Source organism: Amblyomma mixtum, chromosome 3 (assembly GCF_055824585.1).
Source record: "Amblyomma mixtum isolate Tamu chromosome 3, ASM5582458v1, whole genome shotgun sequence".
Lineage (NCBI taxonomy): Eukaryota > Metazoa > Arthropoda > Arachnida > Ixodida > Ixodidae > Amblyomma > Amblyomma mixtum.
The window spans coordinates 269,034,509-269,106,597 of NC_143014.1; the positions used below are offsets into that span (position 1 = coordinate 269,034,509).

The following is a 72,089-nucleotide window of genomic DNA, read 5'->3' on the forward strand; positions in this document are numbered from 1 at the left end:
CTGTGTTAACAGTTGCTTCATTCTATTGGGCAAGCACATATCAACGCATGAAAACGTTTACAAACGAGTTCCTTGTGTACGTTGTTACGTTGGTTTAAGTTGCCCTAAAAAAGTGTAAATATTGAGCTCAGCATCCCGCGTAAAAGCTTGCATGAAGCTTGTATCCGCAAAATGTTTCATCGGCTTCTTTATAGCGGCAAAGACGATTAGATTACATGTATCATTGCAACGGACTAATTATTGCAGTACCTCGGAAGTATGTGCTTGGCTCTAGGTGCACGTGGGACTTCGGAGATGTACTTGTACATTGATCGTTGGTTTATGAGGTTTAACGTCCCAAAGCGACTAAGGCTATGAGAGACGCGTACTTGTACATTGAAATACTCGAGCGTTCATTGTGGGCATAATGGGTCGGAGCGACGTCCCCAGGTCTATCGTAAGCCGCCAGGTGCATCGCTTCTCCACGAAGCAGGAACAGGCTAAAAATGACTGTTTTAAGTGAAACAAAGACTTATAGACGCAACTACATACTTGTTTTATAGGTTAAAAAAATCCATCAAGGAGGGGAATTCGAACCAGCAATGAATCACGATTTGTGGCCCCCAAGGTAGAGCCACAAGGCTAGAAATGAAGGCTATGAACCGTTCTGAAATCATGACTGTTGAAAGAGAATTGCGCTTTCTGCGGACAAAAGTAATGCCACAAAGGCATCAGCTGCGCACTACCACAGCTGGCTTGCACGCTGATGCGGGCGCAGCCTGGCGCTCGCCTGACCCACGGTATAGAGAAAGACGCTTCGTTATATCCTTTGTGCTCACTCGAAGATATTAATCGTAATTGTACCTGACAGAATTCCTCTCCAACGCGGAGAATGCTCCCAAATCAAAGGACTGACATTGTTCCCTGTAAAACCAGCAATCTTAGCTGTATACCTATTGTACATACTGCGCTGAGGCGAGCGTTATTCGTAGCTTTTCGTCCCTAAAGACACACCGAGTAAATAATGGGCATCATTTTACTATACTGCGCCGAGTACCGAACGGATTGAAGAGAATTTCTCGCGCACGAATTAAGCACAACAGCAAGACGGCCTACAGGAATGCGGTGGGGTACTGGTAACCACGCAGAACAACACGCTTCAGCGCCAAGCAAACCCTGTTTCCGCGCTGTCGACCACTGCTACAGAAATGTGCGGTCTAGCCGGTAAGCTCTTGCTAATTGAAGTGCAAGCAAACGCGGTATGAGGAAAAATTATTAGAGGAGCAAAAGTAGCCTTTGCAATCAAGTGTAGGCAAGAAAGGACAAGAAAGGGCGACACTAACCAAAATTGCCGCCGTTGTCTTCGTCAGGGTCCCGGATGCCTCTATTTCGCAAGAAAATGCGTTGGCGAAAAATTCGCCACAGAAACTCCTGCAAGCGATTGCGCTTCGCCATCGTTTGCTTCTGAGAACGAAGGCTCGCGCAAGCGTCGGCGCACGCGGCACGGTCAGAAAACAGCTCTGCCTTCAGAACCTCGCGCCGCTGGAGCGCTTCTGATGATGAGGATGGCGACCAGAGCTGCTTCTTTCTTTTCACGAAAAGCGGCGTGCTATAGCACTTTAGACAGACACAAGTGTGCATGTCTCTGTGCCATTTCGAACCAGTTCGACATGTGGAGTCTGTAGCGTACCTGGTTGTCACACACGACCCCAGCATAATGTTTCGGTCGTACACTAGGAACGCGGTCGTAAAAACGGATCGTGCTCCGGGCCTGCCGACACGATTAGGAAATCAAAATACTGGTATATGACGAGACACCCCATTCTTTCAATTTAAAACCTATGTGAAGATCGCACTTGAAATCGGTTGTGCCGTATTGACTCGGTGCCCATTTCATAAGTTTCCACCTTTGCAATCGAAAGACGCGCCCTGCATCTTTCCGATTAGAAAGGTGCTTCCGATTTAACACTGCCATTTGCCTGTAAGCCGATATTCCCGATTTAAACGACCGTTTCTAACTGCTGAGGGCGGTAACCTTGGCACGATTTTTTTAAGCCTGCCCAACGTGCAGCTACCACTACGCTTGCTTCACACCCTGCTATGTTTTTTACCTATCATTGGCCGAGGTTTCGGCTTCCTCAGGTTATGTTTACAGAGATGTTCTTATCAAAGCTTAATTTCAACTTCAGAAGTTTTCGACGGGTTGTCTACGCTAATTCTGGCGTGTGTGTTTTTTTCGACTTATGTATCCATCCAAATCGGGGAACCTGCCTGCTGATGTGCTGAACAGTCGACTTGTGCAACACTTAGCGAAATTCCATCACGCAGTCGTTTCTCCACAAGCGTCTGGGAGCAGCGAGGAAGTAGCGATCGTGATTAACGCGTGAAAGAGACCTCCAGCCTGCGCGAGCGCCAGTCTTTGCTACTCCAAGGGTGCAGAAGGTGCTGATATTCTGGAGATGAAGAAAGCGCCAAAACTGAAACTTGCTGAAATGTTGTTGTTGTGGTTGTTGTAGCCTTTGACAGAATGGCACATACCCACACTGGGGGATCGGCCAAGAATCGGGAGGTAAAGGTTGGTATTCACCTGTACATAGTAAAGGCAAAAGAAAACACCACGGGAGAGGAACACTGGGGGAGTCTACCACAAAAATGGCAGGGAGAGGAAAAAAATAATAATAGTTCCGGTTTTCTATTAGTTCTTCGTCTTCTTCTTTCGGTTCTCGCGCTGCGCCTCTTCGGAGCGTTGGTTGGTTGGTTGGCCGCAAGTAGAATGGCACATACCCACTGCGGGGGAGTGGCCAAGACACAGGCGGTAAACTGTTGGAATTATTAGCAGTTTTAGAGGAAAAGAAGTATTTATCCCGCGATTGTTTCTTCTTCTTCGTGTCTTTCTTCTTGGTTTGCAGTTTTCAAATCTGCCGCCATTTTTCTTAGTTTTTTTCGCCCGCGGTTCCCCCGCCCGCTCGTCTCGTTTGACTGGAAGGTTTTAAGATCTGTTTTTAGTCATTGCGCTAACACCGGACACTTTGCTGGTCTTCGTCTCTGGTCCGCGCTCGGTTCTGTCTGGTTCCCGTGCGTTTTGGTCCGAATATGCACCCAGGTTTGCGCTGGAAAACGGTTTAAAGTGACAACCCTTGTGCGTGGCTTCGGTGTACCTGCATTGCGCCATACATCGCGTTATGAATCACTGCAGGGAAAGAGGGCAGGGGTTCTTTTAATTTTATTATAGTTTTCATTTTTAGCCCTCTATTGGTTATTTAGGAAAAATTTTGTCTATAGCAACTCTATTTGTTTACCTTTTTTTCTGTTTCTTTTTTGTCGCATGCTTGTAATTTTTGTCTTCTTTCTTAATTCTCGTTGAATTTTGTTCTAATTCGTTTCAATGATTCTTCTGGCCTCTCTTCTCTGCAGTTCGCAGACACCGCCGTCAATTCGTTTGTAATGACCGGTTTTCAGCGTCTTAGTTTTGCGACTTGGTATTTATTTACCACAACACTAGGTGTTTGGTGCGCAGAGTGCGGTGCCGACTTTCGCGACAGGTCGCGGTCTCCATTCGGTCATTTTTTCGTGCCCTTGGCACATATGCTCCACGATGTGCCAGCGCTCCGGTGTCTGGCACAACACTCATTCGCGTTCAAAGGGGTATACACTCTCATCGACCACGCTTACACAAATACAGGCACACCTTCCTTCATTTCTTCATTTTTTATGCATTGTTCTTTGCAATGGAGTCACAAAGATTCGTACTTGTATTTTGGGCCATGCACTTGTTTTTTCATTTCTTTATTCTATTTTTCATTGCTGCATGTTATGTTATTTTTCTTTTATATAGGCATAATGCCTGTTTTTGTTTGCCTCAAAATTTGTTTTTTTTTTCTATTTTTATTTTAATGTCGTTTGTGGTTTGTTGGTGTCGCTCTACTTTCCTGCATCGCGCACCGCAGTTAATTTTTCGGAATTGTTTGTTCTTCTTTCCTTCTCATGCAACTATTCTTCTCTCAGTGGCGTCTGCCTGCTACCTCTTTTTATTCTTTTTATTGTCTAATCCTTTTTTACAATTTTTTCCGGGTTTCTTTTCCAGTCGCGGGCGCAGGTGTGTGCGGCTGCGTGTGTTGGGTGCTTGCGCGGCACGCGTTTTTGTTCTTCTCTATTATATCATGGCGGGTTTTTGGCCATTTACAAGCCCGATCGCGTGCAGAAAACTTGTACTCACGGAACCGTGTCGCCCGCATCTCTGGTGGACTGATTTATGGCTCTGACATTGCATCACTTTTATTGTTTTGTCGGTATTCACGAAGTTTCTCCTTTCATTTATGGCGAACATTCATGGTTAATTTTCAGGTCACTTTCACAAACATTCATTGTACTCCTGTTCTATTATTGCCACAGCCTCCGTTACACATTTGGCACAGCGCAGTTGGCCGCGGTCGCGCTTTGCTGTGTCACATTATACACTCCAAATTAACGCTTTGGCAAACACTATATCGGTAAATTTCATTCAGGCCAACTTAGAGTACTATCGCAGAGCAACCGGAGTGCTGGTAGCAGAAGCCTGCACAGGAATTTTTGATTTTGCGTTGTTATCGGACCCTTACATGCGAGCGGGTAAGATTCCAGAGCTTCCACAGAATTGACCTCGTTTTGTGGATGACTGCAGTCCAAGGACCGCGACGGTTGCATGTCGGCCGGGGGCTGATTGTTTTCCAATCCTGATCACTCAGTGTGTGGTGGCCATAAAGTGCACCACGTCGGCTCACTCCTTTATTATCGCGTAAGCAATATTACGACAAGTTTCAGCCCGTCGCGTCGGGGCGGCCGCGAGGCACGTTTGACCTTGAAGGGCGGCGCGGGGCGCGGCGCATTAGAGCTGTTGCCGCGCCGCTGCGCATCGCAGCGCTCTCGCCAGCTGTGGAGTGTGGAGAGGACGCTGGAGAAGGAGGGTGGGGGGGGGGGGGTATAAAATGCGTTCGCTCGCTTGCCGGCTCCGTCGTATATGTACTTTGGATTGCTGCCACGCGCGTCTTTTCTTTTGTTTCGCTCTTTCCTCTTATCTTTTAACTCTCCTCTATCTGCACGTGGCAGAGCTGGTGGCTGGGCTGGAGCCAGTTGGCAGGCCCGTGCAATTTCCTTTTCAATCTTCTCTCAGTCGCAACAACAACAACAGTAGGATCCGTCATTATGCCGCCTGATAAACAGAAAGGGGGGTACACCGGCTTGACGAAGCCAGGAAACGACAAGGGGCTTCGGAGAAAGATGAAGAACGCGAACAGCGCCTTGCTAAGCGGCGCGCTCAAGACACTGCTAGACAGGCGCACCGCGCCTCTATCGAAACCGAATCGTCTACAACTGGTGATGATCCCGAATGGAACGCTATGGATGCTTACGCAACCTACCAGGTTTAACGAAAGCTAATCCCCAGCAAATTTTTTTTCGTGGCTGCTTATGCGCCTCCTCACTCACCCATGTAGCCTGTTTTGGGAGAGATTGGGCACGCCCTGGTGCTAGCGCCCGGACTGCCCGCGGTGGTAGCCGGGGACTTCAATGCGATACACGAAGTTTGGGGTCCGGGTGTTTGCGATACGCGAGGGGGGGAACTCCATGGGTTCGCGATGGGCTCGGGACTCGTGATCCTCAATGACCCTGTGTCCCCCCCAACATACACAAAAAAGTATACAGACAGTTGGATCGACGTCACTCTCGCCACGCAGAGTTTGGTGCTGGCTCAAGTGCGTTGGTCCGTTTCAGACATAGAGACACTTTCAGAACACAAAAACATGCATATACACATTGGTGTGGGCAGGGGAGCCGGGGAGCACAGACTTACACATCTTGGTACAACGCGACTTCTTAGGAACCTTGCAAACAGTGACTTTTTCAGGGTGGTCCAGGGTGCGCGCCTCGTTCCGGGCGCGGCGCTCGAGTATGTCATGGAAAAGTTTTACTCTATTTTCGAACGGGAGCGCCGCAAGCAGTCCTCTGTGCGCCGTGCTGGTTCGGGTGGGGCGGTGGTCAGGCGGGCGGAGTGGTGGACCTCGTAGCTTCAGGTCGAGCGCCAGCGCGTTCGTGCGCTTAGGCGCTGATACGAGCGCTGTAGGAGTCGCTCCGTCCGTTTTACCGGGCCACCTTCAACAAGGCATTGGCAGTTTTTAGAAACTGGGTTGCCGCTGCACGCGAGTTGGCGCGATAGGCGGCGTTGGAAAACTTGTATGGTCGTCCTTTTAAACACGCGTTTGGCCGGGTGAGGAGACCGGCGATTTTGCCTCCTCTCACGCGGCCGGACAGCACGCGCACTACGTCTTTGCTAGAGACGGCGGAGCTCCTTCTGAGGGCCCAGGTCCCCTCTGACGACGTTGCTCGGGATACTCCCGAGCATGCGGCGATGCGCGAGGTGGTTTTGAGTTCCGCATTGGGGGGTCCCGACGACGTGCCCTTCACGTATGGAGAGACGGTACTGGCTGTGGCGCGTGTGAAGATTGGTACGGCGTCGGGACTGGACGGGATCACGCCGCGCATGTAACGCGAGTTTTGGTCGAGCCATTCAAATTTCTTTCTATTTATCTTTAATTCGGCCCTCAAATTAGGACATTTTCCCATTTCTTGGCGCCGCGGGCGCGTAGTTTTTCTGCCCAAGCCGGGTCGGCCGCCTGATCCCACGTAATCTTATCGCCCGGTCGTGATGAATTCGACGCTCGGTAAGGTGTTGGAGCGTCTGCTGTACGGGCGGTTATATCATTTTCTAGCTAGTCGTGGACTGCACCACGAGGCGCAATTCGGTTTCACCAGTGGTCGTGGAGCGGTTCACGCGCTCCACGCCCTTGTTTCAAAATTGCGTTAGTTGAGGAACGCCGGCCTGCACGTGCTGCCTGTCGCCATAGATTTCAAAGGGGCATTTGATAGCGTGTGGCATCCTCTGGTACTGAGCTCGCTCAGCGAATGGGGGTGTCCGCGGAATCTCTGCGCACTGCTCCGGTCGTTTCTATCTGACCGAGAGGCGGTGTACCGCTCCTGTTCGGGCGACGCGGTCGCGCGTCCCACCTTAGGCAGCCCGCAGGGTTCCCCGCTGTCGCCTCTTCTGTGGAACGTGGTGGTGCGTGGCCTTCTTTCAGTGGAGATGCCACAGGGCGTGTCCGTCCTGGCTTATGCGAACGGCCTTCTCGTCCTTGTGCCTGGTCCCAGCAGAAAGGAGCTTGAGGTTTTTGTGGAGGATGCGCTCGGACGGGTCGCCTCGTGGGCGAAGGAGGCGAGGATTACCATCACACGGGAGAAGACGGTGTGTGTTCTCATTTCTCCTCCCCGCAGGGGCATGGGGCGCACAATGCCCGCAGGTCGCCTTAACGGTGTACGTTTGCCTTTTAGACCTGATGTCAGGGTACTGGGCGCCGTCTTCGACCGCACTCTCTCCTTGATTCCCCTATAGGAAGTCTTTTTTTTTTACCGTGGGACGTAAGACCTGAACATACGGGCCTCTCCGCTGTACAGCCATAGATCAAGAAGCTGTACCTCCAGTGGCATTTCTTTGATCAGCTCAAATTCGGCAAGGACTTCGGAGAAGGTCTTAAATATGTCAACAATGCCTTTGTGTTGTCGTTGGCTATGAAGCTTGTGGATTACTATTCGGAAAGTCGTTATCAAATTCGGCCATGCAAAGCTTCTGTTACTTGGCTATCTTGGGAGGCTAGCAGAAGGTCAATGAGAATTGGCGCAATGCAGGAACTGATGCATACTGCTTTCCACTGTATCTACAAATCATTAAACATTACATAGGTAGAACGGAAATAGATGGTTAGCAACTTGAGTAATCTATGCGCATTAATTCTGCATTGGTTTTGCACCCATTAAATCAATGCCTTCCCTTACCGTCTCAACAAAAGGCGGTATGTAGCAGCGTGTAATGCAAGTCCTTGACAATGAGAAGACACTCCTTCTGGACAGCTGTTCGAGAGGAATGCAGACACTTCTGGCTTCCTTACCAGGAAAAGGTCTTCCACGGTGAGCACGGAGAGCAATTCTTGCCAATACGGCCCTCAGGGTTTCTGCCGCGATTCTTGTTAAGAGACAATTGCTCGGAAAGGCCAGTTATCGTTGCGTGTTTTCGCCGTAAAGAAGGCATAGGCCCTCACTCTTCTTCACAGCCATCGCCAGTTTGGTCAAGTTTTTGGCTTCACACAAGTTTATAGGTTTCGTCCTTCACAGTTTGGCGCTTGACCTTCTTTTGTAGCTTGTGGAAGTTCTTTGTGATGGGTTAATTTGCTTCTTCGCAGAAAGTAGCTGAACGTGGTATGAAACGCGCCCATCAAAGGTGTTTGAAAAACAGTCCAGCATAGGACGAAGCACCAAGACAGATTCACGGCATTCGACAGTGGCCTAGTTTCACGCGGCAGCAGTGGACGGCAGCGAAGACAGGTCGTAACGATTTCCACACTTGTTCGCAGAAAACCGCTGAGACCCCGCAGGAGCCGAAGGGTCATCATCTATGCAGAACGCCGCTGACAATAGAAGCAGCACGAGATCATCGTAGCCGATCGCCGCCTACCGATCTTCCCATCGATACCAGTAGACATACCACGTGAGAGCAAGTTGGCTACAAAAGGACGTACGCTAGGGATGTGCCAACATTCACGCGGGAGCAGTGGACGGCAGCGAAGACACGTCGTAACGATTTCCACATTTGTTCGCAGGTTGGTGACACCTTTTTAACCTTTTTCTCTTAGAACCAAGAACTTATTTTGTACACTGCTGCCACCGTGAAATGTTTGTTAGATCTTTCGTTGCGATGCCGAATGAAAATGAAAAGGAGCGTTTGACATGTCATGGTTCGTTGCCTGATGATGGAATGTACATAACATACACTACTTGCGACTACTCGTATCATGTAGGCAAATGCTCTAAGGTAAAGGTAACCACCTTCCGTACTAAGAGTGACTCAATGAAGTCTAATTGGAGCTGTCCAACATGTGAACTTGTGGGGTCTAGTTGCACCCTCACAACATTGGAAGACTCAAACATTCAGAAGCAATTGAAGAAGCTACATGAAAAAGTTACCCTTATTCTGCCCCTCACGGCCAAAGTTCACAATTTGGCGCCGATACTGAAAGCAGTCAACGACATATAAGCCTCGATACAGCTGCTTTCTGACAAATATGATACAATTTTGAATAAGTTAGACAAGCAAGACACTCACATTGCAGCGTTAGAAAGTAGGGTCGATGATATTGAATCAGGGGCATCACCGACCACGAACGAAGTCAAGCAGCAGGTAAATGCACTAGAGCAATATAACCTCAGACAAAACATGGAAGTTCACGGACTCGCAGAAGAGGAACACGAGTACCTCCTAAAAAAATGAATGACCTGGCCTGCAAACTTGAACTACCACAGCTCGAAAACCGTAGCCTTGAAGCTCTTCATAGGCTACCAGCACGAAAGGGAAAGAAATCTATCGTTCTTGCTCGGTTTGCATCCCTTCGATTTAATGAAGAGTGGATGCGGAAGCGCTCGTCCCTTGAAGATGAAGCAACAGACGTAAAATTCATGGACCTGACCCCTTTCAATAAGCGTCTTCTTTGGCTAGCAAACGAAAAAGGCAAAGAATGAAACTATCGGTATGTCTGGCAAAAAAATTGATCACATATTTGCTCGAAAAATCGAGGGCGCGAGCGCGATCCGCATCCGCAATGAAAGTGACCTTGATCTGATGACGTGACGTGTTGTTGCGGTTGTGAAATCCCACTGCAAATGACAGTTACGATGGATAACAGTCTTTATCATGATGCCAACTCTCTGAGATGTATCAAGCTTGCAAAATCAAAACCTGGATGTTTTTCCTTTTATCATTTGAATGTACGTAGCTTAAGAAGCAAAGAAGAAGTAGTGGATACTTTTTTGTCGTCACTAGAGCATGAATTTGATGTACTGGCATTCACTGAAACGTGGTATACTGATTTGAGCGATGTTGTCCGCTTTCCTGGTTATAGGTGTGAAGCGCTGTTTAGAAAGACTAAAAAGGGAGCTTGTGTAGCTTTTTATATAAAAAGCAGCATTCCTTATGAGCTACTCCCGCAGTGCACAAGGTTAAACTCTTCCTATGAATCACTTTTCATTGAGACGAATGCACCTATTTTTGGCGTAATTTATCGGCCGCCTTCTGCACCTCTTCAAGAGTTTTTTTTTAATTTTATCGATCCTGTGTTAGAGGGCTTTTCGTTTCAAGGTAAACCTGTGGTAGTAATGGGTGATTTAAATATTAACCTACTTGAACAGTCACATTCTGTCAATGAATTTGTTAACACGATATCTGCCAATGGTTTCTCTAACATAATTACAGTAACCACTCGCATCACAGGATCCAGCGAAACACTTATTGATCTTTGCCTAACAAATAGCGATATTCCCAGTACAAATGCAGGTGTACTTTTGAGCGACATTAGTGATCACCTGTCAACTTTCTGCTTTATGGAAAGGTCAAGTAAGCAGAACATCGAAAAACTATCGCGGCAAAGAATTTCCGCGTTATAAGCCAAACAAAAATTGAACATTTTCGCCGGCTCGTTTCTTCAGTCGACTGGAGTAGACTCCTATGCGAGGAAGACCTTAATATTTTGTACAACGCATTCTTAGACAAAATAATAGAGTTGTATGAATTTGCTTTCCCATTTTTTACAATGGCAAAATCCAGAAGAAGGAAGCCTTGGATCACACGAGATCTGCTTAGACGAATCGAGGCACGAAATAGACTCTTCAACCAGTTTGTAAAGTTCAAACATTTGACAGTTTTGAAAGAGTGCAAAAAAATTAGAAATAAATTAGGTGTAGACATCAAAAAATATAGAATTCACTACTACGCTAGAAAATGTTCGGATATTCACTTTGATCCTTAGAGAACCTGGCTTACTGTAAAAGATCTACGGAAATGCGGAAAAGAAAATATACCAATTCAAATAACGATTGAAGGAACCATTCTTAATCGTAAAGCGCTTGCAAATGAGTTCAACACACATTTTTTTGGAATTTGGAGCTTTTTCTGCTGAAACGCCCAGAAATTTTGAAGAATACCTGGAATCTAATTTGCAGCACAGCCTGTTCTAATATCCTACTACTCATGCAGAGATTAGTGATATAATATTAAGCCTAATAAATAATTGTTCGTATGGTTTTGTTGGCATTAAGGTAGCACCAATTAAAGCAATTGCTGACCTTATTGTTGACCTCCTTTGTCATTTAACAAATCAAATCTTGACAACAGGCATTTTCCCCGAAAAAATTAAGGTGGCACGTGTGGCGGTATTGTTTAAAGGCGGTGCTGCAAATTTAATTAGTAACTATAGACCTATATCAGATGTTCCTTTTTTTCCAAAAATTGTAGAGAAAGCAATTAATAATAGGATAAATGGTTATCTTAATAAACATCACTTCATTTTCCCTGCCAGTACGGATTTCAAAAGATGAAATGAACTGAATCTGCCTTTGCTTAGTATTAAAAATGAACTCATTGATAACATTGAAAACCATTTGTACACATTAGGTGTCTTTCTAGACTTCAGCAAAGCGTTCGATTCAAATAAGCATAATGTACTTCTGAGCAAGTTGCCGTATTATGGAATACGAGGAATCTCACTCAAATTATTAGAAAACTACCTGTCAGGTCGTTCTCAGTATGTTTCAGTTAATAATGCCTCGTCCGATCCGGAGTTTATCAAATTTGGTGTCCCTCAGGCCTGAATCCTTGGACCTACCCTGTTTCTCCTGTATATCAACGACATTGTATCCATCCCACAAACTCCTTCTGTTATCCTTTATGCTGACGATACTAGTGTATTTTTTTCTGTAGAAAATTGAGGTTCTTTAATTCCTCGTGTAAATTTATGGCTTAGAAATCTATCTGACTGGCTTGCTGCAAAATGAACTTGCGTTAAATGTTGGCAAAACAAAGTACATTGTTTTTAGTTCTGTTAACAGACCAGTTTATATTAGTAATGAAGTGAAATTTGAATCGCGACCACTAGAACGAGTTTGAGATATCAAATTTTTAGGCGTTCAGTTTCACGAAAACCTTCGCTGGACCTCTCATGTTCAATTTATTAAACACAATATTGCGCAATGCATTGGTGTGCTTAACAGGTTCCGTCTACTGTTACCTAGTTATTTACGACGTGAGCTGTACTTCATTACCGTTCACTCGCGGCTTCATTACTGTGTGCTTGTATGGGGCACTACTGGTAGGTCAAACATGGAAAGCCTATATTTATTACAGAAGAAAGGTGTCCCCTTCATTGAAAACTTGCCGGCACCTGACTCAACATCGTTATATTTTATGCAAACTAGAATCTTGGACATAGAATCCTTGTGTAAGTTGCGTTTGTCAGAGACTGCCTTTTTAGATTTTAAAAGCGATCCACAACTATTCATATTGAAGCATAGGAAGCATGAGCCGCATTACGAATTTCGGAAAACTGCTTTTATAAAATCTAAATGTAGGACTAATTATGGAAAGCAATTATCCAGTTGGCTTATGCCGAACCTTCTGAATCTTCATCCTGATTTGTTGGGCCTCATGGAAAACTTTTCTTCTCTGTATGCTTTCCGAAAGCAGACAAATAATTTTTTCTTGGCTTGCCTATAAACCCGAATATGTTTGTAGAAACTGCGGTGCCAGTATATTTACTGTTATGTTCCAGGTGATCCCCTTCATTCCGGTTATTTTTGTTTGTTTTGTCAAAGGAACAAATTGGTGATTATTCTCATTACTCAATTACGTTGACTTGTAGCAAGGGCGTGCTTTTCAAGTCTAGTTGTATGTGGAATCACACGGTATTCCTGTAGAATTTTGTTGTAATGTTTTTTTAGGGTGTGTTTCTTTGCTGTCTTACGACATTTTAGCAGAATTTTGCTGAACTGCCTTTCATGTCCACACAGAGCTGTATGAATGCAGGGTGCTTAGGGCCCAGTCAGATGACCTCATGTGTCACCTTTAGCCCTCTTGACCTAGACAATTGTAATTTGTCTGAATTTCAATAAATTTCAAATTTACAATGTCCCTCTGCCATGCGGAGTGTCATGTATTGGGAAATAAGGTCAGTGTGTCAACATTTGTCTAATGAATCATGTCGGCAGTTCTGAGAGAGGATATGGTGGCAAACGAGAAAGACGCGTGTCGGGCTTTGAGTGCATCTCAACCTTTTGGCGATGTGAGATTCCGAGGAAATATAATTGACAGCATATGCTCGAAATATATGAGACGCGCATGATTCATAAAAATTGTTCAGCCTGCGTAAGCACATCATCACCAACGCTAACAAAAAAAAGAAATTGACTATGTGGATCAATAATCACGACAGATGTAAGAAAATGACAATTCCATGACATTCCTTTTCCGTATTTTGTATGATGCTTCCTGTATTCATTGCGAGCTAAGCAATAAATTCCTCTTTTAGCGCTGCACCTGTCGCCTTGCCTTTGTCCTGTTACCCTGCGTGGTTTTGCCAAGAATCATGCACCAACTGGCCTGGCTGCTTTCCTTGAAGTATTTCAGTGACCTCGTGGAAATTTTATTGGTTGATTTTTTAGTTTACCGGCTGCAGACATGGGAGATATGTTACCTTAGCACTGTTTCCTGCTTTTCAAGATGTTACATGCATGGTATAATAGTGAATACATGCTTGGTGTTACATTGCAGCCAACCACTCTCATGGAAGGGTCTGTGTCACTGACTTTGAACAGATACTGTGTTTTCTGCTGTCACAGTGAATGTTACACACGACTTGTGTGTAACACGTGTGTAGCTCCTCTAAAGCTGTTTCATTTTTTACAGTGCATCGATACCACCCTGCTTTGACCCATATAATAAGGCAGCAAACTACTCATTTGAATCCAAGCGCAGCCAATCGGCTACAAACAAACCCTATACAGCTTCCAAAAAAACTTCGTGGTTAAAGAAAAATTCCTCCTGATCCCGGGTTTAAACCGGGGCTGCCGCTTTACCAGGGAAGTCGCTCTACCAACTGAGCTAACCGGGACGGAAAGCTTATGGTAGGGCGAGAACAAATCGATCAGTAAATCGAAGTGGAAACAGAGTCGTTCAAATGTTTAGAGCAATTTCGTTCTCGCCCTACCATAAGCTTTCCCGGTTAGCTCAATTCGGAGAGTGACTGCTCCGGTGAAGCGGTTGGCCCGGGTCCCAACTCCCGGCTAGGAAGAATTTTTCATTGGCGACAAAGTTTCTGTGGAAGCTGTAGCTTTCCTTCGTAGCCATATGACTGCGCTTGGATGGATGCCAATTAGTAATTTGCTCCCATAGTACATATTTTCTCCACCTTCGGTGATTCCCCTAAACACTTACCTACTTTGACCCTCCCACTTTGATAAACGGGTGAGGCGGCCAAGGACACCCTCATAATCTACCTGTGGGAATTGCCCCAACCCATCCCTATCCTCAAGGGAGGCCGTTCTGCAAGTTGCTCAACCAGCTGGCCAAACATCGCTAGTCAACAGAGCTGTCCCTGAGGCCCAGGCCCGTAGACGTTTGAACAGGTAGGAGCCCACCCTTGAGGGCCTTTCGTTTTTCTCCTAAAAATGTTGTTCTTCATCCTACTGCCCACTGGGGTTTCTGCCTTTGGACACTTTTTGCTCTTTGTTTTGCAACTCATGCCTCTGATTCGTTCCTTTTAAAACCATTCATTTTTTCCGCCACACAAGGCGCTCCTTTCCTCATCAATCTGCTCATCTATTGCACACAGACCCAACAGCTGCTCAGTCTTCCGCTTTCAGTTTTATTAATGAAAAATACCTTTGAGCAATAGGAAGTAGCCACATGAGTCCTGGCCAACCCACGAAGAGGTTGTCCATCTGTCCAGTGAACGAACATGGGAAGGAGAAACTAAACAGTGACAGAAGGGGTGCAAAAGAAATGCAAGGAGGTTAATCAGGCAAAGCCGGGTTGGCTACCCTGCACGTAGGCAGTGGAACATGGAGAGCCGGAGATAAAGTAAAGGCTTGGTTTATTGGGGTTTAACATCCCAAAGTGACCCATACTATGAGGGATGCCGTGGGGAACGACCCCGGCAATATCAACCACCTGGTTTTTTTTTTAACCTGCACTGATATCGCACAGTACACTGGCCTTTAGCATTTCGCCTTCACCAAAATTCGACTCTGCGGCCGGGATCAAACCCACGTCTTTAGGTTCAGCAACTGAGCGCCATAGCCACTGAGCCACCACGGCGGAGGAGAGAAAGAAATTAAAAATGATTGGAGACCGCAGCGGGATGCGCGCTGCAGGTCTACAGACGGATTCTGCAGCAATTGTGAGAAACGCCTTGACGGCTTTCCTGCCGAAGGTGGTTGGGGCGAAGGTCTCAGAGCATTGGCCTCTTTAACCGGATACGAGTGCACACGGTGGAGAATTCCCTCTAGCTGCACTGCTAGCACCGAATGGAAGATTCTTTCCCCTGGCATTACCGTAGAAATTTCCCTCTCTATGTAATTAGAGGGGAGTTCGCCGCTGATAATCCCGGCAGAAGGGATTGTCTCAACGATGGCCCTTAGCTTCGCTCATTCAGACTTAGTAAGGTTTGTGCAAGGTTGACAAGCTGGCACACCGTGTTCTTAGCCAGCGTTTCAAAGCTCTCCCTCGAGCATGTCCAGGATCGGAAGTATGCGCCGAAGAGTTGAAGTGTACATTGTCTGTACCACTGTGTGAATGAAATCACCATCCCCTTCAGCATCATGACGGCTAGACAGTATTGAACTTGGAGCCTCTCCGCAGCACAGCTTGAACTCGATTATGCGAGTTACTGTGTGGTTCCTCAGCAGTTGGTATTGTTAACACTGGTTGGCAGCCCAACTAATGTAAGCAGACGGGCCCAGCGCGTGCCATCGAGCTGCCTTGACCAAAGACGCAGCTGTACGAAGAGGATGCAAGAAGCGCTGGCGTCGGGGTACACAAAGTCATCTAATTCCCTTCGCCGAAGGTGCTGCATGGGGCGCTTCTCACGCACTATACTCTCCCATGGACCGGCGGATAAAGCCGCTGCCCGGCGGCGACGCGGTAACACCACCCGATTGGCCTCGAGCGGCTCGACAAAATGTGGGTGGGCACGGCTAGCTCTTCCTTCTTTCCTGAAAGTTCACAGGTACCAGTGGTCAGATCTCGTGTCTTCTACCGTCAGGATCGCCGCATATAAGCCAACGACCCTTTGGGCCTGGTCGGCTCACGGGAAACAAAAGCAGTTCACGACTGCAAGGCGCCAAGGTTCCACCTTGCCAGTGTGCGTTCATGTGGATGTGCGCTGTCACGTGGTGAGGGTGAAGCCTATGAAGAGGCTAGGGGCCCATTGGACGCTCGACAAGCTATGGGTTTCCTCATCTAGGTGCCTGGGGACGATCGACAGTATTTAAGCCGCAATCTGGCGTGTTTCAGGGCGCTTCATTTGTGACTTTTGGTCCCGTTGTTCTCTCACGCGCTTGCAGTGCTCTTGTTACATTTATAAACATGCAGAATAAGCGTTAAGTTCGCTATTTCTCCAGAATGTTTCCTCCCGTCGTCTGCCTAAAATCAACGCCCAGCCACGTGGCCCATATTCATTGCATTTGTGGCATTTAGTGGCTGCGTTATAAGTATGCTTCCAGCAGGCCGCAATTAGCCCACTTTAAAAAGTGAGGGGAGACAGTCGCTATTGGATACAATTTTCGCGCAACGTGAACGCCGAGACGGGAAACTCGCTGAAAGCAGATACCTTTCTTTGCCGACTTCACCAATGTGTGGAAGTTTTCATTCTTGATAGCCACATCGACTTCTCTGGGGAATCCGACTGCAGCTTCCACGCAGAGGGGTCGCAATGTGCCGAATTAGGTGCCTGCAAGCTCAGTGGCGCTCTTAGCTGATTCTAGCGCGGAAACGCGGTAGACGTCTATTGTGACAACGCTTTTGCGGGCATTCACGCTGGAGTACGTCTGGGTTCATTGGATACAAGAGGCTCTGGGATGGAGGGGCGGGGGGTGATAGAGCCGGCTTGCTTCTTAAGTCACCTCATGTTTTCGGTTCGACGCACAGGCACGACGAGAATTCCGGTCCTCGGTGGTCGGCGCCCTGTCTTCACCATTCACGCATATGACGACAGGCCAGATCTCATCCTTCGGCCAAGGACAGTCTCAAAGTTGACGTCACTGCTGGCCTCGGTGGAAATTAGCGCATTGGATCATCGCTGCCAGGGTCACTCAGTAGGCTGTTCCACTTTTTCGAGGTGCCCGTTGCCAACAAATTCATGAGCAGGAGTATCATGGAGACTAGCAAATAAGGTGGGTGGAAGAAATATTTTCAAGGTTTATGCGTACTGGCGATTCAAAATGGAGCGTAATTTCTTATACTGCCTTCTGGGTGCAAGAAATTTAATACTGTCACAGAAAAAAAACTATTCAGTGAAATGTTAACGGGGGAGATGGCGGGAAAAAGGGGTGGATATCACCACTTAAGTGGCACGCTGCACAACGAATTGCAGAGCCTGCAGCTGGGCGACCCATAAGTTAAAACTTCTGGCAAATGGCACACTGCAGGATCTCCAGGGAGCAGTGCCCAGCTCCTAAATTTGTAAGTTGTGGAGTTGAGGCGACTGCGCGAGGTTTATCGGAAAAGCAACACTTTTATGTTGCTTTCTGCATGCTTATATCTGACCATGGAGGTATTTGTGCTCATGTGCGCCTGGTAATTGGACCATAAAGTGAGGACGCTCTAATCATTTCCATAACAGAAGTTTCTCGTTCATAGAGATTCAACAGGCAAGCGGTAGGTCGACCTCCAACAGCGGGAAAATCCCGGAATAAGCGAATTCCAGAGTTTGTGAGCAAGGGTTCCAGATGTTGAATGCGTAATTACATACCTTCCAGACATTTCCGCTCAAAATGCCAGTCGTCGTAACACTTGTGTCCTTAGATTGTCTCTGGGAAGGTAGGAAATGAGGTGAATACTAATTCCCACCATTTAGCGGTCGCATGAAATGAAACGAAGACCCAGACAGGTAGCCTAAATTTTCGCTAAGATTGTTAGTATTTGACGAATAAAAAAAATGGATGTCTGGTCCGGGCAATGAAGACATGAGTAATAAAGTCAGCTCGATTGAGGCACTAACTTGCAGTTTGTCGTTGAATGACTTCACAGAACATCATCTGTGTGAGTTGGGATCCTGTCCTAGTGATTTTTTTGGATGTCGCTCTTATGACTAGACAAGGAAGAAGGAAAGCAACGGGAGAAAATAGCCAGCAGATCCACATGGCAACATGCACGGAAATAGTTAATTTAGCCTGTTGTCAGTGCAAGTGCACCCGATCCACCTGGTGGCAAATCCGTGCGAACTTTCTGAACAGACACTCTTGCTCGTATACGACTGCAGCCGATGAGAGCGACTACGCACATGGTAATATTTTGTATCAAATTACAAGCCGCCTCTATGATGACAATACAGTCAAGGTTTCAGCCTTGAGTGGGTAACGGAAGAGAAAGGGAGAGTTCCCCATGTCAGCAATGAGAAGAAAACTGGATTACAAGATATGCGCAAAAGTTCCATGTCTTGGTAAAATGGCAGAGGGGATATTATTTATATTATTTGTTTCAGATACATCATTCGCCGGTTTCAGTGCACAGATTATATTATGGTGGAGCTGGAAGCCGATTATGTGCTTGTCGCCGAAGCCCACACATTTGCTGGTCGAGAAGACTGGCAGCGAGGCCGACTACTCCGCTTTCTCTGTGCGGTCGATGCGATGCGCGAGTGACCGCACGCTGCATAGGTGGCGCTAAAATATTCCCTGCAGCTGCTCCATGTGGATCTGTGTCTAGCGCCATCTCAAAGCAGCAAATTGATAGAGGTGCTGCCGAAGTCAACCATGCTTCAACCCCCCCCCCCCCCCTCACTGTCTTCTACCCAGCGCGAATCATAACTTGTAAGTAGACATTCCCTAGAGTGGAACTGAGCATAAGGTATTCAATGAAAGCAGTGGAGAACCTTGTGAAATCAATAGCTATGCAACGCGGAACCGTAACCAGCAGAGTCTGCCACCCTCATTCAGTCTACTTTATCTGTTCGAACAGGGAGCACGACGCGGTTGCAAATATGATCAGGCAAATTAAGGATCTCGTAGATAATTTTGATGATACTAAGGGTGGAAAAAGAAATCAAATTTTCTTCCTGACGGCGATACTTTTTTATGTGAATTTTTAACAGGGTGTTTGCGGAGAATAAACACATTCAAATCATTCCTATCATTGAGCACATCCTTATGAGACTCCGCTTCCATTACCGCTGCAATCCTCTTTAGCAGAGTGAAAAAAAAAACACACCAAATATCTGGAACCTAAGTGCCATACAAAGGTACAAAGTCCCCTCTGCCTTCTTTTGTAAACACGACTCCGAAAACTCTATAGCAATGCCGGCGCTCTGAGCAGCCTCTCTTGCTTTCTCTCGGTGTGCATCAAGCCGCAAAATAACTGTTAATTTTAAATAAGCGCCGAAGCTGGGCTTCCGCACAAGTAGCTAAGCCGCTTATCGTGCCCGCACATAATAATATTTGCCAGAATGCAGGTGGATACTATCATCAACGTCAGCAATTGCGAAACCATTATGAACAAGTGTTAAGGAACGACAGTGTTTCGATTCCCCAAATCTGCAATCTAGGGACAGGAATTATCAATGAACCCTTGTCATATTTGAACGCCTCTGCGCTCTTCAAGCATCTTCAAGATATTGAAAGATTGGTTTGTGCGTTCGGCTTTATTGCGCATAAGCAGCACAGGCTATCACACGCCTAACACAGGGATAGGAAGATCTCACTGTTGTGGTGGGGACTACTGGTTTTTAAAGAGTTACAAGTTGTCTATAATTTTCTTCTACTAGGAATATATAACGGCCTGGTAATAATAGCAACGCATTCTGTCCAAAAAATAACTTGAGGTGGATAGCAACGGGTTTGTCGCAAAATACTGTCAGCTGCTTTTTTCTCGGGTATTCGTGTTTTCTGAATGGAACTGAAACAGGGTTCACGGTATACCACTTCGCCACATTGTTCGCAAAAAGTATTGCTGTTTCGTGACTACGAGCATATGTGTAAGATTCGCTTGTAAAAGCCGTCGACGAGGCATAAAGGCACGGCAGATGCGCTTGAACACAGGCACACACCCCGCATACCGCCCTCGTGCAGGTAAGAAGCTGGAAAATGTTTTCGCTCTGACAAGCGGTGTCTTGACGTGCTGCCATGCCCTAGCGTACATCCTGATGCTTTATGTGACGTGGATTGCGTGACAAAGAAATTGTTATTGGTAGCCTGTGACGTTGAGCCTATTCTCGGTCCCGATACTTCGGAACTTTCCCAGAATCTCCGACAGATAGCATCAGACATAAAATCAAGAAAATAAGAAATGCTAGCCCCAGTCGACAAGACTTCAGAACGTTCAGCCTTCCTCTATGACAGGCTGTCATCGTGCATGGAACAGGCCGCCAGTCCACAACAGGTCATATCAGCGCTGGAATCAAGTGGAGAGGTTCTCGACAATCGTTTCAGAAGGCCGGTTGTTGTTTTATATGGTATGCCAGGTGATGACGAAAATGACTCGTTGGAGCAGGCTGTGAATAAAAAAGAACTGGAACACCCAAACGAACGTGTGTGTACACTAGCTAGGCGAAAAGAAAACAAAATATAGATATAAAAATGCACATATTTCAGCGACAAAAGTAAAATTTTGCGCAAGTGGCACATTTAAAACGGATTGCATTTACCAACAGTGAAGCTTTTACACCCCGTCTTCGCGAGATCAGGAAAACTATGGAAATAAAGGAAACAAACATTCTGGCGATAAAATATACCTAGTTTATGATAACGAAAAATAAACGGTGAACTATATAGTTAGAACGGAAAAAAATTACTGTGTATTGTTACACATGCTTAAACGAAACATGAAACGAGGAATTGAATACATTGGCCCCACCCCCGCACTGTCCACTACCTCCCAGATAAATGTCCTGAACTTCCGTGAACATTACACCGGATTAGTAAGGCTTAGCCGAAACTTTGCAGACAAAACACAAATCCCCAACACTACGCTGTGGTATAGAAGGGCCGGCCGACAGGAGGCGGCAGTGTCGCTGTATTAGTGAAAAAAAGAAGTCCCTTTCATTACGATAGCAGTAGTAAACATTACTAACTTTTATTGGGATATGGTTACTCTAGGATCCCTGTAGGTATCCGCATCGCTGTTCACGCATTTATATTGAGCTTTGAGGTGTGGCTAAGAAGAAGCAGCATGCTAGGCATTAAATCGAGAAGCCTAGGAAAAGCAGGTTTGTAGATTTATATCTCATTAACCGTTCATTTTATTCCGTTCAGATTTTGTCATGCTTTGTGAGACGCCTATCCAAGCTCATGACCGGGTCACATATGTTTTTTATCGAGTAGAGGCTGCGGTGAAACAGGTTTTTCACACGTGCGAATTTGACCCCATCACAGCAGGTGCGGATGCGCCTGCACTGATCAGTTTGCTGGAGTTCTGACATGAATATTCGGCGCATCTAATAGACAAAGACGTAAAATTTGGGTTTTTATGAAATGCAAAGCGAAAATTTTCGCTATCGTAGAAGATTATTGTTGGGATGAAGGCTGGAACGCAATATGCAGATGTCGGCGAACCCCAACCGGAGCTAAAAAACTGTCCTAATAAATGGACGGAACAAAAACGATGAGGAGAAAGTATGCATATCGCAACATAAACAGGAGAGAGCAGGGTGCCTTTTTTGGTAACTGCGAGGCCCTTTGATGCCTTGCACAATAAAATACGCTTCTTAAGAGCTCTGCACACTTCAAAATAAGACAATTTTTTGTCCACTTCTTAGCTGCGAATTTCGGTAACTAAAGCAGTCCGTTTCTCATTTTGTACCTACTGCGCCCTGAACTCTTATTCTGAAATTTTGGCAGAACACGTGTTTCAAGCAAGTTTCAAGTTTCCGGGCGTAAACCAGAACACACTGCGCCGTCATTCCCCTCGAGAAAATGGTGTAGAAATCACCCAAGAGGCGACCGATGCCAAAACTATTATAATGCGGCTGCAGAGATGTTACCGGCGGAGCGGCGGTGGCAAGGCCCGGCCGGGGCCAAGGTCCCAGAAGATTCTGTAGCGCGTGCAAGTTACGTTTGGTAAATTGGTAAATTAGTTTTTGAGGAAAGGAAATGGCGCAGTATCTGTCTCGCATATCTCGACGGACACCTGAACCACGCCGTATGGGAAGGGTGGAAGGTAGGAGTAAAAGAAGAAAGAGAGAAAGAGGTGCCGTAGTGGAGGTCTCCGGAATAAATTTCGACAACCTGGTAATCTTTAACGCGCACTGACATCGCACAGCACACGGGCGCCTCTTGCGTTTCGCCTCCATCGAAACGCGGCCGCCGTGGTCGGGTTCGCACCCGGGTACTCCGGCTCGGTAGACGAGCGCCTTACCACTGAGCCACGGCGGCGGGTCGCTACACTTTGGCCTTTTCTGAATTTCGCCACCGTCTGCCTCGCGGGTCGCTACAGGGCTCTCCTTTAGACGATTAGTCGGTATGTGAAGCACGTGAGGCCCGCAGCGCTGCACAAAGGTTTTGGAAGAAAGCGCTTGCCAGAGCTCAAAAAAGTCATGCAGGGCGTCCGTGGTCCGAAGGCGAAGCTGAGACGGGCTACTCTGGCTGTGGTTTTGCGGCCGATCTTTAGGTGGGTGTCCGGGGGTAGGTGTGTCAGGGGTCGCGAGATTCGCTCAACTGTTGCCGGTCGGAGCTGCCCGGTACCCAGATGGGCGGCTACGGGAGGCAAAACGAGGTGCGACGTGGAGGAATGGCGGTGGTATACTGCATGCGGCTTCTGGGGCGCGCTCACAGCCAGCGGTGTGTTGGCTGGCTTGAATGTGACGGGCGGCCGCTCGAGTGACGCCGTTCTCACTGGCGCCGACCCATTCATGAAGGAAATACGCCGACGAGGTAGATACAATCGTAGGCGGCCTCGGAACCATGGCAGCAACCAGGGACATGTCTGAGGGCCTGGTCAGCCTGGGCACATTGCTAGATGGCGGCTGATGAAGGTGCAGCCCGATGGGAACCTTAATCTGCTACGGACTAGAGGTTCTGTGCGCTTCGCTCCCCTCGAACCTGCGTTTGGTGGCGGCTGAGCCAGTGGTGTTAGCCTACTGTGGATATCCGAGCACCGGTAGGGAGGAAGAAGGGCTGACATATCTGGCTTGGTTTGGCTTGAGGACAGGCCAGGCACCCGTTCAGGGTCGTTTTCAGGCAAAGTAGGGAATAAGGCAATCATCAAGTGTGGCACTGCTGCCACCGGAGTGGGTTTCTCATCCTGCTTCGTGTGACATTTAGTTGGTTTTGGACAGTTGTAGGGGCGGGGGGTGCGGTTAGCATGCGTGTGCTTTCCCGAGAGCACTTTAGCATCAGCTGGCCGCGGCTCGACTTTGCTGCAGAGGCCTGGAGAGCTGTTGGCTGTTGTGACAGGTATGTTATGACATCGGCCTCGGTTTCTTGCTATAACATTTCAGCATTTTAGCGATAAAACCGGTAAAAATACATGTCGGTCGTTGTCTGTGCCCCTTCGGGGTTCTAGCTCTTCTGGTACGCTGGTTGTCTGGCACGCGGCCACGGCCGCCCATGAAGAGTCCTTCATTTCAAAGAACGTGTTGGTGACAGTGTGGACTGGGGCGATGCGTCGGCAACTTCCTTCTGACTTCTTGCCTTGCTTTAAAACACAGCTTTCGGGCCCAGCGAACACAGTGCGACGGCACAAACACCATACGAAGAGAAGTGGGAGGCCCAGCTAACCAGCGCCGTCTCTTTAAGTCCAGCTCGTGGTGGTAGACAGAACTCGCCGAACGGCCGTCCTCACAGACTTCTGGGCCGAAGACGCGGCCTAGGGCTGAATCTAGCCTGGTAATTTGGGCAGTAATGTGTATACTACAGCTACCGCACGTCGAACAAATAAAATTAAATCAGCCGTCCAACGTCACAGCTGTTCCGTCGTTTTCATGATCGGCATCACTACATGATTGCGACCTAGTCTAGAAATGCTGCTTGAAGCTCACACAGGTTTGGAAGCTGTTGTGAATGCGCAGAGAGGCATTCGGAAGCCTCTCTAGAAAAGTTTTATTTGTACAGGTGGCGTCCTGCAATATTTGCATCGCTAAAAGTTGCATGTAAAAACTTTCCACTTCAAAAGATTGTCAGATTGCTTTGAGACGTAGTCTAGTTGCAGTCAGAGAAGCAAGATTAGGCGAGACAAGCTTTTCTGCGTTTAAATGACGACGCTGCGTTGTCTGTCGATGCAGTGACCGACGTAACTAATATACATCGAGACTGTTTTTTCTCAAAGAAATCATGTATTCAAGGCTCCCTTCCCACGCAGCGCAAAATGTTTCCGAAACCAGGGGAGGCAAAAACTTCCCTGTCAAAAAAATGACCAGTGACCCTCTCAATTTGCTCGTTCACTTCAAACAAAGCATAGCATTGCTGAATGCTCAGAACCTGCCAATCAGTGGCTGCGATCAACAGAAAAAAAATATTAATGGTGGTGGAGAAATAAACCGCAGTAGTGCTTGCAACGGCTCCGTCATTCATAGAACTGTTCACATTGGCGGGGTGGCGGCGATCTCGTGCATCCATAACTCTTCGGTATGATGCTGGGTGCATTTGCCATGACCATTTCATTTTGTGGCTGTCGTGTTTTCAGACACCCAGATCTCTTCGGCCACCCGGCTCAAGAACCTCATGTGGGTCGCTAAACCTGTGCGACTGTCAAACACTGCGATGGCGTCAACCAGGGCGAAAATAGTTTGTGTCGAGATGGCTAGGAGGCTCGTCCTGAAGTATGACGTGTGGTTCCTGTCACACCCGGCAGGTGAGTGACATGCTAGTCGGGGCCTTCTGATGGATGCCGGATTGCACTAACATATGAGATCCCAGTCAGTTCAATCCCATCCATTAAGTTTCAAAGCTGTTTGTTCTCTATGACATCAGATGTGCTGGCCTTCATGTAATTTTCCGCAGGGCGTTTAGATCAATACCTCTGGAAAGGTTTGTGATATCAGGTAATTTTCAGATGTGACTTATTGAGGATCAGGCCATCACTGGGAGCAACTGTACGCAGCATCCTGGGGAGCGTGGACTCTTCGTCTACATTTGGCCCAACTAGGCCACCTTTAAGACGGGTGGCTTATGTGGGCTTTAAATGTGGTATTTCTTAAGTTTTGCCTTTCTTAAGAGGCTCGAATGGGACGCAAGATGCGGAATAAAACGACACTTATTACCCCGGACTCATCTTTTGAGTTAAGGGAGACTTTCGTCAGAGGTATTCTATTTGCTTTGAGATTGATAGGCCAGCTACACACTGCTGAGAACCAAAAAGGTTATGTTGTTGGTGTGCGCAATAGGAGTACTTTAATTATTGATATAGCAGTACAAAGTTGGCATTCGGAAGTTCGTGGCAGTTACCTCAGTAATGCTTCAGATAAGTCTCGTTATTTTTGTAAATTTTTGGTCGATATCTTTTTTTTTCTCAACATTTCGTGTAATTACCTCCAACTAGATAACCTTTCAGCCAACTCTCAAATGCATAATACTTCAGCTTCTTGTACTCCTCAACATCTACAAACAACGATCAGGAGATCCCGAGAGCAATAGGCGATCCCCAGGATTCGTCTGTGAGTTGAGTATTGCCACCCACTAAATATAGGCTACTTGATCAAAGATGGCAATCTTATACAAAAGTCACATGTGCGCTTTAAGTACGCACTCCACGGGGTTAGGCAATGCGCCTTCCACAGCCTCAGAAAACTCTCGCCATTTTCCCTGCTCCTTTGCAGTCGTGAACCACACAGTCTACAAAATGTATGGGACCGTTCTCGGCAAATTCTGGGTACGCAATGACGATAGGAGATAAGAGGTCAAGAATTCGTTTTGCTAGGAAGCACGCCTTTCTTCCAGCTTCTCAAAGCATACCCCGAAATTTGGCGGCACCAGCTGGGGAACTTTCAGAGGATTGGTAAAAGGCATCCAATTAATAGAAATAATTCACAACCTACACATTGCAGATCTTGACCTCACCGCTCCAGACGGTGGCGGTATTATTTGCGGAAGCTTTAACCAGGTTCTAGGGCTGCTTGAAGGGGCGGTGAAAGGGGTGTTAATAAAGTTGCAGTACTCCAGTGACGTTAACTAAGCCACTTCACTAATATTGTTCGAGAACGTTTCTTTTTTAAAGCGCCTTGTAGAGGTGGAGTTATCAGAGCTCAAAATTTTATATTCTGCGTCTTCGCGGCTTTCCCTCTCTTCACGTCACTTTCGGACAGTCGAGGTTAGGGGCTCCTCCGCCGGTTCCACCTCCGGTGTCCGCGCTTCCTGACCCGTAGGAGCTTCGCGGCTTATGGGCTGCGGCAATGGGTACCTGACGTAAGATAGAATCTCACCCCTTGCTACTAGTCTACTTGTATACACAGCTGCGAGCAACCGAGAAAGGTGCGAGCATGAAAAAAGCGCTTGGAAGGGCTCGCAAACATGCGCGTATTGTGGTGGTTCTCTACTGGGTTTAGAAGTGTAAAATTTGGCACATGCCTTCATGAAAAAACAATGCAGTGATTGAGCGAGTTTATTTTGTGTTTGGAAGGTATTTCAGAGCCGGTTTAACAGGCCTGCCGCTACGGCTCACCTTCGCACCACTGTGCAAGCGAAACTGGCAAAGCCATATGCCAAACTGGTGTTTATTGATTTCGACATAGCGCCACCACATCAACAGCAAATGATCGAGTACACAAGCGGCAATTGCCAAAATATTCTAGGCGTCAGGAATGACACGAATGTGAAGAAGTGCTAGTGATGTAAAATTTATTTCTTTGAGCTCGAAGTCGATCACCCATAGGAACTTGTTCCAGACGGTGTCGTACATCTAAGTACGACAGCCGCCTGGAACGCAGCCCTTGCTGGGTAGCGCCTGCTGGGCAGGTTACGGGCTTAGGATACTCCGCAGGTCCCGCAGGTTGGAGAATTGCCGGTACGCAGGCGGGTATCCGGCTGGCCAGTTAGTATGCAGGCACAGGAACCTTGGTATTCGCCCTGCAGAACCACGCCGGCAAACAGAGAAGAAAAAGTTTTTGTATTTAGATTATTGCACTGGCTTACATCCTCTTCAATCATTGGGAGCCGCAGCCAAAACGACCAACGGGAACTTTTATGGCCACTGCAACCGACAGGTCAAAAATTATATTATACCCAGGTCGCTTCATTGTCCGGCTCTGTGGTGCGACAAAGTGGCAGGGGCTCTAGGACGCTGGATTCTTGTTCCCAGGCTTCATGCAACTGGGAAACTTTTGGGACACTCGTACTTTGGAAATTTACAATTTAATGCCTATTTACCCACTTTCTGGATGTGTGCTATTGTATTTATTTTCGCCGGGTAGTATTGATTATTGGTTATTTGGCCGTTAAGAGGTCAAGAGGGAATCAAAAACTAGAAATTGCGGGGATTGTGGGTGTGCTTGATATAGCCCCGTTATTCTTCCCGGGCAGTGTTGTCAGCTAGACCCATTCCCCCGCAGTGCACTAGTTCTATTTACTCGCGGAACTGGGGTTGACGCGGGATCCTGCAGTATCTGTATACTGTTAGAAAAAAGTAGCAGTATTTACAAACTATGGGGTAGTAACTGGTTGTCACATATTTTACTTCCCTGTTAGTAACTGCCGTTAGTAACGGGAGAGTTAGTAAGAGTTACAAACCCGTTGAGATAGTACCGGCTGCTACCATAGCTACCAGTACCTGCAACCAGTAGCACAAACCAGAAACAGGTAAATTGTTCACAGTCTAATATAATCCCTAAAATCTCACCCTCAGTTTCGGGCTAGTGGCTCTTACCCGTTGAGCTTAGATACCAGCGTTAATTATGATGTTGAGATTCTCCAAACAGCTTAGTCTATCTGAAACCACGCTCCTGCAGAAAGCTTTGATTACAAAACCAAATTATTCACGCGAGAATTTGTCAGTCATATTCTTTCACTTTATCTAAACGTTAAAGAAATGGCTACTAAGTAGGTAGCTATCGACCATAGTTAGTAAAATGGTAGGTACGGCTATATATACCTTGAAGATGATAGCAAATAATGAAAAGTATAGCAAAATGAAGTCAGAGTTAGTGGCTGCTATTCAGTGCCTTTTTACTACCATTTTTAGAGAGTGTAAGGTTGTGCTTTGGTCTTCTGTTCTTAAAAATGAACTTCACAGTTTCAGAGCCGTAAAGTAAGAGCGCGTGAACAACAGTATTGGAAAATATTCAATATGGGGGCACCCGTTGACGACTGCCTGCAATCTTCTCGAACAACTTCCACCACCCGTTTGTAGCATATAATTCCTCCGGTACTCTGAGTGAAACGAAGCTGCCAGTTGAGATTTCTCGAAATAGAAACTTTGCGCCAAAGTACCGTTGTCGATCCGCGTACCTGTTTGCTGAAGAACGGTGGACAAGGAGTGTTGCAGGAATGCCAGCAGGGAGGGACGTCGATGGCGCACCGTCCGGCGTGGAAGCCTTGCGGCCTGGCTTCTGGCGCCCGGCCTTGCAACCTGCAGAAAGACCGCAGTTTGGAACCGCCTTCCGCACGTACTATAAATTTTATTTCAGAGACGCCTTATTACTTATTCAAATCAGTATGAAGGTTTTAGCTGCGCAGAATAAACCCCTACATGCCCATGCCATGGCATTACATCAGGCACACCACCTCGACTGCTTGCAACATGAAAGTTGAAATATCTCAGATTTTGACGAGACACTAAACTTCAGCTTAGTTGTTGAATTCTGTAAGCTTCTGATTGTTTCACCATTAAGTAACCATTAATAGGTTACGTCGGTCATCGCTGTGCGTTGAATGGCGAACTGGTACTGGGTGTATACGGAAGGGTCAGGCTATGTTAACATATTCGCAAGCATGCTGCGCCTCTCAATGGTCGACCCCGTGGATAGTGTGGTGTGGTTCTGTAGACACATAAGTGCGATAACAAAATGATCAGAAATTACACTCACAATGATTTATGATCCTATACCACATAAAATGCAGAGGATGAGCAGCCCTAAAGTGGATACCTCCCAGGCTCAAAAAAAAATTGGCCAGTAATTGCGGCGAAAACAGGGATTCAAAATGATTCATTCTTAACCGAGACGAAGAATTTTTCACAAACATGGGCAATTTTTCCGTCTGGACATGAGCTGCTTGCCACAGGGCGCAGTGTCTTCTCTGTGCAACTGGTGCACCTTACTGTATTTCATCCTGGCGCGTTAACAATATGACATTAATTAATGGCTCCCAAGCAATCCTCAGCGCACATCCGCCGTAACCTTATTCCCCTACCCCCTTCTCTGGCCCTCATTTTACTCAAGCGCTGATAATTGTATGCGTCTGTCTGCCCTTTCATCAGCACACAAAAGGCGCACGGTAAGTTGGCTTTGGCTGTTTCTGTCTGGTGCCTTTCTGTCGGCTTTTATGCCGGCGGTAATGGAGAAGTTTCATGGGGCATACCCAGCTAGTGGTGCTCACAATGAAATATCTCAAAAGGAATGGAAAGTGCACGGTTAGTCGGGGCACTAAGAGAGCAGTTTTCGAGATGTCGAAAACATCAGGAAGGGGATGCGGCACGATTCGTTGTCACGAATCTTTGTAAAGCCAGAATTAACAAAGTTTTCTACAACAGCAAGTGTAGGTCATCAGGTGAACCGAACATTTTACTACGAACGACGATCCCACGCCATAAACTCATTGCTGCTTGAGAAGCTGTGGGAGGTGACATTATTTTGACCTGACCCTAAATCTTTCAGAGTAATTTGAAGCTGGGAGCCCGGGGTGAAGCTCTATGTACCGAGCTATCCTCACGCGCCTCTTAAAATGATCTGGAACCGCCGAACTCTATCTCACAAATATTTCAACAGTTTCCAATACCATCTGGTATCTGTCTATGAATGCACTGGCCAATGAACACAAAAAGATTAATTATTTGACGCAAATTGTAGGCTGGAACAAAAGCGGCGGTTCAACACGGCTGAACCTACTTAGACGTGCAAAAGCTCTGTTACGATAACAGCGCGTCACATGATTCCCGGTAGCTGCGAGAGTGTCGTAGGCTCCGCATACGCAGCTCTAGCGGGCTAAGCGTTTCACGTGATTCGATAGTAGCGGGGTGACCGAGCGCCGTCAGCCCAACGTGCGCGGCTTAAGCGAGGCGTGGTTAGTCACCTAGTTCGACGTCAGATACAAGCCACCGCTTCTCCTGGATTGAAGGTCACATTTCGTGACCCCATTACCTTCAGCTTTTTACGGGAAGAAAGAGGTTTCGCTCCAAAGTTTCAGAAATCTTGGGCAGACGCATTGCATTAAAGAACACGCAGCCTACGAGCAGAGTTCACTGTGAGGAAAATGGTGCGTCGCTTGTATGGCCAGAATGTGTGCTGCGTGCCCCATTGATTTTAATAACGCTCAGCAACATTAACCTATATAAATATGCAGCACTTCAATGCCTGCGTTTCTGGCCCCTACGGCACCAACTGTGATGGGTACTCACCGAAGCCAGGCCTGGTGCAATCCACCCATGGAACCCGCAGGTCGACGCATTTCAGCCGGAGGGTTGGGACGGACTTCCTCAAGGTAGGTGGTGGTTGCCCGGAAGGTAGGAGCCGAGCCCCTCCCGAGAGTAGCTGCCTGCTGGCCGAGCGATCCAGGATGCCACAGTGACGGAGTTCCTGCCTCGTCATTTTTCTAGCACCGGTTCGGGCTTTTTCCGCTCACGTGATCACGCGGTGAGGCTTCTTCATCGTTGTCTTCTTCTTCTCCACATCTTCTTGGCGCTTCTTTGTCGTTGTTTCATTTTTGTTTTGCCTACGATATTTCATAGCATCTGTTACTTAATTAAGATTCACCTCGAACGAGAAGAACGTGGACATATTGCGGACGAACAGCTATAATGTTTGTAGTTTGTTTCTGTTCAGGCACTTAGTCGCCTTTGTGATATTCCTACCAGAAGCGGCCGCAAACTTAATCCGCCGAGAATTTTAACAGGGTTTAAATAGATCGGGGGCGCAATCTCGGCCAGGAAGCGATGCGTGCGTCTTTAGAAAGAGCGCCACTTGCATTCGTAATTTAATATTTGGGCTATTGAGGATGTTTTCTTTGCCATGAACACGCACGAGTTTTCAGACGGCGAAGACTTGGAACGGTTCGACTATGGCGGTTCCATCGTGGGGGCGTTGAAGTTCACATGTGGCTCTAAACACTTTTTTCGCGCTATACGAGTAATAAGAAAGGACATGTAGTGTATGTGAAATAGGCTGTACACACAAGAGACACAGGAAGACGAAGCTGAGCGCGGTTATGTGTGAGTGGTATGTCATGCAGCTCATCACATAAAAGTTGATGCCATACAGCTTGGAGGACAGAGTAATAGTTCACATGTCATTTACTGACAGGCAACGCAAAGATGTTGGTGTCATCGTTCGCTAATTATACCCAAGACGTAAAAATGAAATAACGCGATTTTTACAAACAAGGAGGCGCAGACGAAAGGCAAGATCTCACGCAGGTTAAGCGACCACTTGGACACATTGTGGCAGGGGAATTCTCGTCGTCAGTCTCCTCATTGATTGAGTGAGATTTATTCGTAGACGTAAGCATTATTCCCTACATAAAAAAATCGGAGTCCCTCGTATTCCAAGGCTTTTCTATTTGTTAGCATAACCGCAGAACGGCCAGGCGATGATGGGCGCCAAAGTCCTCCCTGGTACGAAGCAGTCGTGTACGGTGTTTCGTTATTAAAACTTATAACCCTTGCACTTTACCTTCAGGTGGTCGATATCGATGATATGCTACGCACGCACAAAAGCAGCGTTACTGGACTGCTGGTATTTTTTTTCAATCTCGAAAGCCCAATCTTTAGCACCTTGTGTCATACTCATAGGTTTTACTTTTTAAATTGCATGTTGTATTCATTGCGAAATCCATGAAACCGCGGGAGCTTCCCCGTATGCACATCTACCTAAGGTTTCACTACCGAAGCAGACCCGAAATGTCGCCTTTAACACCACTCAGTGCTACCGCCATTGTCCCCAATATAATTAAACCGTGCGCAATTTGTACATGCGGAATCATTTCCAAGGTTTGTGTGTACTGGGATTCGAAATGGAGCGTAATTTCTCATACTGTTTTTCTTGGCGGAAGATATTTATTAGTGTTTCAGGAAATAAACTATTCAGCGAAATATTGGCGAGAGGACAAGAGCGGGTGTTACTGCTTAATTGGCACGCTGCAAAACGAATTGCATAACCTGCAGCTGAGAGACGCGTTAATGTAGGGCCTGTGACAAATGGCACACTGCAGAATCTCGAGCGAGCAGTGCCCAGCTCCCAGCTTTGTAAGCTGTGCAGGTGAGGCGACAGCGCCAGGTTTATCCTAGTCACGGAAAAGCAACACTTTTCGCGCTTCTTTCTGCATGCATATATTTGACCATGGAGGTATTTCTATTCGAGTGCGCCTCTTTATTGGAGTATACACTGAGGACACCCTTATTATTTGTATAACAGGTGATTCTAGTTCATAGAGAGCCGGTTGGCAAGCGGTAGCTCGAACACGAACAGCGGCAGCAAGCGCAACTGGGGAGGCTCAATAGAAAAGCCCCTGTCAAAATGAAAAAGTCCAAGAGGCCTTTAGTTCGTGCCGAGGAGCTCTTTAAACATCCGCCTAGGTCCTAACTTTCTCAGGGAGAAGGCAAAGTGTTCCTCTCACCTCCGAAAGACTTGGAAAGACGATAAATGAAGTGCGACACATCGTGGCCCGAAAGCAAGCCCCCTGTGCACCATGCTTTTGAGAGATGATGTGTGTTTAGAGAATGAACGCGAAGCGCCACGCTCACTTCCGTTTCCAAGAATTTTAGACAACGCCCAGCCTGTGCCGCGAATTCTAGCGGAATATCATATTCTGCTGTGTAGACACTCGGTCATTCACATTCTCACATCCCAGATGATGTCGATGAGCTTTAGTTGAATGCGGCACGCCGTTACTATGCGGCACGCCGTGGCAGCAAAGGAAATTAGAAGCGCTTGTGGCGAGTCCCTGATAATGATTGGCAAGTTTTTTGTTTACTTGGTTTCTCTGCACGACTGTCACCTTACGAATGCGACAGCTGCAAAAATTTACAATACTTTGCGAGCACAGCACATGGGAGCGCACGTATGCTGGTATACATCCTAATAAGATGCGGCTTGTGTCCATATTGCTCCAATGGCGTGTTTGTGAAGTGGAACACAAAAAATCCGGGATAAAGCGCATTCCAGACCATGTGAGCAACAGCTCCAGATGTGCAATGGGTAAGTAGGTTACTTGAAGAGATTACCTTTGAAATTGCCAGTCGTCGTAACAATTACGTGTGTCTTTAGAATGGCTCCGTCAAGGTGGTAGATGCGGTCAATACATATTTTGATCATTTCGCGGTCGGATGAAAAGAAAGGAAGACCTATGCACACTAAGTTTTTCGCAACATTGTTAATATTTAACGAATTAAAAAAATTAGACGATTAACCGGGTAATGAGGGGGAAAACTTGAGTAGCAAGCTCAGCTGCATTAGGGCATTAACTTGCCCTATCTCGTTTACAAACGTCACAGAAGATTATCTGTGTGAGTACGGATTCTGTCCTGCTATTTTGCACGCCGGTCTTCTGACTAGCCAAAGATAAAAGAAAGCAACGGAGGAAAACAGCAAGAAAATTAGCATGCTAACATGCACGCCGGTCTTCAGACTAGCCAAAGATAAAAGAAAGCAACGGGGGAAAACAGCAAGCAAATTAGCATGCCAACATGCACGCCGGCCTTCAGACTAGCCAAAGATAAAAGAAAGCAACGGGGGAAAACAGCAAGCAAATTAGCACGCCAACATGCACGCCGGTCTTCAGACTAGCCAAAGATAAAAGAAAGCAACGGGGGAAAACAGCAAGCAAATTAGCATTGCAAAATGCACGCCGGTCTTCAGACTAGCCAAAGATAAAAGAAAGCAACGGGGGAAAACAGCAAGCAAATTAGCATGTCAACATGCACGCCGGTCTTCAGACTAGCCAAAGATAAAAGAAAGCAACAGGGGAAAACAGCAAGCAAATTAGCATGCCAACATGCACGCCGGTCTTCAGACTAGCCAAAGATAAAAAAAAGCAACGGAGGAAAACAGCAAGCAAATTAGCATGCCAACATGCACGCCGGTCTTCAGACTAGCCAAAGATAAAAGAAAGCAACGGAGGAAAACAGCAAGCAAATTAGCATGCTAACATGCACGCCGGTCTTCAGACTAGCCAAAGATAAAAGAAAGCAACGGGGGAACACAGCAAGCAAATTAGCATGCCAACATGCACGGAAATAGTTTCTCTATCCTGTTATCAGTGGAAGTGCACTCGATCCACCAGGTGGCAAATCCGAGACACTAGCTCCTCTGCTAAGCACTCCACCCGATGAGCGCGAGTGCGCCCGTGATGATATTCTGATCCGAATTACTAGGCGCCTTCGCCATGACGTCCCAGTCAAGTTTTTTTCAGCGCCCTGAGGAAGAGATGGACAGAGCTAACAATTACAGCATTGCGCAAAAAACTGAGATGCAAGATGTGCCCGAAAATGCCATATCTTGGCAAAATGATAGAATGGTTATGTTTTATATTACATATTTTAGATACATAATTCGCCTGTTGCGAGTGCACAGATTTTATAATGGCGGAGCTGGAAGCCGCTTATGTGCTTGTCGCTGAACACCACACTTTTGCTTGTCGAGAAGACTGGCACCGAGGCCGGCTCCTCCGCTTTCTCTGGGCGCTCGATGCGATACTCGAATGACCGCACATGGGTGGCGGTAAACAATTCCCGGCAGCTGCTCCAGGTGGGCCTCTGTCTATAGCGCCATATCAAAGGAGTAATTGATGGAGCTGCTGCCGGAGCCAACCCGGCTTCCACCCCCACACTGGCTATTGCCCAGCGAGGATCATAACTTTAAGTAGACTTTTCATACAGCGAAACTGAACGTAAGATTTTGAATGGCAGCATTGTAGAAACATGAGGAATCGATAGTTATGCAACGTGCAACCGTAAGCAGCAGCGACTGCTACCGTCATTCAGTCGAGTATATGTGGGCTGACAGAAAGCACGACACACTTGCAAATATGTTGAGGCAAATTAAGCAGCTCGCAGATAATCATGATTCTATGAAGGTTGCAATAAAGCAATGCCAAATGTGGTCCGGATAGCGATATTTGTTTAATGTTAACTTTGGACAGGTTGTTTGTGGGGATTAAGCACATCCAATTCTTTCCTCTCATTGAGCACGTACTCATGAGTCTCTGCTTGTGTTATCAGTACAATTGTCTTTAGAAGAGTTTTAAAAAATACCAAATTTCTGAAACCTAGGTGCCACAGAAAGGTACAGTGTCCTCTCTGCCTTCTTACGTAGTCACGTCTTCGAAACCTCCATAGCGATACCGGCGCTCTGAGCAGTCTCTTTTGCTTGCTCTGAGCTTGTTTCAGGCCACAAAATAACTCCCAAATTTAAATTAGTGCCGAAGCTGGGCTTGTGCACAATTAAACAAGCCGCTAGACTTCCCTGCACATATAATTGCTAGAATGCGTCTGGACACCATCACCAACGTCAGCACTTCCGACCCAACATGAGCAATTGATGTATGGGACGAAAGTGTTTCGATGCCCCCAATTGTGGAATCTACGGACGGGAACTATTAATGAACCATCGTCAAAACTGGAGCGACTCATGCTATCATACGCCAAACACAGGTTTGGTAAGATCTCAATGTTGTGCTGGGGCACTAGTATTTAAAGAGTCAAACGTTTTTTGACATTTTCTTCTAGGAATCTATAACAGTTGGGTAATCCTTACAGTGCATTTTGTCCAAAGAATAAGTTGAAGTGGAAAGTAACGCTTTTTTCTAATTTTTTTCGAGCTTTCTGGAAGAAACTGAAACACAGTTCACGGTAACCACTTCGGAACGTTGTTCACAAAGAATATTTTTGTTTCATGAGTACGAGCTTATGTGTAAGATTCGTTTGTAAAAACCGTCGACGCGGCATAAAGGCGCGGCAGCGGTGCTTGAACACATGTAGATAACACTCATGTCCTCCTCGTGCAGGTAAGAAGCTGGAAAATGTTTTCGCTCTGGCGAGTGGTGTCTACCGTGCCCTGGGGTACTTCCCGACACATTGTGTGGCCTGGAATGTGTGACGACGAAATTGTTATTTGCTAGCCCCTGATTCTAATCGCAGACCCGATACTTTTGACCTTTCACAAAAGCTGTGTTAGATAGTATAAGACATAAAAGCAAGAATACAAGAGATGTTAACATCCCTCGACAAGAATTTAGAACGTCTTTCCTCTAAGACATGCTGCCGTCGTACATGGAACAGGTCGCTAATCCTCAGCAGGTCATATGATCACTGGAATTAAGTCGACAGGATCTCGATAATCGTTTCGGAAGACCGAATGTTTTTTAATAAGGTGTACCAGAATATTAAGAAGAAAATATTCGCTGAAGCACGCTGTGAATAAAACAGTATTGGAACTCACAACCGAACGTGTACACGAGTAGGTGGGCCAAAAGAAAAAAAAATAGATAGTACTAAAGCGCGAGATGTCCTGGTGAAAGCAATGAGCCGTCCACCTGGGATTTAATGGTTTGCAGCAGGAGGGCATGAATTCGAACTTCATAATTCTGTGGAAATTGAAACATCGTCGTCATTTACATACTGCGTTACTTGAAATTTGGCTAATCGCGCGAAGGTTTCATGCTGATGAAACACAAATATCCGATGAACGTCTACGGTCGCAATGAGCTGAGTCGACACAACGTGCCACGCTCCGAGCGTGTTCAGTACCTCTCCGTGGTGAACACAGCAGTCTGCGCAGCTTTCATTTTTTTAGCATCACACCAAGTGGCACTGTATGTGCACAGCAGACGCCTGGTTGGAGCAGGGAGGCAGAGAGTACCGGCAATGCGAGGCGCAGAGTCAATTTCCGAGGGCTGCGAAGGGCGAATAGTCCGGTGGTTTTTATCGCGAAAGCGCCACTTCACTATCAAAGCTGAAAATCGGAGGTATGTGTGAAGCCTCAACCCTTTCTTTGAGGCAGTGCCAACGGTGGACGCCTTGCGCAGCTCCTCCGTCAAAGCGCAGAACCGGCACACCCCTCCCCGCGCGCAGCTGCCAGTAGTGGCCAACGAGATCTTGCATTCCGTTGCCTTTGAGGCGGTGTTGCCTCAAGTGCTTTCGCACGCACTACTCGGTTTAACCAAGTTGAAACCCTGCCATTTTAATTAGAAAGCATTTCTAGGCTATGTCGGCGGGTTCGTGTCACCAGAACGCATCGCAGCAGTTGTGACGTTATCAAAAGAGACAGCCTCAAACGAGTGGTCGTAATAGAAAGAGTAAGAGGTGAGGATGATGCCGAGGAAAAAATTATGTGAATAGGATGATCAGTTACTTAAAGTAAAAAATGTCAATGAATCGTCGAAATAGCGAAAAGGTCCATATAGTGAGTGGACGGGAAAACAGAAGTGGACGGCAAAATGGCAGAAAATTGTTCAAAACAGCAAAATAAAAGTTTGAAATCAATTGACAAGTGTTTCATGAATGAAAAGTAATTAATTAGAAAAGTAAGATTGACTGGAGCAATCAGGAGCAATATTACAAGCAAAAGCCAATGGACGGTTGAATATGCTGGACGGGTATATAGTAAGTGGGCGGGAACGAATCGTGGCGCCAAATTTCAAAACTCAAAATGGGTGATTGAAATGGTATAAAATCGATAATTAAGCGATAATTAATCAATTAGTTAATGATTGGTCAATGAAAAAAATGAACAGTAGGTAATTATGCACTCAATCTATGACCAATTGTGCAATCAATAATCGATCAAAGAATCAATATTTGATCAATCGATCAATCAAACAGGCAAAGAGCGGCGAACAGAATCGAAGAGAGGCAAAGAGGGGCGACGAGTGCTGAGGAGGCGTCGATGCTTTCGCATTCCCCCAATGCGGGTAGCCGCAGTGATCTCTAGAGTTTTCTTTTTTATGCGTTGCATATTGCAATCACTCAGTTCAGCCCTTGGGCGCGGCCGGGCAGCCACCATTGACCTTGAGCGCAACCACGTGACGTGACGTCACGACAGCCAGAGGAAAAGCTGGGCCCCAACTCGCGCGGTCGCGCGCGGCCGCAGCCACCACCTGACTCCCGCTCCTCCCGCTAGGGGCGTTGCGCCGGCGCGTGACGTCTTTCCGAGAAAATCGAGTGCCGCCAAGCAATACCTCGCCCTCAAAAAAAAAAGAACGCGCAATATGCAACGCATTCTTGGCTTAACCTGCGTATCGCGGCGTCGCCGGTCTCTCGTAAACAGCTCCGCAGCAGGGGCGGCGCGCTGCTCTAGTTGCGCGCGCCGCTGGCGCCATCTCCCGCGACCTGCCGATAACTTAATTCCTCTTTTCGCTCCTCCTGCAATGCCACCCTTGTGCGGCGGCAATCAGAGCGCCGGATCGGTGGTGGCGGATCTCGATATATGCACCGCCCGAGCCGAAACGCATAGCCGCTGCCGTTCACCACTAGAAATAGTTTATCCTCTGTCAATTCTTTCTGAACCATGAGCGAGGCAACCGGTGGAAGTCCTTCCTCTGCCGTTGCTGTTAAAAGAGCTGCCAGAGCAGTGGCCCAGCGCCCTCGCCGCCGGAATCCAAAGGTGCGTGCCGCCGAAGCAGAAGCTTACTGTCGCCGCCGTCCAATTCTTCGCCTCAGTCTATCGAACAGCTGGAACAGGTGATTAGCTGCGCTCAAATTTATCATGAGGAAATAACGTAATCATCGGCGATTTTTTTTTTACAGAAATGAGCACATAGAAAAAGGCAGGTGCCTTCGTCTTCCCCACCTCTCCCAATCTCATCAAGCGCGTAGAGGCGTCCTGCGAGCCACGATGAAAAAGGTAATGGCTTCTGCCACACCCGCGTTGTCGCAACCACAGAATGTCTTCGTTTTACGAATTTGAGTAAATCGGGTATTGTGACCATTTGTTAGGTCGTTTCATTATATTTATATTTCATTCTGCTTTCTGTTATACAGTTATTTCGTTATGGCCAGATTTGACTGCACAACATTACTTTGCAGGCGTAAGGATGCTAATCGGTAATCATTCTTCGACTAGGAAATTACTGCAAGTTACCAGATCGCGGTAAGAGTAGAAATTTAACCATTTTAGTAATTATCAAACACTGAGTTCAAAAACAGCATCTAGAAAATTGTGGTAATGTTTACAGTTTAACTTTCCACTTAGGAGCAAAGGTAGAAGTACTCACTTTGATTCGTATGTTATGGCAAGCATGCATAGCTGGTCATCAACTTCTGGTCAAGACTGGTCGTCGAGGTCGCTGAATTTGTATACCATTTAATGCTGATTTTTTTCTTCCAAGCTCCTGTCTGAAAGTAATGCTCGATAGTGGCTTATTTCAGTTGAGAAATTTTCTATACTACAGTTATATACAGAGCCATGAAAATACGAGCTGATGGTACTGAAAGTTAAAGGCTATAATAAAGGAAATCAGACAGAATTTAGTTATCAAGGAATGGCTGCTGTCCCCGTGACTAAACATTAAATTACAACAATATGCAGAAGGCTTCTGTAAATTCACCCAACAGCACGATTTTTATCCCCATATTGATGGAAATAAAAGTTCACCAAATAGAACTAAAGGACTGAAATTTGCACAACGTTCATTTTTCGTCCACACAACCAGCTTTTTTTTTATGAAGTACTGTGTTTAGGGAGAAACCTATACCTCATTGCATGCCAGAAGCCAGGTGGAGTGAATAGATAAGTACCACTAAAGAAGAAAGTGTCCAATGAGTTCGAAATGCAAATAATGCGTAGAGGATGAAGAAATTGATAAGGAGCTGGTTGACACTGTCTATGTTTCTCAGGCGCAAACTCAAGGCAGCCTAAACTGTGGACGAGTCTTCTTTTGCTAGGACGAATGTTACTGAGAGAAAGGGAGCTCTGTCCCTCTGCAGGGGACAAAGGTCACCCTGCAGAGAATACGTTGAGGCCACGGCTTCCGCCAGTGTCATTCCCCGCTGTTTTACACTGAGAAAGCTTTCATTTCTCTTAAGAGCCCACGCATGCATGTCTTTTCCTTGCTTCAGAGATGGCCGGTATTCCTTCACTTCGGCGTCCCTCATAGCCTGAGTCACTTTGGAACGTTAAAACTCCCATAACCCAAATTTTTAATGGTGTATGGGGGTGTTCTGTTTCCCTGGAACGAACAGTGCAATGAGTGAGAGCAGCTAGCAGATTTGGAGTATTGATGGATATATGTGAAGGAAGCTCTTAAGAGCTTCTGCGACGATGCCATGCTTAGCTGTTGGGTACAAATATGCCCTACTGGTTTGCGGGATGCGACATTCTTAAAAGGAGACATGTCACCACGCAGTGAGATGCCATTATGCGCTCCTGTACAGATAGGCGCCTCTATCATAACAGTAACTCCAAAATAGCCTGGATTCCACTTATCTGCAGACTGCCTTCCACGTAAGCATTCCTTGTTCACAAAATATTTTTTCATTTTTTTTACTTCAGGATCATTCCTACTGAGAACTCACTTAAATATAAAATTTGAGTTGCATTGTGATCTTCTGTCATTCTGATAACAAGAATTCAGCAACATGTAATCAGTTCGAAGTCGTATTGTGGCCGCTATCGCTTTTAAAAGACTATCTACTCAAGGTAGCTGAACGAATGATGGTCTGCATGAGGCATTTAATTTAGTACTGTAAAACGATCCAACGGTACACTTTATATTTTCTCTTGTAAATGTAATGGAGGTTTTTCAGGCAACTTTTATAGAAAATCAGTTTCAATGGTAGTTCTTAAACTTGAATCGTATCTGGCGTTTTCCGATATTTTTGAAAATTTGAAATTATTGACATGAAAGTTTTAAACAAAATTTCCTGTTTAGAAACACGAATTTTTGCTCATTGCAGTAGTAAGGACGCATAAATTCTGAGGATAAATTTCAGCTTGAATTTGTTATTGCTTTTCCCACTATTATCCCGAAAAATGCCCTTCTTAGAACGTATTGCTTTTTGAAAATGCTTGCGATCTACACACTACAAAATTTCAAGTAACAAAAATGCTTTAAGCGCTCCCCTGAACAGGAAACGTTTGCATATAATTACTAAAAATATTCAGGTTCCGCACAATTTTATTTTTTTATTCCACAGGCAGCAGAACTTGCATTTTGAAAAATTGCAAAAGTGATATTTTCTCCCTCTTCTGATGCACGTTATTTTTTCCAAGAAAATTACTGCGTCTCTAACAATAGCTAGGCTATTTCATTGCATCAGCATATCTGCCTATCACGTACAGAAATTTCATTGAGAATAAAAAATAGTCATGAGACGTCGATTACCGTCGCTATCTGAACGCACCCCTCTTCCTTTAATCAAGCGTGAAGAAATTGTGCGTTTCACAGCGTACATTGTTTTGCGAGTATTTTCTACTATTTTTTCTCTACAATCAGGCCCGTTGTGCCGCACCAGGCACGACTACCGTCGTCCTTCTCTGCAGTCACGTGAGCTGGTTGTTCCACCACTACCACTGTCGCCACAGTTAAGCCCACAAATGAGCCAGTGACAGTAAAAACTGCAACGATGCCTTCGGCAGCAGCCAGGCACAGCCCGCCAGTATTGGTATTGCGAACTTCGCAGAATATGATGTGGATGAGTAATAATTATCAGGAGGATCGACGAACGCTGCCAGCCAGAGAGAGACGGTTACGCAAGTTTTACCATATTCCCAAATGAACACGACGAAGCACTCGGGTTAGGCACACAGAAAGAGTTTATTTACATTTTTTTTTGCCTGCCGGCCCGCCTTCCTTCCTGCCCGAAAAACCTGCAGAAGAGAATTTTACGGCCGTAAAATCCGGATTCTCGCAGCCAAAAGAGCTTCAATCTCCAAAGCGCTTCAGTAAATCTCTCAGCGAGAAGGGGCCGCGTCTGTTGCCGGAGCTTAACGCAGGTGCTAGAGTCCCGCTTTTGTCCGGCGACTTATCACGGCGTTGTGGCTGCCGCTCGGCAGCCTGGACACCTGACACTGGGCGCGTCTTGCAGCGCCACTACAGCCCACTGCCTCAGCAGCATGCGAGTGACCACGCGGATCCGCCTGAGGACGTGACCGTGACTGGAGTTGACTGCTGTGAGGTTCTGCGGAATCACAGCACTGCTCCAGTGGCGTTTTCAGCTGGCCAACATCTCTGGCGGCACCCAAGCAAGCCTGGGCAGGCGCAGAATGGTGGGCCTTCGTCGGAGAGCTCGTTCTGGGTTAACAAAACGAACGTTTTTCTTTTAGCAACAATACTAGAAAAGTTTAAGGAGATTAACGTAAAACCACCCCTTTTTCACTAATTATCACACCACACTTCTCGCACTGTGAAGATAAAAAATTCGGATTTGCAAGTCTGGCCTTCTGTACACGGACTAATTGTCATATGTAAATATTCCAAATCAAATTTAATATATAGCTTTAAGATTGGATCCGTGCGAATAAGTCGTGATTTCAGATGCAAAAATATTGGCTTTTTCTTACTGTACCCATTCTGGAAACATTCATGAAGGTGTCTCCAAATATTCATTCTGATCACAAAGGAGAAAAAAAAATTTGCGGCCACTGAACGTTTCGTAGCGCGGCCGCCTCGCTGGCCTCGAAAAGACCCGTGAGTGCTGTTTGCGAAGCGGGCTTTTGGCTCTTGACGGAACATGACGAGAGAATAGTCATTAAGAGCACCGCTTCTTGGAATTCTACTGCGTGTGAGCACTGCTGCAGAAAATGGGATTCCCAAATCTTTTTAACAAAAAATAAAAAAATGACTAAAGTACCTTGAAAGAGATGTCCAGAAAGCCAAACGTCTGAATTGCAGCTTTTCGCAAACTCTATTAATTTACTAAAGTACTTTTCACCTGTAAATCAGAATTCTTGGCGCATTGCGGGTGCACAGTTCCAAAAATTCGAACAAAGCAATTTTCAAGCTTCTAAAGTATATTTTGAATGAAAATTGGTATTTGAACAAAACCTGGAGGTTGATTTGGATGAGAAGCTTTCTTGACTTTCAGTAGCAAGTTAGCAATTGTGGCCTAGTTGTTCGGGCGTCCACTTCGGATGCGGGACGTGACTGGTTGGAAAAACACCGCCATACACACACCAGCAAAAATGGGGTAATTGTCACCTGGGCCGGTGCCCGGCTACCTGAGGGCTGTTAGCTTGGAGGAGGCTCACAAACGCAGCTTCGTCCTTTAAGGGGGCAAGCCTAGTTTCGAACACGTCAGCTTCCAAAAAGGGTACTTGTTATCGTGTTTACACAGGGATCCACAACTTCAAGTTTGTATGCTCTAACCGGCAGGCCTCAACAGACGGTCAACTGTCACTACTAAAAGCAATTCTTGGAAAGAGAAACTTCAGAATGTTGACGATCTTGGGCAAGTCCGGATTCCTTCAGCTCTCTGAAGTAGCGAGACAAAAGTGCAACAAGTTGGCTTCACCCCAGAAAGCAGACGTAGGATTTAAGTTGTGTGACGGCGAAAGGAATCACTGGGCTCTCGGGAAATGGTTTGGCCCAAGAACCTTTCTCCCAAGAATTTTACCGCACAAAAACCGAGCACCCGAACGGTGGCAAAAACGTAGCGCGCTCTTAAAACTCTTGAATATTTTTTTCCCCGCTTCGCTCTCTTTTTGTCATCCACCGACTTAAAATGACTGTCACTCCGACACACGGACGTGGGTATGCGTTATTTGGACGCTATTTCTGGAACTAAATGTATGAAGAATCCAACTGCGCGCTATATTCATCTAACTGCGGCTGGCTGTGCTAAACAACGCTTTTCAAGGGTTGTTATAAACCCAACACGAAGAGATATATGCAAGGGGATTGTTATCTTTAGTATGAGTAAATTAGTAGATCCTTTCCACACTAGATTATACTGAACGTTCCAAGACACGTATATTAAATAAAAGTCTGCAAATGTCCAGTAAATGACAGATCATTACTTAGCCATTCTCATTTTTCCCTTCAAGCCCTTCTGCCTTACTTCAGAAGCGACAAGTCAGCAGAAGTATATACTGCCGAAGTATAAACCCGCCCATAAATCAGAGATACAAATCAGCGGAGATATAAATAATAGATATAAATCACATAAAAATCTGTAGTAACCAGTCACTTCATCCAACCACGGCAGTTGCGGTGACCGTAGCTCATTTATAATTATTAGAGCAACTGCTTTGTAATTATGAGAATGCCGCGGTAGGTTTATGAATGTACATGCTTCTACTGATCGCCCAAGGTCGCAGGATCGAATCCAGTCCGCGTTGACCTCATCCAGACAGAGGCAAAAAGGAAAAACACCCGATGCTGTGCTATCGATGCGAGTGTGCGGCAGAGAACACCACGAGGTCCTGATTAGGAGCCGTATGCTAAGGCATCCCTCATAACCCACTTGCCGCTTCGGCACGTTAAATCCCACAGACCAAAGGAATACTTTTCAAATCTCGACCACAGCTGACCAGAGGAGGCCGTGTCATCCACCCTTGCTGGTCTTTTTCCGTGACGGGTTTGAAAGCGGCCTCTGGTCGACAGCAAAAGTGTGGCACCAGCCAAGCTGACTTGGAACCCGGCCTGGAATCATGTTGACAGGGCGCACTCGCGCACGTTCACGCCGCTTTCTACAGAACGCGGCCGATGATAACGATGATGGTTTTGTAGCCTCGCAGTTTTAGCCGCATACCCCCAGCACAGATGCTCACGGCATTCCAAAAATAAAACGAAAAGACAGCAGAAAGAAAAGAGGCCTAAGGTAGAGAATAAAGCGCACACAAGAAACGTGTGCCTCCCTAGAATCTCTCTACGAGTATATCCTACTCACGGGAGCAGAGTTTCGAGCTGTTTTTGCATGCTCAGCACGGCTAATAGAATAGGTGTTGCTCAATCTCCACATATGTCTGCTTTATAACTCTTCTCAATCTATGCAAAATACTGTCGCAGTGAGTGGGACATTTTATTAACAGTATGCCCTTGTATCACGGTATCTCCGAAGCATATGCTCGGAATACTGAGAACCCCGTCTGCTGCAGCTGTCACCAGTCATAGGCCCTTTATTACGGCAATAAGAGAAAATCTACTATAATATTGCAACTTCTAAAGCACAAGGGAGCAAAGAAGACCCCCAGTGCACGAAGTTAGTAGCTGAATCTTCGGGCTGTCGAGTTTTCGTAGGCTTTTCAGCGGTGAATTGTTGGTTTGCATCCACATGATTGCATTCGACCAGTAGAGGCGCGAGCGGAAAGCGGTTAACAGATGCGCAAGTCTGGCTCCCGTAAGGACTCTACGGAGGAACTATGCCCATTTTACAGCGTGAGAGCATGTCGCCAGCGTCTTTGGTCATATGCTCACGCCGCCATCGGCCACCGGTCAGGAGCCGTGTTTTACACCTGTTTCGATTATTTTTCCTTTCTTTTCGCCCTCTGCGATCAGCATCGTCCACCACGGTCTGCGTCGACGGTACATGGCCACGAATGACAGAGGAACAAAGGAAATCAAAACGAAACTGATCACTACAAAATATGAGGGCTGCTTTCGACGGCTGCAGGAATTGGCGCTGGCTTGGAAAGCGTACTCTTGGCTTTCACAACATAACGAGCTCTGGGTTGGCACAAAAACGTTTTGCAAATGCGCTGAGGATGCATTCGTGGCGCAGGTGGTCTGATCATGCGCCAGCTTTCGACTAGGCGTGTATCAGCCAGGTTGTGTAAGCAAACCTGTCATACATCAGAGCTATTCTTACTAAGCACTTAGACCCCTAATCTCAGACCTCGCCGATGTGTGGCTGTCCGAAGCCTCTCTTCGTGACCTTTAGGTTGCTCAGGAAGAGCAACCTGAGCCTCTCAAGCACCATCGGTGGCAGCAACTGAAAGCGCAGGGCAGTGGCGATCCGCTTAACCGCTGAATCACTGTGCCAGGAGTGGTATGGGACTCTCAGGGATTTATGAGCGTAAAAAGAGAAAGAACAATAGCGCATATATTGGCATTAATCCATTAACGCTATCGCACAATACCCTTTCAGGCTAGGCTTAATTGTTGACTGCAGTTTCAGTGCTACGTACGCTTTTTTTTCTGTTTCCCAATTGGGCATCCAACGCTTGTGAAATTTCTTGAAGTTGGAATTTCTTTTCAAGGTGTGTAAATTATGAGTATCCTTCATAATCTGAGAACTTGCTTTGAGAGCTCAGAATTTTGACCGCAAGACGCCAGGTGCGCAGATATACAGAGAGTGTATTCTGTACTTACCGGTGTAGTAAAGTGAAAGTTAGTGCGAGGGCGCGTACGCTGTTTCGCTTTTTGCCGATATGTTGTTTTATCTTCCATAAAAATTCCGGCTAGCTAAGGAGGACTTTTGCTCACAGGCTGGCTTAAGTACTCGAGAGCGTTCAGCTATTCTTCTGCAAAAACTATAGTGAAATATCTGCGCAAAATCTTCGGTGTCGCCAACGTACTCGGTTGGAACCACTAAACATACACAAAGTCATACCAGTTTTATTCTCTCGTCCAAGTCGCCCAAGGTGACCATAGTTAGTGCCCTGCTTGCAGGCGCTTTCCGTTCGACACACTGACATCATTATTAATGTCAACTGCAAAACTCTACAGGAAGAAAAAGCACAAGAATGCAATGACGAAGGCAGGAACCTTCCTGGTGTTTAAGCGAATGATTTCAAGAATTGTTTGCAAAACTGTCGTCAGAAAAAGCTAGAAAATATCTTCAGCTAAACACTCAGGCACGGTGGATGGGATGAATATTAAAAGCAATGGTAATCAGCCTGCTAATCAGAAATGTCGAGATTGACGTAACAAAGTATGGTAATTAAAGTCAGAAGCACGAGCTCTTAGCCGCTGAGAAGAGGATGAGATGAATATAAGTTCGTTCTATTCAGGCCTGGAACGCGAGGAAATATAGTGCTTGTTTCCGTACAAAGCTGAACAAGCGCCTTAAATGGAGGCAAGAAAAACGCGGCCTAGGTGTAGTGTTGACGTACCCTGACAAGCTGGAACGGCTTTGCTCAGCAGTTACTGATAAAAAAAATGCCATCTTCTGTGCAGAACATGTGTCGTATAAGCTATTCAGAGTTTTGTTACAATGAATACTCTAAAAGATTGATTTTTCGTGTGATGAATAATTCGAGATTGCGGGCGAAATCTTAATATCCGAATATTTTCTGAGTAATAAATTTCGTGAAAAAGACGCGGCAGTCCCCTTACCGTTCTCTTTCCCCAAATTGTTCGTAGGATCAGTTTTCATGAGGCCTGCAGGTTCGCAAAAGCGCCAAAATTGAGTATTCGCGAAATTTAAGTTTTTTATAGTACATAAGCGAATCTCGAAGCTTTGTAAACGATTGAGCCACTACGAGAGCGCAGGGTGGCTTTGCAATCTCTCGCTGACGTCGCTTATTTGATGAAACATTGTGGAAAAAGGAAAGGAATGTCTAGCAACATTTGGTGCAACCTCTTGCACACATGTGCGAGGGCAAAAGAGGGAACTCGAGATATCCGCATAGCAGGACATTCACTGGGACAGCGACGTATGTGTCAGCGTTCAGTCCGTGACGCTTGGAAAAAAAAGAACTACATTTTCTGCGCACGCACGTGGCACTCGTGAAGCGGCGGTGATGAAAGGCAGAAGCGTCGTCTTTCACGAGGAACCAGTGACCAATTGGCGGCGTGCATGTATATTTTTTATGCGCTCGTGCCCTAAACGTGTGCTTAAGTAGAGCATTTTTCCTATCTGTTTGTTCGACGTCTGCGCCTGTTAAACTGCTAGCATTAATGACTTTAGGCAGGGAGTGACGATTAGTTGTGTCCGTGGCTGCGCGCGTTACAAAGCCACGGGGTTTTCGAATGCCGCGCGGGATGATCAGAATTTGTTGCGCCATAGTGTCGAGCTTATAATTTAAACAAGTTTTCAGTGTTCATGGTTTCATGGTTATTACTAACGGACCGCTTTTTATTTATTTGCATACTTCAGGTGCCCACAAAAGCACTGACGCACCATTCCTATACAGTACCTGAAAACTGAACCTGATGTCAGACCAGCGTGAGGTACTAGCTGGCACAATCTAATATTTTAAGCACAGCGGCACAAAAGTATTTATATTGAAGTAATTACAAATACGAGTGTCCATAGCTGTATGGTTGAAAAAAGCATGAGTATTAAACTTGTGGTGTCTGTGCGATGAAGGACAAAGGCATTTGCAGTAGTCGGCATGAAATGGCCGATGATTTCTTTCATCATGCTTGGACAATGTTAAACCGAGTTCGGTCAGATCACGACGGTCAAGTGGTCCGTGCACGCACTTCTGTAGAAATACACAGTCTCGGAGTCCTCGCCTCATGAAAGGTGGGAGCAGGTTTAAGTTAGACAGTGGACGTTGTGGCCATAAGAGTACAATTTTCCTACCTATCGGCTGCATAAGATGCGGATGAACTCTTTTTGGGCGCAATCATTCATCGCCCATTGAACGGACTCCATGTAGTTCGACATCGCGCTACAGAATTTAAGTTTCGAGACAACCAAACAGCGCCAGTCGCGCAAAAACTATCTGTTCAATTAAAAGTGTTACCACTCCCAAAATTTGAAGGCTTGAGCTTGTTACGTGATTCGCATGCACCTCAGAGCTGCTCTTACCGTAAAAACATACAAGCTATTTTTCTTCTTTCCGTACCAACCGAGGCAGAGGGTTGGTCCTTCCTGGGACGAACTTACTTGCCACAACCATTTGCCCTTCTCGAGACCCAGAGAAATAACATTTACTCCCACCAGTCAGAACCGCACGACAAAGAAGTCTTCTTTCGCAGCTCGTCTATCCGTCGGCCGGGAACCCGAAGGTCACGGCAGCAGACAGAGCTTGACCAATGATTTCACTTGCTCGCTTTCAACGCATAATTACTGGTATTACTCGTAATAATGGACTGGTATTATCAATATATGATGTGTTCGTCTTTATGTTGCTGTCATACAGAGTTATTTTTTACGGAGTATTGCCTCAGTTTTCTAATCCTGAATGGTCATACGTAAGCCAATGTCTATGTATTTTTTCGTGCATCATGTGCTGCTGGCAACATTCAGCGGCGGCGAGGCTTGTCAAGCAGTGTTGGAACACTGCTTTTTCCTCGCTGTCCCCAGTTTTTTTTTTATTGCGCGAAAAACTCGAATAAAGAAACGGAATCAAATTGCACCCCTACGTTTCTAGGTTCGAATGAAAAGCTGCACCGTATTGGAAGATTTATTTAGGTATAACAGTTAACCTCCTCTAAATTTAGTCTCGAGAAGGGCACTTCAGTACACAACCCCGACAGTAAAGTGCCCTTCTGAGAATAATTTTAGGGGGCATTAACCGTTATACCTGAACCAATTTGTGCTTAGGGTGCAACTTTTCATTCGAAGTGAACATGGTAGTGGTATAACCATTCATCCAAAGCGAGTAAGGTCTGGCTAAAAACATAGACATTGCGTTTATAAAAGCGTTCTTTGCGTAAAAAAAAATGTCGCTGGTTGTGATCGTGGCACCGCTTACTTGATGCCGCGGTGCGCCGTTAAGTTTTTTAACTCATTGAATGGATTAATAATTAACATAACTCCCATGTTTTCTAACGTCTGCCACGTCTGGTACTACTACTTCTGAAAAGCCATTTTGTTCGTCAAAATGCCTGCTTTCAAGATTTACGGCAGACTTCGCTGAAACACCTTTTATATGCATTTACTAGTGCCTTTTTAGCCTTTTCCGGTTTCTTCTCTGAGTCTAATTTATGCGTAGGAAACCCAAAATGATAAGCATATAATAATTGAGAGCCCGGCTAAAAACGTAAGTGGTCATCAATTCAGAGTACCCCATCCAAACATGGCTCAAGGCATCTATCCATCGCTGATCCCTTAAATTCCATTTTCTTGTTCATCTGTTCATGTAATGCGTTAAGAACTCACGTTCCAGGGAAAAAAAACAGCGCTAAGGCGAAGGACATTGAAAAGAGGGCAACAGGACCGGCGCTGACTATCAACTGAAAGCTTTATTAGAAAAAACACGCAATATATACTCCATCGACAACCAAGAGCGCATGGCAACTCCAAAAGCTACCGTGATACATCAATCACTTGGATCAATATACTTTAGTTCACAGTCATGAACAGTTAGAGAGGGGATGCTCACGCACGAGTCACTGTTTTTTTCGATATGAAACGCTTCACTGATTTCCCGTGTTAGTTTATCTTTGTGCTTGTACAGGATCCTAGTTTCATTAAAGATGGAGGTACATGATTTTTCGGAAGAATCAGGTTGGTTATTCTGGGAACAGTTCATGTAATGCAAGGCCAAGTTTGACGACGGAGCCCCTTTTAACGAAGTGTTGTGGTCTCTTAAGCGGGTGTTCAAGTACCTTCCTATTTGATCTATATAGGTCTTCCCGCACGTGAACGGCACTTCATACACAACCCCTGCAGCACAAGGGACAAACCTAAGGTCATGCTTAATCTGGCAAACTTTTTTTGTTTTTCTTCGTTTCTTTTCCTCTTCCCTGGCCTTTCTATCTACAATGGCGGACAATTTGCCGAGCTTGTTTGGTGCAGAAAAAAGAACATCGGTGCCATATCTGCTGCCTACTTGCTTCAAACGGTGTGACATTTGGTGAATGTACGGTAGAACAACGAATTTCTTTTTTAGTGTTTTTGAAGGTTCCTGTGGTTTATGCCTTTTCACCCTTTTAATTATCTTACGGCAAGCAAGTAACAAAAAATCATCTGGAAAGCCCGCACTTCTTAGCCTCTGAACCTGCTTATTAAAACTTGTACTAATAGCATGCACGCATGATTCGGCTATGGCAGCACCTATGCAAGAAACTGCTATGCCACATTTAACAACCTTGGAATGCACTGAACGAAAACTGAGCAAAGGCTTCTCTGATCACTGAAGGAAGGACCACCACACGTTATCTTGCTTCGTTGTCAATCTTATATCTAAAAACTGCAGCTCACTGTCGTAAGGTTTTTCAAAGGTGAGAGGCCGTGTCCGCTTTCGTCTCAAATCTTTAACGCCTCATCGACCTGCCTATTGAAGTCATGATGTTCGACAAAAACAAGATAATCATCCGCATATCTAAAGATGCGTTTTGTACTGACGCCCAAATTACTTTTAATAGCCTGATCTACATAAGTGAGAAAGATGTTACTTAGTACAGGAGCCACTTCTGAACCAATGCACACCCCCGGTTTTTGAGTGTACAATTTCCCTTCCCATTCAATAAAGGTGGACTTAAGATAAAAAGACAAAAGCTCCAAAAATGCACCCACAGAGATCTCGCATTTTGAAATGAATCCCCTTTCATCATTATCGTCTTTTATACACTTGCTAACATATTCTAACAGGGTATTGTGCGGAAGTGAATGAAATAAGTCCTGAACATCTGGGCTGAACATACTGCACAAACCCAGATTATGACACTTCAAATAGTCAACAACAGCCAGGATATTAGACACAGGAAATGGATCAACAATTGTTAGTGAACTAAGGTTTTTCTGTAAGAAACTCGACACCTCATATAGCCATGTTGCTCTCTCTGTAACAATACAGCGGAATGGAACATCGGGCCTCTGCGTTTTTGCTGAACAAAATACATGCAGACAATCTTCTTTAGCATTCTTAACAGACGAATGGAACAACTGTAGATCCATTTCCCCCAGTAACCTCAAGGCTTCTCGCTTTTGCTGTTTAACAGTGGAAGGCAATGGTTTAAAGTTCTTCGCGATGGCTACTCTGGCTTTTTAAGTAAACAGTTTTTCCGGGAGAGTGACAAAATGCCCCTCTTTATCGGAAACAGTCAGCCTCAACTTTTCATACTTCACAAAATTGACCAATGGCGCTAAGCTACGACTTTTTGCTGGCACGTCCTAAGTCCATTTCAGAGCATCAACACATTCTCCGACGCACCTGGGCCGCTGCTCTTGCCGTACAAGAAGCGGGATGGACCTTCCAAAAGCCAGTTCTTCCTCTTTTTCAAGCGTCGGCTGGAAGCAAAACTTCGGACCGACCTCCAGCACCTCCTGGAACCTCTCTGACACTCGCTGCTCACCCAACACCAGTAGCTTCCCTTCAGGATTTGTGGGCTTCATTTTCGTAGGTCGTTGGGTCATGTTCGTAGGGCGGGACAAGTTCCAAAGGAAATCCGTGTGCTTGTTTGCCACTTCACACCACTCATGGAAACGCCAGGCATGAAGAGGATCCTGGCCGCATGTTACCCAGAGGCAGTCCTTGTAAAAGCCATACTGTCGCCACTACTCCGAAGATATTATCGGGCACATCCTGCGACTGTGGCCCTTTGAAGGAAGCATCCCGCCGCACAACACCTGAACCTGAACCGGGCACAGCGCGTGACTCGCATGCGATGAGGCTAGCCGTGCCTTGAAAGCACAAAGAGCGATTAGTGAAGCCAATGCAGACTGGTTGTCTACATTACCTGATTCTTCTGAAAAATCATGTACCCCCATTATTAATGAATCTAGGATCCTGTACAAGCACAAAGATAAACTAACACGGGAAATCAGTGAAGCGTTTCATATACAAAATAACAGTGACTCGTACGTGAGCATCCCCTCTCTAACAGTTCACGAATGTGAACTAAAGTATCTTGATCCAGGTGATTGATGTATAACTGTAGCTTTGATGTATCACTGTAGCAGATGGAGTATACTATATAGCGTGTTTTTTCTAATAAAGCTTTCAGTTGATAGTCAGCGCCGGTCCTGTTGTCCTCTTTTCTTTGTCTTTCGTCTTAGCGCTGTTTTTTTCCCAGCAACATGTACCAACTAGCTCAACTCTCCGTTTTACTTACGTTCCACTCTGAACGGCACTTTTTGAAGAAGTAGTTCATCAGCTTTACTTTCCCATTTTGCATGACGACCACTGTTACCCAAGAAAGAGTCCACAGCTACTTGAGAGCGTGCGGCCTTTTTTTTCATTGAAACGAAACTGCTAAAAAGGAACACTGTCCGTACCGTGGGGTGGAGATCAGTACAGGCAGGCGGGCATGGCCGCATTAACGGGCGCGGCGCGCTGAGTTCCCTGGCTGGTTCCCGCGACCTCCACGTCGCGTGCAATACGCGGGGGGTGCGTCCGAGTATTCCCCACCCGAATCGGGATCCGCGGCGGCTGTCGCCAGGCGTCGGCTGGCTCGTCCTCTGCGTATTATCGACAAAGCGAATTGAGTGGCGCAGAATTCATGCAACCATATAAGTGACACCCATTCACATTCTGCCAGCGATGGAGGGGTGAGGCAGTTACTGTGTTTGATAAAAGCGGTTACCGCTATATAACCTTTTTGTTCTTCAGTTTGAATGCGAAATAGGAGACTTCGGACAGAAATAACATACTTAGCGGTAGAAATGTTCACACACGCAGTTCTGCCCTAGATGACGATTCCACGGCAGATGGACAGATTTGAAAACCATAAACCGAACACGGCTCCAGGAGAAACCCTACACGGTCCTGCAAAAAACCTGGCAACCACGCCTCAAGAATGGTCTCTGAGAAATGCATTTTTGAAGGACCTGCCTTTCTAATATGTCGCTAATGATACAATTATACTGGCGCAGGAGCAGTGTATTTTTGGTATCAGAGAAATATGAACGATAGCAAAACCTCCAAAGCAGTGGGTAGGGAAATAAAGGGAAACAGTGGATAATCAGGTTCCTTGAGATATTTTCAATGGCCGTGGTGACGTCTTGGTTATGAACTTTACAGTGTTGTATGTTCGATCCTGGTATGTTCTGGAGGCGCGAAAAAATGAAAACAAAATCTCCATTCTTAACAAAGGTTTTCAAAATTAACGGACCAGTTAGCTTGCTGTCCGTGCTTGCAAGATATTGACTAAGGCAATAGTGAGTAGTGACAGAATGAGAGCAACTTTAGGGTTAAAGATATTAAGGAAAGAGGGTGGATTCTGGAAACTATACTCAACAGTAGATCAAATTCATTCCAATAAGGAAGTTAGAGCGAAATGCGTACAATGAAATATATACCGGGCGTTTCAGCGCACACTTCAAAAACTTTCAGAAATAGGCTTTTTATGGTAAAAATATGGCTTTTGCGGCATAGTATTACCAGTGTTGGCGGATACCAGAAAAACGGTGATTAGTTTTACGTAATAAGGTGGTCAACAAACCTTTAATAATTAACTATTTAACTGGCAAAGTTAGGCGCCTATTTGTAGTTAGAGATTTGTAACCGGTTGCTCTTAATAGCCATGTCAGATTTAAAATTTCGAAAACGCAGTTACCCTCGCCGCTGTGGCTCGACAAAGTTTGGCTGCATCGTGCGTAAATACATGCGCTTTTGAAAACATGCAGGAAAAGCAACCCCTTCAGTGCACCTACCTAGTCGAAAGAGCCAAATTTTGTCGAGCCACAGCGCCAAGGGTAATCGCGTTTTTCTAATTCACAAAACTCATATGCCTGTTACTAACGACCGGCTACAGATCTCTGGTTGCAACCAGGTGCCTAACTTTATTAGTTAAATAGTTAATTATTAGAAATTAGTTAACCAGCTTACTAGTTAAGATGATTCACCGGTTTTTTTGGTGTCCGCCAGGCCTGGCATACAACGCCGCAAAAGACATAATTTTACAATAAAAAGCCTATTTTTGTAAATTTTTGAAAATGTTCGCTGAAACACCCGGTATAACTGTTGTGAGAAAGGCACTATGAAGCAGAAGTTGTATACTTGTAAAGTAAACTGACACTTGCATAAAAACATAAAAAGGGCTTACTGACGTTTCGACTGGGGACCAGTCTTTTTCAGAGTGTTGCATAATTATCTCAGACGAGGTGTTCAAAAAGGTTGATAAATGCGCCCGAATTAAACCCCGGATAAAAAGAGCTTTAGAAGATGGCATCCATGTGCTTGGCGCATGATGAACCACAGTACAGAAGGGCGTCCAGTGGCCGCACTTCGGGCATAGCAAAAAACGCCGAAACACGCACACGCACAGCACAATGCGCCGGAACACGCACGCACGCATGCAGACACGCACGCACATTCCAATCGAGTTCCCAATAGATTCGTTGTGCGTAGCGCGTGGTGCCTTGGTCAAAAACCAAGACCAAAACAATGGCAGGGAAAGCTATGACATGCATAAATGCAGCCAACCCTGACGCAACCAAGGAAAGCGTAAGGAATGTTCATATCTTTATTTTTTGGGCTGTATGTAAATATCAGATTAATTGCGTAATGATTTCATCGCTGAAAGATATAGATTAGAAGAAAGCAAAAACTGCCAAATGCTGCCCGTGGAATCCGAACCCGCGACCTCTGAATTTCGCTGCCGGCGTTCTACCAACTAAGCCGCGGTGCCAGCTGTGTAATCGACTTTCGGGGGTATTTATGTTACGCGTAACCTATCCTTGAGAGTGCTCAACAGCGCTACCTTCCCCCATAGAGTCGGACGTAGTACGTCCTGTATTACTCGCGATTCCGGAACTGCCATCGGGTCAAGTGGAACGACATTCCCACCCTTAGCGAAAAAGAGGATGTGCTAAAAATGCATTTCAAACGTATTGTATTAATTTCATATTTATTTCGCATTTTTTTGTCCCTATGCTTAAACTACAATACGAATGCTTTCTAAGTACACTAGGAATAATATTTTAAACGTTCTTAAAAATACGTGAAAAGTACATTTTTGCCCGCTTAGCATATTTATAATGCATTAAAAATATAATAAAAATATACATTAGAAATATACTAAAAATATACATTTAATACATTAAGAATGTGTTTACTCGGGCTTGAAAAAAAGTCTACTGGGCGGCTCCATGGAATGACACGGGTTAATTCAACTGCAGAACAAATCGTACACGGGTATTTAACATTAATCAACAGGAGTGTGATATTATAAGGTGACGTGATTGAATGGGAACGGCAGATACCTACACACAGCATACCAAGACGACAGTGACACAGCAAAGAACAAATCCTACGAGAAGCGCTATGCTTGGCTTGCCGTATATATACCCAGCGAAAGCGACGCACTATTTTGCACGGTGAGGCCTTTTTTTGCGCAAATACTGTGGACAGCCAAATTATCGCAGAAGTACCTTACTGGTCGCGTTCGAATCTGGAGTTAATTGAGAACGGAATTGCTAGTTGAAACTTGCGTCAGGCACAGGTCAGGAGTCGAACTGTCAACCAACAGATACATGGGCGTGTAAGGGAGCCGGTCTGCCCTGCCAGACGGGGTCCTTTCCGCTGGCTTATTCGGACCCAGAAGTACCCAAGGCGCTTTTGCTGGTATAATGCTATCACGTTCTCACACGGAAATGTTCGAATGACATTGAGTGGGATGACATTCGAGAATATGAATGACATTCGTACTCGACGGACTGCCGCGGTGCTGCACGAGACTTTCGATACGCATTCGAAAGCCTCAGCTCGTGTTCAGTGTACAGCGACGATGACGACGGCGGTCACACTAGTCCGACAACGACGGTATGCATCACGCTGAACAACAGCATGTAATTATAGTGAAATATCTAGTTTACTATAATATGATTCTAGAGAGACACGTTTTTCAGGCCAACGACACCGACGAATCCGGTCGGCGGACGGTCAGCCTTGTCGGCGGCTGAGCGAGAGCACGGTGATGAGGCGGCGGTGTGTATACGCTCGCGCTTCTAAATGAGCGAAACGAACGGCTATATTTCACGTGTGCACACCTGAACACTCACCAGCGATAAGCGCTTGCCAAATCAATTTCAATCGACGACGGCTCTGTTCCCTTCCACGACGGCTCTGTTCCCTTCCGCGACGGCTAGGCCCAGCGATTTCGCAGGGTTGGATCTGTGCACGCTTTATTAAAGCCGGTCGTGGATCTGTGATTACGGCGGTTGTGAAGAGCGAATCACAAGCTTTAGCGTATGCAAATGGTCACCAGGTGTAGTTTTGGCAACAGTGACCTGAAATCAACTATTGCTTACATCGCAGGGCACGCGTACGATGAACGGGAATCGCCGGTGTGACCCAGACTGCCGAGCCGTGCTTTACGGCCAGCAGCAGTCGTCGCCGTCGCTAGCTTGTGGATAACAAGTTAGGCCGTTTCAGTTAAAGCGAACAGTCGCCAGACATACTTCTGGATAAAGTAGTTTAAAAAAAAGCACTGGTCACGTCGGAGAAAGCCGGGACAAGAAGCGAGAAGCGCCAGTCCTGCGCGATGCCAACAACCCGGCTTTCTCAGGTGTGCGATCGCATCATCGCTTCCCACACATTGTCGCACTGCGTAAACAAGCACGAGTACAACCAGTAAAAAAGAAAACAGATTGTTTAATAGAACGAAAGCGCAGATTGCGTTTTATGTTGTGTAAACAAGCGATGTAAACAACAGTATGAGTGCAGTCGTCCTCATCGGCGCACTCCAGGGGAAATTTCATGCTGACGCGGTTAATATTCATTGGCGTAATATTATCTTCAAGCACTCCCTTAGACAGAACACGTGTAGCATCTTTAGATGACATTCGGCTGGAAGGCATTCGAAGCGCCCGTGTAGCAGGGCTATAAGTGGTGATCACCTTCCTGCTAGAAGTTACCATAAACGAAAGGATGACAAGAAAGGGAAAGTTTTCACTCTTCGCTGAAACGTCATTTCGAGCCCTAGATTGTTCCACGGTAGCTTGAAGTGTAATGCAAATATGTTTACGCGGACAACCCATTTGTTAGAATTTAAATATACTTCAGACGGATTAATTGCGTATTTACGAAAGTACACTTTAAATAGATGGCCAGCACCAAAATGCGATGTCCCGAAACTCGATTTTGAGCATTAGATTGTTCAACGACAGCTTGTAGTGCGCTGCAAACATACTAATGCGGACTGCCAATTTGCTACAATTTCAGTGTTCTTTGGACGAATTAATTGCGTATTTACGGAAGTACACTTCAAATACATTGATGACACGCAAATGCCATTTCCCGAAACGCGATTTCGAGCACTCGACTGTTCAACGGCAGCTAGAAGTGTTCAAAGACGTTTAAAAAGACTGCCCGTTTGTTAGAATTGAACTATATTTCGGAAGAATTAATTTCATATTTACGAAAGTTCACTTTTAATACATTGACAAGATGCTAAAACTGCATACATATACGTTTACAAGGGCTGCCCGTTTTCTAGAATTGAAGTATACTTTCGATGAATTAATTTCATATTTCCGAAAATACACTTTTAATACATTGACAAGATGCTAAAACTGCATACATATTTTTTCATGTATTTGAAAAGTGCTCGAAGTATGCTTTAAGTGAGGTATTTTTGGCACATTTTAAAAATATATTTCGAATACCAAGCATGAAATTTCAGAAACGTATTTCCGACATATTTTTAGTGCATTCATGAATACAAAATATGTTTAAAATACATTTTAAATAGCCCACCGTATATTCCAAACGTATTAGTTTTTGCTAAGGGCAAGCTCACGCATCGATTTCGGCCTAGCGAATCTCAAAATATTTTTTTTTCTCTTTGAGATCATTTTCGGCACAGATGTTTTTGCGGATATATATTTTGGATTGTATTAAGCCCGAAAAAACGTATATCGAAATCAACTTTTCTGTGTTTTTTTTTGCCACCTTAGGAACCAAAACCCCCTTGAATTTTGATGCAGAGAATAGTAAAGAAATGTTCACTTGTCCAGCAGTGCAGTAACAGTTTAAGGTGGGTGCGAAGGTATCGTGACCAGTAAGCGAACTGCAGTCAAAAATTGATCTAACGAAACCGGGTAATACGAAGCTCCTGATATAACGAACAAGTTTTCATTCTCTGGCAGGTACCCATATGATCTGAATGTTCTCATGAAACCGAAATATTGAATCAAAGGACCATTAAACCTGATTTAACGAAGTATTTCCGGTGAAAGCTCAGTATAAAAAGCGCTGATTTCTCAACTATTTAGCCCACGATGTCTTGCAGCTTGTTCACATCTTGCGAGCAGTAATATCTAGGCGCCCATATCACAGCCCTGCCATTGTTTTTATAGGGTTGCAAGCTGCGTCGCTGCACGGAACACCGGACTAGGCCTTAGGCGGCATTCACATCTTGCCTTCGAATCCCTTTTGCGAAACGAAGCTATCACGCACAACCGATTCAGTGCGCCTTCGGGGACTTTCCATATGCGCAGGCGCGCATTATCGGCAAATACTACGCCGCGGTAGTTTTTCGGTGCCGCTACGTTACGGCTTTAGATTTCGAAGGGCAAAAAATTCCATTCTAGATTTTACGAATTTATCGATTTATCGAAGTCACTTGTGGCTGCACTTCACTTGGATAACTTGAATTTTGACTGTGGTAGTATTATTCTAGGTCATGTAATGATCGCATATCCAGACGAGAAACATAGCAACAGGATAAGTATGGAGTGGAGAGCTTCTCACTGACACACCCAGGTTACGAGTAGCAGATTCCTCACATCCGTCAAATTGAACGACGGTACCCTTCGTGTCCGGCCACTATTTACAAGTGCAGCTGACACAAAAGAGGCTAAGAGGTAAGGTTGGAAAAAAAGTCGGGTAAATCCAGTTTTCTGAAAAAAAAAGCCATAGCGCTAAGTCTGAGGGGCATTAGGAGAGCATAGTGTATTGCAGAAGAAAGCTCAAACCAAGAAAAACAATCACTTTTCGTTTACTCTCGCCGTAATATGAACTTCATGGAACGTTAAGGTGGTGAAAATTGCTGATACTATTCGAATTGCGTAGTAAATCTGGGTGTAGGAGTGTGAAATGTCTGCAGCGCTAATGCCGCAGAAGTGCCGCGTTTGCTCAGTGGTTATGTTATTCGTCTGTCCCGAAAGACACGGCGTCAATCCTGGCCGTGGCTGTCGTATTTCGATAGAGGCGAAGGGCTAAATACCGTGTACTGTGCGATGTCAGTACCCGTTAAAGAACCTCAGGTGATAGAAATTATCGTGAGCCCTAGTAGGGCGTCCCTCTTAGGCTGAGTCGCTTTGGAACGTTCAACTCTATAAACCACAAACCTGAACCAAGCTCATGCGACCAAACTTGCATTGTAACACGCAAGCTCTAAAGGGTGCCTTTTGCAGAGATTGCTGGAGTAACGGGTGCAGTTCAGTCAAGGGGTGCGAAGTTGAGGTGAGGTGTTAAAAGTGTGTGGTAGGCACGCATCATTAGTGCGACTGTGCGCCACGCATGGTCGCTAATCCTTCTATACGGGGCGGGCGTCTGGCGTGACAGCCGCAGCGAGGGAGACGGGCGAAGGGGAGAGCAAGAAGGGAGCGTAGAAGGAGAGAGCCGAGAAAAAGATGGAGAGTGGAGAGCGCGTCTGACGCGGACTACCTTAATCGCCGACCGTGCCACCTACAGCTGTCTTTGAGAAATAAACCTCAGCGGGACGTGCAATGCGGCGAACCGATGCCCTGACACGGTTCCGAGCGAAGGAGCCTGTAGCCTGGACCAACCCGAAAGTGGGGTGCAAACATGATCTTGGGAAGTTTGCCGGGAAACAGTGGCCGGTGCAGCTGACCCAGTGTATAGCCATATTTAGAAAGCATTATGAGAAACCTCTGTTCCGGAGGAGACAGAATCTTTCTTAAGAAAACCGTTAATGACGTTCTTTAGAAAGTTTAGTGTCTTTTGACGTCAGGATCTTATGCCTTTCTCATGACTTTCTGGTGATTTTTCTAGTTAATTCCTAATGGCTTTCAAAAATAAATGCGCCACCGTGGTTGTAGAGTGTAAATGTATGCTTTCCTGATGATTTGCTCCTGACTCTCTCATGTCCTACCGGCCGTTGCATAAATTGGTCGAAATATGGGGATGAGTATCGCAAAACAAGAGGCAAAATAAAAAAAGCGAAGCAATAACAAAAATAAAAAATAAAAACTGCCGGTCTACTTAGGGTTTCGAACTTCCCACCTTAGACACCATATTTTACCGCGTTGCACTACACCACGCCACCAGCCATAGACTTGCAAACTTATTTGGTGTGATATGAGCGGCCACAGTTGTTTCTTGTTCTTTCCATTGCGTGTAAATGTAGCACCAGCATCTACATGCTCGCACGGGAAAACAACGTTGTTCAGAAGGTCCTTTGAGGCCTGTTGGGAGTGCCAATGTACTCCGAGCCTTGACGTGCAGCGCAATGGACGTACCAAACCGCTTGGGAAACTACAAGTCTCAGAACGACAGCCGCCCATTTTAATGTCTTAGCGCTCATAATCCTTGGTACAGGCCACATCGGTGTGCAAACTGCGCTCCGAGGCATAAATTACTGTAATAATGCCCTAGGTAGCCTCAAAATCTGTGAGCATGGTAGCGGTACACATCCTTCTAATCCAGCTAAACGTCTGAATAATGTAAACGCACTTGATGAGGTGACTGAAGATCGAGAGACTGAGCTTTCCTCTTTTTTACCTTGTGTACATCGCATACTTGTCACTTGGGTTTTTTCTTATTGCGCTGCTTTTTGCACTGTTCGGAGTTGTATTGAAAATGGCGCGCTTACGCTCGCAACGTGATGCACTACATGGAGCCTGCGAATGAACGAGCATTTCATATTACGTCGTTCGTCGTATCACAGTCGCTTCGAGCCTATATTTTCCACTTTGCAGGAAAAAAAAAGCTCTTACTTTCAATCTTGCTGGGAGTACATTTTTTAGTCACTCATATTAACGCCACCGCGCGATACGTTCATCGCACTCGATAACGATCATAGGTAACGATTAATCACCTGGACACTAAAGAACAAAAAAAGTTGAATTTTCCGTGTAACGTTTTAGTAGATGTCGACAAGCATGATGTTTCTTTGTTGTTTTTTTTTTTTCAAGAAAACCTTCAGTGGCCAGTACCCAACCTCTCTCTTTCAAGACTGCCGATACTGTCATAAAAGCATAAATTAACCCCCCCCCCTTATGCCTCCAGCACTTGCTCCATTTATTTCATGCATGCCTCTGTGCTTACCACAAAGGAATGCATGAAAACAACATAAGAGTTCTTGATGTGTAATGGCATGGAAGAAATTCGTGTGAAAAAACATCTGAATCTTTCGTGGTATATTTCTGCATGGGGCTTAACGGCGATAAAAGTCACTTGAACAGCTTATCGCCAATGACATAAGGAAATCTTCTGTATTATTGCAAAAGAGTCCCTGCTGCGTTTTTATTGTTAAAAGACATGAATACCTGACTTCGTGGTGGATGTATAATATGTCAAAAGGAATGCAGGAACATGACACCAGAAACTCAACGCTCATTTCTGTAAGGGATGGCTCCTCCTATTGCTGCTGCTGATGGGAATATAAGATTAAAACTTTGTAAAAAGCTACTTGATTGGTTTAAAAATCAATTGAATGAGTAACCAAAGGGCACTATTTTGCCAAAAGTCTTGAGTGAACGCCAGCTCAACCCCGCCGACGGACATCCTTCGCCGGAGGGCGAACAACCCGAACTTTCAGGCTGAGCAACCCGAGCCGCCCGTGTGAGGAGAGGGTGTTATGAGGAGAGGATGAGGAGGACGAGCGCTCTCGAGGCGGGTAAGAACAACAGACTCAGGTGTTGGACGCGAAAGAAGGTACACGGCCGCTTGTTAACCTAGCGCTCCTTTCTAACGGAAATACGAATAAACGTCTCTGAATTGTTCTATTATCCTAACAATTCAGAAGTGGGATAGAGTCAACGTTCGCCCGAACTTACGAAGTTAACCGGCAAGCCCCACCATGCCTGTCTCCCGCACCGGAGCATCTTCAACGGATATGGCAAACGAAGATGGCGGACGACCGAGGAGCGATGGCAGGAACGACGACACCGACGACTCAAGCCAAGGCGGATCCGACAACGCGGTGACAAGTGGAAACTTACCTCCGATACCTCAGTCAACGATTAACGTGGTGGAAATCCTGCAGGCCAGCGTTCAGGCAGCAGTGAGAGAAGCCATCAACGGAATTGCCTTCCTTCAGACGCAGCAAGCAGCGGCCACACCCATCATTGGCGCAGGAGAGACAGCTCGGTTAGTGTCATCGTTTAATGCGGTGTCATCCAGCTCTCCGACAGTAGGCGCGTGGATAAGACACGTGGACGACTTGGCACAAGTCTACCATTAGTCCGACTGGCTGACATCTGGCAACGCATTCTCGAGGTTGGAAGGGCCTGCGAAGACATGGTATGACTCCCTCTCTTCCGTCAACAAAACATGGCCGGAATGGAAAGAAGAAATTAAGCGCGCCTTCCCCACGACAGCGGGATTCCAACGACTCCATCGAGAAATACAGGAGTGACGACAAAAGCGCGGTGTGCCCATCGAGTGTTATTACTACGACAAGCTCTCGCAAGCTCGCCGTTGCAACCTCACAGATGGAGACTGCATTGAATATCTCATCACGGCGCTATACGATGACGAGGTAATTAGAGCAGTGAGCGTACGCACGTACGAGTCGCCAGAAGACCTTCTTCACTGCCTAAAACGCCTCGAATAAAAATTAGGAAACACTGCCCCCAAATTTCAAAATCAAGTGGTTCCCCGAACCATATTCGTTTCCCCGCATATGCCAACGCCCATGGCAACAAAAGCGAAGCAATGGCGTCGACCTTGCACACTACCGACCACAAGAACCTTTCTCCGAAGGCGAGGAGGAAGCCGCCATGGAATGAAAGAGGAGAGCCAGTCTGCTTCAACTTCAGCGAGTACGGTCACGTGTCCCTCAGTTGCCCGGCACCACCGCGAAAGGGGAGATGCAGCGCTTCCGGACGAGTGGGCCACGGAGAAAGAAACTGCAGGGCAAAAACAGAGAGAGAAGCGCGCCTCGCTCAAAATGTGGTGGGCTTTGACCTCCCATCCGCTGAAGAGGCGAACGAAAAGTACTTTATGATGGGGAAAGCGTACTGCGGTGACATACGAGCATACGTCGATCTCGGTAGCCAATGCGTAACTCAGCGGAAGGTGGATGCCAATCGAATCGGAGTCGCTTACACGAAGTTGACCAAGCCGTTCACTATCGGGGGCTACGGGTCCGGACATGTGACACCGTGTGGGCAAAGGAGCATCACCCTCACGGTCGACCAAGCTACAGAGGACGTTCCCGTGCTGGTCGTGCCGGTCGTGCCGGACGCGTCACAGTCCGTACCCCTACTCGTGGGCCAACCTTTCGCCGAGCAACCACACGTCACGATTGTGAGGCGGAAGAAGACAGTGCGGATTTTTGAGGAGCACAGGAAGGAGGACAATAGAGACGACACGCTTCAGTCCATTGAAATTCCAGAGCTCCCAGAACGACCTGTGTGCCTATGGGCGAGAGAAACAACGGTTGTGCCCCAAAAATACGTGGGTTTTGTTAAGCTCTGGTAGCGCACCACGCCCTTATGTCTTCGTGGACATGCAGCTCAGGTACCAAGAAGGTCGAGAGCATTGCACGCCACGCTGTGTCCTCAGCATTGACGGGACCAACGAAACAATAGTCCCTATAATGAACATTTCCTATCATGAACTGACCATCAAAGAGAACGAACGGGTCGCACGAGCGGAAATTTGCTACCCAGACGATGCATCGCCACAAGAGGGTGAGTCGGACAAAAGCATTGTCCAGCTATTAATGCTACCGAGCGAAGAGATTCAAGTAGGTCCTGGTGTTGCTCCTGAGGAACGTGCAAAGCTCGAACTGTTTATTTTTAAGTATCGGGACTGCGTCGCAACCACCGTTTCAGAGATTGGCTGCACAAATGCCGCAGAAATGAGCATGGAGCTAACAACGCTGGAGCCACTGAAATTTCGTCCCTACCGACTCTCTTGCGCCGAACGGGCACACACAAAAGAAATGATTGAAGAGCTAAATCAAGCTGGCATTGTTGTCAACTCCAAATCGGATTATGCAAGTCCTATCCTACTGGTGCGAAAAAAGACAGGCGAGCAACAAATTTGCCGGCACTACCGTGCCCTCAACCGTGTCACAAAAAAAGGATCGGTATCCACTGCCCTTAATTAAGGATCAACTGGGCCGTCTGAGAGGTAAATGCTTCTTCACGAGACTAGATCTTGCGTCAGGCTACTATGAAATTCCTATGACCGAGGAATCGAGACACAGGACTGCGTTCGTTACTCCAGACGGCCATTAAGAATTCGTTTGAATGCCATTTGGCTTCAAAGTCCTGTTGCCGAAACGCTGGCAAACACCCTGGAGTTTTTTTCTCCCTTGTTCACTTTGTGATTTTTGAGAACCATGTTACCAAACTCTCTTTAACATGAACTATACTTCAGTAGAGGAAGGAGCACCCGGTGTGGCACGTCGCGAATGGAAAAGAGTGATTTCATTAGAAGAATCGAATGTCTGTTGCGCAGGAATGATGGGGTTTCTGCGTTACGTCGCACCGTACGCAATTTATATGGACCAAGTTGTAAACCTCCCTAGGTAAACCACAGAGGAGGGAACGTATTGGCACCGGGCTGATTCTCCCCTCGTGGAGTTTACCCTCTTGACTGAATTCAAGGTACCATGAGGGAAGAAGTTGTTCAGGACATTCTTGACAACATTATGCTTCCATAGGCACTGAAAGATCGGGAATTTGGATATGTGTCTCATCATAATTATGACCCCACGCATTCTTCTACACTTTTCAAGGATTTAATGAAGAAGAGGACGATGGACTTTGTGGAGTGGCCAAGCCCGGCTCCTGAGATTATTTCAGTTGAATATATTTGAACAAGCATCGCATATCGTCGGAGGGATAAAAAACCAGCTGCGCCAAGAAAAAGTTGAGAAGGTGCGGCAAAGTAGAGAAAGAGAAACATGGAGGAGGCGATCACTAACAGATTCCTGGATTCCATGCTTCGGCGGAGCCAAGCGGGGGACGCCTGAAAAGGCGCTCGTGGGATCTACTGACTCATGAAGTAATTTCGAAAAGGCATTCTTTGAATTGTTGCCTCCTTTTGTAATAAAAAAGCATACATCATTGGTACATTCACGCAACCCAGAAAGGAGACCTTCGATAAATTTGCGGTGTGAACAAGTTATCGCTTAAGTTGATCAGAAAATATAAAACAGCGTGAAGAAGACGGGACGGCATAACACAAAGAGGCTCACACAAAGTGCAGAACTTCGAACTCGATTTACTTCGTGAAAGCAAGGGACTTATAGGGGTCTTAAACATAACCATCAAGGTAAAAACGCAGAGCAATCATGCACGAGACAGCGACTAAGAAAATACCAAGGCCATGTGTGCATTAAAAACAACGGAGAGTTTAGATATTTCTGGCGAAGAATACGATCTCTTTTTCTACCAATTTTCTTGATAGGGACCAAGAAGTTGAACTAAAGCACTTGTCACCCGTTTTTGTTGATGCGGAATGCATTGATAATTTCTGCTTTCGTTTTAAATTTTGCACTCAATAGGAGTTTCGTTTCCTCCAGATAAAGGAAGCAGCGTTTGCTGTCTGAGCCCTTGCAGTGTAAGTGGAGATTATTGCCCGTACCGCCATTAAAGGCTGAAAAACATATGTTGCTATTGTGCAAAAGTCTGACATTGTCATCCCACTAACGTCGTGCGTAGATTTTAATGCAGTAAAAAAGGCTTAAATTAAATAAACTGAAATATCTTATCTTTTTGTTCACCACTGTACGTCCTGCCCAATTACGTAAATATGGGCATTAGCGCATTGTCGCTATCCAAACAACTTGCATACATGAACGATGAATCCGAACGCCAGAACCGAAGAGGAAATCGAACAGTAGTGTACTGAATTCGCGTTCGGCCATAATACGCGAATCGACCGCCAATTTTTCTTTTTAAATCACGTTTCCGCATTCCTGTTTCGCGTGTGCGAATGGCTCCTCTTCGGCCGATTACCGGCCACTACAGGCACTGCCCAACTCGTCCTCGTGAATATGGTGCGGAGCTCTTTTTCTCTTCCACGGTAGTCATTCTCGCTTTCATGGTGATAATCTGGACAACGCCAAGGGTAAAGAAGAAAAGACCGCAGGGCGGCGCACTTCCAACAGGCGTTTTAATCGGATTGGCGGCGCTGCATCGTAACCATCGATGACCAGCTGGCCGTACAGACAACGGCAAGAGCATGCAGAAATTATCAAGCCGTCTCCTCATTTTCCGATCAAAATTTAAGAAGAAACGCCCCAAAGAAGAAAAGAATGTGCGTCGTGACTTTCGCCGAGAGTAAATCTTAGCCGTTGCGACATGCCAATCTGCAGGGTGGTCGGCGTTTTTGTGGACTATTATGAGCTCAGCCTTCCCACTCCTTTCAATCACCTTCCCTTCTCTTTCTTCTTTTTGCGGACGATCAAAACCTTAGTGGGGGGAAACTAGGAATTAACCGCTGTCGGTGTAAAATAGATCAAGCTGGGACATCGAAGGCCGCGAGCTGACGGTGCCACAAGAGAATAAGGTGCATTTGAAGGGAAGCATAGCCCAGCTTGGAGCTACCCAAAAACAACGTTGGAAGATGAGAGTTTCACGCTTTCTGTGTGTGGCTGGCTTGGAACGCGAATAATTAGCTCGTAATCAGGTGCGTTCGCCGTGCGGTGAATGTAAACGAGCTGATGATTATAATCAAGAAATAAGAACGAAGCTTTACGCGCCAATTTCTTTACTGGTTGGAAAAATCAACTGAAATGAAATCAAATTTATTTATCTCCAAAATGAAGCAAGCGGCAATGAACAAAAACTTTTGGAGATGCTTAAGTTCCGCCTTACGAGCGAAAAGCGAAAGAGCCCACTCATTATACCATCCACATGGCGGCATCACTCAGCACAGCTACTAGAGGCCCCCATGCGCACTAGCAACTTTCGAATCCGCTTGCTCAGGGAGGAATGGTGGTATTGTAACGTGGCGGCCAGCCGAAGAATGAGGCGTGGTGGACAATGGAGAAGAAATGATTTAATGGCCGCTGGCCTAGCGCGAGCGCTCCGTCCCGCGCCACTGCCAGCTTCGTCTTCGTCACACTACCCGGGGCCTCCGAGCGATCGTTCCGATCAGTGACGAACAGACGGCGAAATGGCGATGGTCTTGAGTGGGGGGGTTGAACAGTATGTAGAAGATGGTGCAGTGCTGGCCGCCACGATGAGAAGGATGATCGAAGGATGAGTCCCGGTCCAGGAAGCATCCGGGCCGGAGGGTGCCAGGAGCTGACGGCCGAGGCCCTTGGACGCACCGAACGGCAGGGGCAGGGGGGCGGTGTTTTCACGTGTGGGTCTTGGGTCGGTCGGGTCTCTGGTCGGTCGGGTCTTGAGTCATCGTGTCTTGTGGTTCGGGCGGGGGACGGGGCTGGGGTGAGCGGCGAGGTCGGTTCAAGTCGGGCGGGCTGGGGCATGGCCGGGCGGCGCGGACCAGGCACTCACGGCCGACGTCCACGGCAGGCGCAGGACACTGAAGCTCCGGGACCAGGAAGGCGATGAAGGGACCCCAGCACCTCACACCAAATGTAACGTGGCGGCCAGCCGAAGAATGAGGCGTGGTGAACAATGGAGAAGAAATGATTTAATGGCCGCTGGCCTAGCGCGAGCGCTCCGTCCCGCGCCACTGCCAGCTTCGTATTCATCACAATATTAAACTCACTCATTGGTCTTCTAGTGACCTCCGCGAGAAGTGATGCGCTTCCGTTCTCTCAAGCTACGCATGGCCTCCGTCGATGGTGCTCATGGGATTTTTCGCGCACTAACGACGCCACCCAGCCACGGCTGCCGTAGGCTTTGCCGACGGCGACGGCGACGACAGCGGCTTGCCGCCTCACGAGCACAAGTTCCTTAACGATCTTTCTACAAAAGCTGCGAAAGAGCTGCTTGATGAAACCCGTCCCACTGTAGTGGTATCCTAAAAGGTCCATTCTTTATCAAAGAATTGCCAGTTATTAGCGGCATGCATCCTAAAAGTAGGCTAACGAAGAACCTCATGACACAGAAAGGGCATGTTGTGCCGTCTTAATTTGAGAACCCGCGCAATATGTCGTTGACAGGGCAAGCCCTTTATGCAAATAATGATGTCAAAGACGCCTCCGCAATACTATTCTGGATAAGACAATGCTGGTTACATAACAATTCTGACGACGTGTTCCCGCCCAGTTGAAAAATCCACCAGAATGTTCTGGTGTGTTCTGGTGTTAACACCAGGATTTCCTGGTGTGGCTGGTGTGGGCACCAGGCCAGCCTGGTCTGCACACCAGACCAGCCTGGTGGTGTCTGGTGTGCACACCAGACCAGCCTGGTGGTGCTGGTGTGCACACCAGACCGGTGTGGTGGTGTCTGGTGTGCACACCAGACCGGTGTGGTGTTGTCTGATGTGCACACCAGACCGGTGTGGTGTTGTCTGATGTGCACACCAGACCGGTGTGGTGTTGTCTGATGTGCACACCAGACTGGTTTCATGTCGTCTGGTGTGCACACTAGACTGGTTTCCTGTCGTCTGGTGTGCACACTAGACTGGTTTCATGTCGTCTGGTGTGCACGTACACTAGACTGGTTTCGAGTCATCTGGCGTATATGATCCAGCTCAAGCACACCAGACCTGTTGCTGTATTCATGTGCGGGAGCCGAGCGCCACCAAAAAGATCTGTTCGGTTCATTCTAGTTTGCATGATGTACCAGATACAATCTCAGGCACATGCCAGACATGTGGCCAAGGATTATTTCATGCACTGACCAACATGTAGGTTGGTTTGGTACTTACTGAGATTAATGAAAGATTTCTGTCCTGCTTAATTGCATAGTCCATTGTTGCAACTATGGGTGTTCATGTCTTCACATCACAGTCAAACCGTAAAAAAGTCCAAGGTAAATTGTGAGGTGCATTTGCATATCATACAGCATATAATTTAGTATTTATTACTATTACACTAAGGATGAATGGCAGTCTGTTTATTATGTGGACAAAAAAGGCACACTTTTTTAGCTTCCAGGTATAGTTAAATGCTCATATCAGCCAGGACAACAAAAAATTTATATCTGGTGTGACTATGAAAACATAAAGGCATGACAGCAGGTTGAACTAAAGCTTGAAAGAAATTATAACACATTTATTCTCAAAATTCAGCATAGAACTCCTTCGTTTCAGAGTTGCAGTAGTGCCTTCGCGAAATGGGCATTTGGGAAAGTGCCCCTGAAAGCATCACAAAGGAACACCATCAATTCATTCCCCTGAATTGTAGCAATGTGGGGCCTTTCATACAGCCAGGCAGCTTCCACAGTGCTTACCAGTGCCTTTCACAGTGATCAAGGCAATGAAATTACTGGAATCAGAATGGTGATAAGGAGGTGGGCTTTTGTGCGGACACAATACTTGACGGGCAGGTGGGAAAGTACTGAAGTGCTGCCAGCTGCATTAAGCACAACAGCAAATGCCAGCTCAGTTGATAACAAATTTTGCAAGGGCATTTGAAGACAACTTCACACAGCACTGTGCATTTGCTCATCGACGCAATGCCAGAAACCATAAGGAACAGCAAGACAGGAACAGGCATGGCTGAGTTGGCAACAGTGAAAAGTGCTACACGGCAAAACAGCCGAAAACATCCTAAGCTCCCCCTGTGCTATAGATTCTGCCTGTAAGAGCTTAATTTTCTGACTGACATGAGAGCTGTACATTGTTAAGAGATGAAGAAGAGAATGTGAACTATCAAGTTTAAATGGCCAACGATTATTTCGTGCACTGACCAAACACCACCAATTGCATAGCTGCTAAAAGGAGCATTTTGCTACTGTAGTTTACTTGTTTTAACACCCGCTAGGTGAGATGCCCCAGACAACTTTTTCATCAACAGCCAAACAAAGTCTCAAGGTCAGCACATGTAGGTAAAAAAAACAAGCAAAAGACATTTTACATATCATTATATAAAGGGTCTTGGAAAACAATGCCCTTCCAAAGTTACATGCACTGAAAAAATTCCCCGCTGTACATTACCACTGAAGGCTATGGAAAGGTGCAAAGGAAGTGCAAATACACTGTAGAGAACATCTTCAGCATGAGTTGCTGTTTTTCATGACAATGCCTACTTCGAAGCATGAAGGACAAGAATAAAAAAACTCGTGCTCAGCAGCAGAGCAGCAAATAATGCACAAGACAGTACACCGCAACTTGACATTACTTAATAAGGCACAATATTATATAAAAAAGGGCTCATATCACAGGATACAATGTCAGTCAGGTTATCCAGCTGAAGTAAGCAAAGAATAAAAATAAATGGGTGCAGTTTTCACTGGATATAAACGAATGCATGAGAACTGCTTCAAAGAACTGTTCATGAACTCGGGAACAGATTGAAAACACAGAGATAACAGTCCCTGATAAGTGTGTTCATTTAACAGAAATGAACACTTACAAAAAAGCTGGCTCATTCGGGTTGCTAAGTCATATATATAGGGATATATCTTGTAGAGAAATCATCAGCTAAACTGCATATACTGTGGGGCAAAGGCTTCTCCGAATACTAAGTTCCGAACCTCATGTGAAACACGGCACTGCAGGAGCATTCATGCTTTGGTTGGTCTGTCCAGCGGGCTCAATATTTAAGGCTACGTGTTCCCTTGATGGAGACAGTTGGCAAGTACGTATGTGAATTTTGTACTAAGCTGCCATTGAAGCATGTATGTGTTGACGTGTTGGCAAATGCAAAGAAAAACATGCCTATCGAAATATTTTCTTGCTGAACATGCACAAGACAGTGTACTGGATTTCACTGCCATGTGACAGTGAACATGCACAACAAACAAGACAGTGTGTTAATGATAATGCAACACGCTGCAACCTCAAACAACACTAACTAGGTACCTTGCAATGTGCTGCCAAGTTTCATGACATTTTGAATTTTCTAAAACGCAATAGCAAGTTGGCCACAATCATAAATGGAGATCAGTGAAAAAGTGGACGAGTGAAACTGCTATGAGGAAGATGTGCAACAGACAGGGCAAAGGGTATTTTGTCTACGTCGAAAAGATC

At 46.1% G+C, this 72,089-nt stretch overlaps 1 pseudogene; it reads right to left on the reverse strand.

The window, feature by feature from the left end:
• Nucleotides 1-27,783: 27,783 nt before the first annotated feature.
• On the reverse strand, nt 27,784-30,956 carry LOC149354706 (uncharacterized; annotated as a pseudogene).
• Between the last annotated feature and the right edge of the window lie 41,133 nt (nt 30,957-72,089).